We start from the raw sequence: 70,017 nt of genomic DNA on the forward strand, positions 1-70,017 counted from the left end.
TGTACAAGAGGTTGTCCCTCTTAGTTAAAGGCCATGATAGAGCTGTGCTGGACAGCTATGAGTACTTTGCAGTCCTTGCAGCTAAAGAACTGGGCATCTCCATTGAAAAAGTGTAAGTAACTGCTCTGTAGAGTGAGGTGATGTCAGATCCTTGTGTCAGCTCTGTAATTCAGGCTCTATGCTTAGAAGTACTTTTTTTCTTCAGCAGGACCAGGTGTGATCTGATGGCATTTCTCAGGGTATCCATTTGAGCACAGCAGTGATGAGAAAGCAGCAGTTCTGCACTCAGCACTGCCACAGAAGCATACTTTCATTAGATGAGGGAGGTTGACAGCACTCTAAGTACAGCCTCCAGTGCTCTGGCTTCCCCAAACTAATGCTGTTGATACCTGAGCTAACAACAAACTGTACCACTGCTTAATGCCTGTAGATCTTCTAAATGTCAAAGTGACAGCAGGACTTCCAGCATTATCTGTCAGATGATTTGCATGACCATCTTTTATATGAAATGAACTTCTCTTTCTCTGCTGCTCAGGCATAATCCTCCCAAGAAGATAGAGCGATTTACCCTCCTGAAATCTGTGCACATTTACAAGAAGCACAGGGTTCAGTATGAAATGAGAACACACTACCTGTGTCTGGAGGTAAGGCTTTGAAATTATGTTCCAGCTGTAATAGATGTCAGATCACAGGTTCACTTGTTCAGTTGTTCACTGGTGGGTGTGGGGAGGCCTGTGGATGTAGTCTACCTGGACCTCAGCAAGGCTTTTGACATTGTCCCCCACAGCAATCTCCTGGCCCCTGGCTTGGATGGGAGCACACTGCGATGGGTTAGGAACTGGCTGGAGGCTGAGCCCAGAGAGTGGTGGTGAATGGTGCCACAGCCAGCTGGCAGCCAGGCACCAGTGGTGTGCCCCAGGGATCAGTGCTGGGCCCTGTGCTCTTTAACATCTTTATTGACGATCTGGATGAGGGCATTGAGTCCATCATCAGTAAATTTGTGCATGACACCAAGCTGGGGGCAGGAGTTGATCTGCTGGAGGGTGGAGAGGCTCTGCAGAGGGACCTCGACAGGCTGGACAGATGGGCAGAGTCCAAGGGCAGGAGATTGAGCACATCCAAGTGCCAGGTGCTGCACATTGGCCACAACAACCCCATGCAGTGCTACAGGCTGGGGTCAGAGTAGCTGGAGGGCAGCCAGGTAGAGAGAGACCTGGGAGTGCTGGTTGACAGTAGGCTGAACATGAGCCTGCAGTGTGCCCAGGCAGCCAAGAGGGCCAATGGCATCCTGGCCTGCATCAGGAAGAGTGTGGCCAGCAGGAGCAGGGAGGTCATTCTGCCCCTGTACACTGCACTGGTTAGGCCACACCTCGAGTCCTGTGTCCAGTTCTGGGCCCCTCAGTTTAGGAAGGAGGTTGACTTGCTGGAAGGTGTCCAGAGAAGGGCAACGAAGTTGGTGAGGGGTTTGGAACACAGCCCTGTGAGGAGAGGCTGAGGGAGCTGGGGTTGCTTAGCCTGGAGAAGAGGAGACTCAGAGGTGACCTTACTGCTGTCTACAACTCCCTGAAGGGAGGTTGTAGACAGGCAGAGGTTGGTCTCTTCTCCCAGGCAGCCAGCACCAGAACAAGAGGACACAGTCTCAGGCTGTGCCAGGGGAGGTTTAGGCTGGATGTCAGGAAGAAGTTCTACACAGAGAGAGTGATTGCCCATTGGAATGTGCTGCCTGGGGAGGTGGTGGAGTCACCATCAGTGGAGGTGTTCAGGAGGAGACTTGATGGGGTGCTTGGTGCCATGGGTTAGCTGTTTGGGTGGGTTGGATTGGTTGATGGGTTGGACACGATCTTGAAGGTCTCTTCCAACCTGGTGTGGTCTGGTCTATTCTATTCTTGGCTTGGGAAGGAGAGTGCAGGAAGTAGCAGAAGACAGCTGACCTTTGTATATCAAAGGTAACACACTATTCTGAATGCACAGCCTATGTATTTGTTTGATGTTTCTGAGCACACAGACTTTTGCCCTAGTGGCAAATTCAAACTGGTTGGGGGAAATACAGGAAAGGAAGTGTATCCAAGCCACTAGCTGTGTGGCTGATGGTAGAGACCTCTCTATGGTTTAGGATGCAGTTGTCATTGACTTTCTTAGAAGAAGGGTTTGCTGCCAGCATTGTGTGGCTCCTGGGTGTCTTACTGTGTATTTGCACAGTGCTTACCACAAATGGGACTCTGCTTTAAACCCCCAGGCATTAGGCAGGAGCAATGTCTGCCCACAGACCATAAGCACTACTTTTGCCATCCAGGAGGAACTACAAAATCTGTTATTCAGTGGAATTCCAGAGTTGCAGAATCTGTAACCAGCCTGAGCTCTGACAGTGTGCAGAGGCTGGTGATTCTTGCATTACCTGGAGCTAATTTGGTTGGACAGCTGTGCTGTTAGGATGCATCACTTCCAGCACAGTCAGTGCCTGTGATCACAGGTGGTATGCAGAGGTTTGTGGAGTGAAACAGCTACACCATGGTGTGTCAGAGTTGTGTGCAGCTCAGCTGCCTCTGTTCGGTGTTCCAGTAGCTGCCTTTGCTGTTGGGTGTTTGCTCCCACAGGAAGAATCAGAGAAGCACACTGATTGTTTATTGTTTTAATTCTGTTGGAAGCATTAACTGCAGTAGTTCATTAAAAACCATAACTTCTGTTGCAGTTAAAGCACCTAACAAGCAGTACTGCTGCAGTCTACCTGGAGTATGTGCAACGAAACTTACCTGAAGGAGTTGCCATGGAAGTCAAAAAGGTAAAGTTCCACCTCGCGTCATTAACATTATGAGGCTAAGTCCCAGTAACTACTGAGTCTTTAGAAAGTCAGCAGAGGTGATCCTGCTCTGGCAGGGGGGTTGGACTCTATGATCTCTGAAGGTCCCTTCCTGCCTCGTAGCATTCTGTGATCCTGTGTGTAGCTTTGGCAGCAGCGCTCCAGAGAGGCTGTATTGCTCGAAAGGGCCACTAGGGGGCAGCTCACAATCAGATAAGTAGCTGAAATCAGAATGAGTAAAGTCTCACAGTATCACCAAGGTTGGAAGAGACCTCAAAGATCAGCGAGTCCAACCTGTCACCCAACACCTCATGACTAAACCATGGCACCAAGTGCCACATCCAATCCCCTCTTGACCACCTCCAGGGATGGTGACTCCACCACCTCCCTGGGCAGCACATTCCAATGGCAAACGACTCTCTCCGTGAAGAACTTCCTCCTCACCTCCAGCCTAAACTTCCCCTGGCACAGCTTGAGACTGTGTCCCTTTGTTCTGGTGCTGGTTGCCTGGGAGAAGAGACCAACCCCTTCCTGGCTACAACCTGCCTTCAGGTAGTTGTAGAGAGCAAGAAGGTCTCCCCTGAGCCTCCTCTTCTCCAGGCTAAACAACCCCAGCTCCCTCAGCCTCTCCTCACAGGGCTGTGCTCAAGGCCTCTCCCCAGCCTCGTTGCCCTTCTCTGGACACCTTCAAGTCTCTCAATGTCCTTCTTAAGTACTCAGGTGCCTGAAAGTGAAGCAAGTGCAGAACACAGCACATGCAGGGAAGTGAGTTTAGGGCTTCGGAAAAGGAGCAGGGAGCACTCAGGATCAGATGTTTTTTTCAACTTGAGAGAAAGGAGCAGAGCTGGATGTTAATTGTTGGTTTAATAAGCTGTTGCTTTGCATTCCTTTTAGACCAAGATAGAGAAAATACCTGAACACATCAAGGAGCCAGTTTGGGATACACTACCTCAGGAAGAAGAAACTGAAGTCAAGTCATGAACTCCTCAGGTACTTGGCACCATGAGTTGCTCCTGTCAACCTAACACTGAGAGCCTACTGTTAAATAAAAGTTCTCTTATAAAGTAATTTATCAATTCTTGTCTCAGTGAGTTATTCTTGCTCATCATTCCAGTGCATGTGGGCTGAACAGCTGTAGGGAGCTCTGGACTGCATGCTGTGGTCAGGAGCTATGGTATATATCACAGTATCAGTCAGGGTTGGAAGGGACCACAAGGATCATCTAGTTCCAACCCCCCTGCCATGGGCAGGGACACCCCACACTACATCAGCCTGGCCACAGCCTCAGCCAGCCTGGGCGTAAACACCTCCAGGGACAGGGCCCCAACCACCTCCCTGGACAACCCATTCCAGGGCTTCACCACTCTCATGGGGAAGAACTTCCTCCCCCCCTCCAGCCTGAATCTCCCCACCTCCAGCTTCATTCCATTCCCCCTAGTCCTATCACTCCCTGAGATCCTGAGCAGTCCCTCCCCAGTCTTCCTGTAGCCCCCTTCAGATCCTGGAAGGCCACAATTAGGTCACCTCGGAGCCTACTCTTCTCCAGACTGAACAGCCCCAACTCCTTCAGGAGAGGTGCTCCAGCCCTCTGCTCATCCTCCTGGCCCTTCTCTGGACACCTTCCAGCACCTTCAGATCCCTCTTGTAATAGGGGCTCCAGAACTGGAGGCAGTACTCCAGGTGGGGTCTCCCCAGAGCTGAGCAGAGGGGGAGAATCACCTCCCTTGCCCTGCTGGCCACACTTCTCCTGATGCAGCCCAGGGTCTGATTGGCTTTCTGGGCTGCAAGTGCACACTGAGAGCTCCTGTTGAGCTTCTCCTCCCCCAGCACCCCCAAGTCTCTCTCCTCAGGGCTGCTTTCCAGCCAGTCCCTGCCCAGCCTGGATTTGTGCCTGGGATTGCCTCCACCCAGCTGCAGGACCCTGCCCTTGCTCTTGTTGAACCTCATGAGGTTGGCTTGTGCCCACCTCTCCAGCCTGTCCAGGTCCCTCTGGATGGATCCCTTCCCTCCAGCTGTCTGCTGCACCACACAGCTTGGTGTCATCAGCAAATCTGCTGAGGGTGCACTCAATGCCACTGTCCATGGCACCCACAAAGATGTTGAACAAGCCTGGTCCCAGGACTGATCCCTGAGGGACTCTGCTTGTCCCTGGCCTCCACTGGGACATGGAGCCATTGACAGCCACTCTTTGGGTGCAGCCATCAAGCCAGTTCCTTATCCATCTAGTGGTCACCCATCCAACCCATGTGTCACCAGCCTGGAGACCAGGATGTGGTGCGGGACAGTGTTGAAGGCTTTGCTCAGCTCCAGGCAAACGACATCAGTTGCTCTCCCCTCAGCTATTGATGTTGTCACCTGCTCATAGAAGGCCCCCAGGTTGGTCAGGCAGGATTTGCCCTTGGTGAAGCCCTGCTGACTGTTCCCAATCACCTCTTCACTATTCTTCTGAGTCAGCAGTGCCTCCAGGAGGATCTGCTCCATGACCTTTCTGGGCACGGATATAGACACACACACAAACACACATTCTCAGTCTTTTGATGCTACATGGCCTCTGAATTCTGAAACATTTGTACAAAATCCACATTCCTGCAATGTTTGATGCTACAGATGCCAGATGGTTCCACAGTTTCTGATAGAGCTCCTTGGCAGTAACTGAATCCCAGGTGTGCATGCAGCTTGCATAGTAACCTGTGTTAAGTCAAAACTCACAGTCTTAGCAGACACTGAGGCGTGCTGAGACCTTTCTAGGCTCCTCTAGTCCAAATGGCCTCTTTGCCACTCAGAGTAACCGCTTGCTATCAGAACAGCAGGATCACAGTACAAGTCTGAGACTTGCACAGGCTTTCATCTGTGATGAAATGTTTGTAGAACCATTTGCTTTGATAGTAGAAAGTGTTACTGTGGCTATTTCACTACAGGGAAAAGCATGGCCTTGTTCTGAATTGACTGGGTTACTTACTGTATAAACTCAGTCTAGCTAGACTCTGCTTAAGCTTAAAAGGGAACAACAGTACAGGTAGCAAAAGAGTGCTTTTTACACCTAGTAGTGTCTCCTTTGACTCACTGTTAGGTGACTGGGAGTCAAAGGAGATAATGCTAGGTGCAAAGCCATCATCAACTTCAGCTTCAGATTGCATTAAGCACCTCTGCCTTTACTGGCTAAGCTGTCAGTTTGTGGCTTGGACCCCTACACTCTGAGCTGGGTTAGGAACTGGCTGGAGGCTGAGCCCAGAGAGTGGTGGTGAATGGTGCCACAGCCAGCTGGCAGCCAGGCACCAGTGGTGTCCCCCAGGGATCAGTGCTGGGCCCTGTGCTCTTTAACATCTTCATTGATGATCTGGAGGAGGGCATTGAGTCCATCATCAGTAAATTTGCAGATGACAGCAAGCTGGGAGCAGATGTTAGTCAGTTAGAGGGCAGAAGGGCTCTGCAGAGGGACCTCGACTGACTGGACAGATGGGCAGAGTCCAACAAGATGGCATTCAACAAGTCCAAGTGTCAGGTGCTGCAGTTCGGCCACAGCAACCCCATGCAGTGCTACAGGCTGGGGTCAGAGTGGCTGAGAGCTGAAAAACAGATAGGGACCTGGGGGTGCTGATTGACAGCTGCCTAAACATGAGCCAGCAGTGTGCCCAGGTGGCCAAGAAGGCCAATGGCATCCTGGCCTGCATTAGGAGTAGTGTGGCCAGCAGGAGCAGGGAAGTTGTTCTGTCCTGTGCTCAGCACTGGTTAGGCCACACCTTGAGTCCTGTGTCCAGTTCTGGGCCCCTCAGTTTAAGAAGGACATTGAGACACTTGAAGGTGTCCAGAGAAGGGCAAGAAGGCTGGGGAGAGGCCTTGAGCACAGCCCTGTGAGGAGAGGCTGAGGGAGCTGGGGTTGTTTAGCCTGGAGAAGAGGAGGCTCAGTGGAGACCTCATTGCCCTCTACAACTACCTGAAGGGAGGTTGTAGCCAGGTGGGGGTTGGTCTCTTCTCTCAAGTAACCAGCACCAGAACAAGAGGACACAGTCTCAAGCTGTGCCAGGGGAAGTTTAGGCTGGAGGTGAGGAGAAAGTTCTTCCCAGAGAGAGTTGTTAGCCATTGGAATGTGCTGCCCAGGGAGGTGGTGGAGTCCCCATCCCTGGAGGTGTTCAAGAGGGGATTGGATGTGGCACTTGGTGCCATGGTCTAGTCATGGGGTCTGTGGTGACAGGTTGGACTTGGTGATCTTTGAGGTCTCTTCTAACCTTAGTGATACTGTGATACTGTGATACTGTGCTTATGGAGTTTCCTTTTATTGTCTCTGGTGTTCTACTCTCAGCCCACAGTTTTTGGCTAAAGGGCTACTCAGGATGGCCTTTCAGTCGGCTCAGAGTTTTAGTTACCAGACCTAAACAGGAACAGACTTGGAGGCAGCTGCAGAAGGACCTAACCCACGTAAGCAATGTCCTGGCAGAAGGGATGCTTGATCTTGTGCAAGGTAAATTATCAGAGAATTTCTTGCTTCCAGCCTCCTTGTATGTTGGGGAAAGCCAGTGTACATGTACAGTGGTCTCTGCACCTTAACTGTGTTGAGAGAGTCATCACAGACCATCTGCACCCCAAAAAAGCAGGACAACCTATGCAGAGTCACACTGTTACAGGCCAGTATTTACTGACACTGCTGTCTATAACCTCACTAGGCTACACTTCTCATGGATAGTTTTCCTTGTGTGAAACTTCCTCCCTTTTAAGATCATGGTCCTTGCTTCCTCTATCCTCCCCTTCACATTTAGGGGTTCCCTAAGGCATAACACCAACTTTGGCTTTAATTATGCATCTGCCTAACACTGTAACTGTGCAGCATGCTCTGATCCAGTATCTGAAGGGGGCTACAGGAAGGCTGGGGAAGGACTTCTCAGGATCTCAGGGAGTGATAGGACTAGGAGGAATGGAATGAAGCTGGAGGTGGGGAGATTGAGGCTGGAGGTGAGGAGGAAGTTCTTCCCCGTGAGAGTGGTGAAGCCCTGGAATGGGTTGTCCAGGGAGGTGGTTGGGGCGCCGTCCCTGGAGGTGTTTAAGCCCAGGCTGGCTGAGGCTGTGGCCAGGCTGATGTAGTGTGGGGTGTCCCTGCCCATGGCAGGGGGGTTGGAACTAGATGATCCTTGTGGTCCCTTCCAACCCTGACTGATACTGTGATACTATGATACTATGATCTCTTGCCATGGAGTAATGTGGCTTCTGACTGCTGCTGCATGCTCCTGATGCCCACTTGTCAAACTTCAGGTGAACTCTTTTCTTGGGTAAACTGTTTTGATTCTTCACTTCTTTTCCAAGTTTTCCTTTTTAATGCCTTCCTTAGCAAGTGCTGACAGCAATACCACAATCATTGCTTTAGGTCTCCTCAAAAGTCATCTTTCTACTTACTGATCAGCTCACCTCATGTTCAATCAGGACGTTTTTAGTGGGAATGCAGAGCAGTTAATCAAAATGCCCTGCTTCATACCATTTATAAATACTAGTATTTTAGCATCCTTTATTCTATGTGAGTAAATCATCCAAAACTTAAATGATACCTCTCTCAATGCCCACCTTTGCAGTCATATTAGAAGAATCACCAGAACTGCCAACTTCATGCCCTGAACTAAAGGCAACACATGCCACATAGGATGTTCTGTGCATCACAGCAAAGCATTCCTACCTTCCTGGAACTCTGCTTTGAACTGGAGTCAGGCTCCACTGTCAGTATCACTGTATGTGTAGAGTTGCACTTCCCAGTTAAGCAGAGAGGGTGAAGTTTTCAGACATAAAACTGAGCTAAATCCTTAGGATTTTTTATAAAGGAAAGATAGAATAGAATAGAATAGAATAGAATAGAATAGAATAGAATAGAATAGAATAGAATAGAATAGAATAGAATAGAATAGAATAGAATAGAATAGAATAGAATAGAGTAGGAATGGAATGGAATGGAATGGAATGGAATGGAATGGAATGGAATGGAATGGAATGGAATGGAATGGACCAGACCAGGTTGGAAGAGACCTTCAAGATCATCGCCTCCAACCCATCATCCAGCACCATCTAATCAATTAACCACGGCACCAAGAATCCCATCAAGTCTCCTCCTGAACACCTCCAGTGATGGTGACTCCACCACCTCCCTGGGCAGCCCATTCCAATGGGCAATCACTCTGTCTATGTAAAACTTCCTCCTAACCTCCAGCCTAAACATTTTGACAGCATCCAGTAGCAAAGCTTGACTTGCAACATCCAATAGCCTGCTATCCCACCCTGCAATCAGGACACACAATTGCTGCTGCTCTCAATCCTGGCTGATACTTCATTAGTCCCATCTAGTAAACAAGTTCAACCCAAGTCACTCATTCAGAGGAGATGTTAAGATGTTTGGTTAAGCTAATGCTCTGTCTTTCTTGATGGAGTTTTACTATATATGAACGTAGGCAACACTAAACCTTCAAGCTAATTACCTTTCTTTCCCTCCCCCCAGTTCAGGTTTCCCTGTGATCTGTGTGTGGCATTCAAGGATAGAAACCTCCAGTCTGAAATCCAAGTTCCTTCTACCCCTTTGCCCATAGCTGTGTTCAGTTCTAGCCTGCTGGCTTACTCTCCCTCAGCACTTTAGAACATCTTTAATAGAAAATAACTGAAAATACTCCAAAATGCAGGCAGCCCAATAAAGATTTCCCCTATTCAAAGGATAAGGCAGACAACCCATCAGCAATACCTGGGATGGCACTTCAATTGTGATTTCTACCATTTGTCTTAATCCTGCCACTACCAGAAGTCAATTGTTAGCTTTGATGTTACTGCACAGCAAGCTTCTTGCTTCAGAAGCCCTTCCTGCCAGTGTCTGCATTGCATGTGCCAGGAAATCAATTACTATCCATCTGTTATTCCAGGGAGCACTGGAAATACCACGAGCCCAAGAGAGAGCATTTCCCCAGCAAGCTGTGACATAAGGGCTTTGCTCTTTGTGTAACATTAGGCTGTGGTTAACCCTTCTCCAGGTCTGCTCTGGTCTTAGATCAAACTGCATTAAAGTATTTGTCCCTTCAAATCAGAGAGTGGATTAGAGCCTCACATGGCTTTTCCAAGCAAGCACCATTAGCAAGTGTCACCCCTCTCCTAATTTCCATGCTCTTGCAGCCACAGAAGCAGCATGAGCTTAGAGGTCTCTTCCAACCTTGGTGATACTGAGATACTGTGATACAACTGTGGGGTTTTTTTAAGTATCTTTCATATAAATTAGGGAGATTTCACACTCCTATTTAAACATTTCATCCTCACATTTCCCTCAGACTAGTTTGCTCTGTCTTCTCAAGTTCAGGACTTTTTTTTCCCCCCTCAAAAGGAAGAAGTATTCACCCATCTCCATTTGTGTGCTAAAAAGTGGAAGTTAACATTGCTGACATTCATAAGCCAACCATGATAAATCAGTAAGGCCCTCAGAGGCTCTGAGTGTCTGCCAGCACATCAGTGCACTAGGGAATGGGTGTACCAGACTATGCACAGAAATACTGGCCTGGCTTCTTCAAGACAGAGGAATGAGAGAGGTGTTTCAATTACAGTAACTATGTAAAAATACTTTTAACACAAGCAATTCATTTGGTCAGGTATCATCAATGGATGTGGAGAGGCTGTGGATGTGGTCTACCTGGACTTCAGCAAGGCCTTTGACACCATCCCCCACAGCAAACTGCTGGCCAAGCTGTCAGCCCCTGGCTTGGACAGCAGCTCTCTGAGCTGGGTTAGGAACTGGCTGGAGGCTGAGCCCAGAGAGTGGTGGTGAATGGTGCCACAGCCAGCTGGCAGCCAGGCACTAGTGTGTGCCCCAGGGATCAGTGCTGGGCCCCATCCTCTTTAACATCTTTATTGATGATCTGGATGAGGGGATTGAGTCAGTCATCAGCAAATGTGCAGATGATACCAAGCTGGGGGCAGATCTTGGTCAGTTAGAGGACAGAAGGGCTCTGCAGAGGGACCTCGACCGACTGGACAGATGGGCAGAGTCCAACAGGATGGCATTCAACAAGTCCATGTGCTGGGTGCTGCACTTTGGCCACAGCAACCCCATGCAGAGCTACAGGCTGGGGTCAGAGTGGCTGAGAGCTGCCAAACAGAGAGGGACCTGGGGGTGCTGATTGACAGCTGCCTGAATATGAGCCAGCAGTGTGCCCAGGTGGCCAAGAAGGCCAATGGCATCCTGGCCTGCATCAAGAATAGCATGGCCAGCAGGAGCAGGGAAGTCATTGTGCCCTGTACTCTGCATTGGTTAGGCCACACCTTGAGTCCTGTGTCCAGTTCTGGGCCCCTCAGTTTAAGAAGGACATTGAGAGACTTGAAGGTGTCCAGAGAAGGGCAACAAGGCTGGGGAGAGGCCTTGAGCACAGCCCTGTGAGGAGAGGCTGAGGGAGCTGGGGTTGTTTAGCCTGGAGAAGAGGAGGCTCAGGGGAGACCTCATTGCCCTCTACAACTACCTGAAGGGAGGTTGTAGCCAGGTGGGGGTTATTCTCTTCTCCCAGGCAACCAGCACCAGAACAAGAGGACACAGTCTCAAGCTGTGCCAGGGGAGGTTTAGGCTGGAGGTGAGGAGAAAGTTCTTCACCGAGCGAGTCATTCCTCATTGGAATGTGCTGCCCAGGGAGGTGGTGGAGTCCCCATCCCTGGAGGTGTTCAAGAGGGGATTGGATGTGGCACTTGGTGCCATGGTTTAGTCATGAGGTCTGTGGTGACAGGTTGCACTCGATGATCTTTGAGATCTCTTCCAACCTTGCTGATACTGTGATACTCTAATGCTAAAGAAAAGTAAAGAAGTTCCCAAAATCTTTTGCCTTAAGTATAGCCATGGGTCTGCTTTTAACAGGTAATAGGTCAGCATACCACCACCTCCAGTTAGCTTCTGGGGGTGATTGTGTTACCTTTCAAAAGACAATGGCATCATTCTTCCACCAGAAGTAGTCATGCCACATCCTGAAAGTCCTGCAGAGGAATTGGTCTGCTGAAATAGGCTGCTCCAGAGGTAGTCATGTTCTTGTGTAGAGAAACTTCAGTTTTGTTAAGCAGCCTGTAAGTGTAAAGTTTGGGGTTTTGTGATAACAAATCCAATTTGTACTTTAAGTCAGCAGCCACCAAGCACTGTTTGGTCATGGCTCTGCTGTTCTAATTTTCATTGCTGTTATGTTGATGTTATTCTGTCCATAGCACATCGAAGCAACACCAAGGTACTTGCTGTTGTGTGGGTGCCAGCTGGTAGTGGGAAAGGAGTGATCATAGAATCAATAAGGTTGGAACAGACCTCAGAGATCATCAAGTCCAACCTGTCACCCAACACCTCATGACTAACTAAACTATGGCTTCAAGTATCACAGTCTCACAGTATCATTAAGGTTGGAAAGAGACCTCAAGGATCATCGAGTCCAACCTGTCACCACAGACCTCATGACTAGACCATGGCACCAAGTGCCACATCCAATCCCCTCTTGAACACCTCCAGGGATGGGGACTCCACCACCTCCCTGGGCAGTACATCCCAATGTTGAATGACTCTCTCAGTGAAGAACTTTCTCCAGCCTAAACTTCCCCTGGTGCAGCTTGAGACTGTGTCCTCTTGTTCTGGTGCTGGTTGCTAGAGAGAAGAGACCAACCCCCTCCTGGCTACAACCTCCCTTCAGGTAGCTGTACAGGGCTCAGGTCTCCCCTGAGCCTCCTCTTCTCCAGGCTAAGCAACCCCAGCTCCCTCAGCCTCTCCTCACAGGGCTGTGCTCCAGACCCCTCCCCAGCCTTGTTGCCCTTCTCTGGACACCTTCAAGTCTCTCAATGTCCTTCTTAAATTGAGTGGCCCAGAACTGGACACAGGACTCAAGGTGTGGCCTAACCAGTGCTGAGTACAGGGGCAGAATCATTTCCCTGCTCCTGCTGGCCACACTGTTTCTGGCTTGTGCAGAAAGAGACAACAGTGAAGATTAAGCAAGGTTAGACTGAGATGAAGGAGGAACTTCTCTTTTTCCCCACACATTGCTTCAAGCCACTGTCCTGAGTTATGCATCTTTCTTTTTATTATATGTCACGAAACAGCATGTTTTATCAGGTTGCCCAGGGAGGTGGTGGAGTCCCCATCCCTGGAGGTGTTCAAGAAGGGATTGGACGTGGCACTTGGTGCCATGGTCTAGTCATGGGGTCTGTGGTGACAGGTTGGACTCTATGATCCTCGAGGTCTCTTCCAACCGTAGTTATAGTGTGATAAAGTAAATAAATCAGCAGTCAATCTTATGTGCTACAGTCCCTGGTGTAACTTGCAGTGCCTAAGTAACTTCTGTCAAAATGATTTAAAGTTTAGCTCTCCCATTGGTGCATTTGGATAGGAGAAGAGTGTGATCAGTACATTCATTCCAATTAAAAACACACAATGAAGTGTAAAAATGGCTTCTCACAAGTGCAAAGGCAAAAGCAGAAGCAGAAGAGTAGGGATGAGCAGAGGTGACCTATTTGTGGCCTTCCAGTATCTGAAGGGGGCTACAGGAAGGCTGGGGAGGGACTGCTCAGGATCTCAGGTAGTGATAGGACTAGGGGGAATGGAATGAAGCTGGAGGTGGGGAGATTCAGGCTAGATGTGAGGAGGTTCGGGCTAGATGTGAGGAGGAAGTTCTTCCCCATGAGAGTGGTGAAGCCCTGGAATGGGTTGCCCAGGGAGGTGGTCGAGGCCCTGTCCCTGGAGGTGTTTAAGCCCAGGTTGGATGAGGCTGTGGCCAGGCTGATGTAGTGTGGGGTGTCCCTGCCCATGGCAGGGGGGTTGGAACTAGATGATCCTTGTGGTCCCTTCCAACCCTGATTGATACTATGATACTATGACAAGGAGAAGAGTGAGTGGCTGCACTGCTAAGTGAGATTAACGGGGGAAAGGCAGTGAGCCAGCAATGAGAGTTCTGGTGTGTTGAGATTTGCAGAGTTCCCTGGAATGAAGGAAGCAGCTTTTATAAGGCAGGTGTCTCTGGAACATGTCACACAGATGAAGGCGCTGGAGATACACAGGTAGCAGCCCCAGCCTCCTGCTGCAGGGGTTTAATCCTGGCTGCTGACAGAATGAGGTCAGCTGAACAGATCACAAACAATTCAAGCTTCTTGCCTTGGTTTGCTTTGCAGCATTATTGCTGGAATCAAAGAGACTGGTGCATAGGAAATGTACAAAAAGAACACTGCTGGTGAGGTGTTACTGTGCGACCAAGCAGAAGTTTCAGTGAGAAGTGATGTGAGGCACTTCTTCAGCAATGCAAGGCCAGCCTAGTAGCTTGGTTTAGGATGTTTAAGTCACAGGAGTGACTGGATAATGCATGTCATTTAGCACCAAGCTGTGGAGGCTCAGGGGTGACCTCATTGCCCTCTACAACTACCTGAAGGGTGGTTGTAGCCAGGAAGGGGTTGGTCTCTTCTCCCAGGCTACCAGCACCAGAACAAGAGGACACAGTCTCAAGCTGTGCCAGGGGAAGTTTAGGCTGGAGGTGAGGAGAAAGTTCTTCACTGAGAGAGTCATTTGTCATTGGAATGTGCTGCCCAGGGAGGTGGTGGAGTCACCATCCCTGGAGGTGTTCAAGAGGGGATTGGATGTGGCACTTGGTGCCATGGTCTAGTCATGAGGTCTGTGTTGATAGGTTGGACTCGATGATCCTCAAGGTCTCTTCCAACCTTGGTGATACTGTGAGACTGTGATACTGTGAAAAGCTGTGGAGAAAGCCTCAGAGGAACCAGGCTCAGTGCTCCTCGTTGTGTTTCCCCGTCCCCACTTCTTGTTCAGGGTGCAAAGTCCAGGGCTGGCCCAGCAGAGTAATGGGTGCTCCCCCTCACCATCAGTAGGAGAGCCAAGGGACCCCCTGCCAGCTGAGCCACTGCTCCTGCCTTCGGGGGTGACTTCAGCAGCGCCAGGCAGGCTCCGCTCCATCCACCCACCAGCCCTCACCGCCTGGGTTGGAGCTCTCCCTGCTGGCAATAAGGCACCTGGGTCATGGCTACAAGCTTGGGCCTGCTGACCTAAGGCAGGTTTGCTGGTGCCCCCCAGAAGGGAGTTCTTCCTGTTCAGTTGTTTAACAGGGAAGAAACACTTGAACAGGTTGCAGAGTTTGACCTGCAGCTATTACTTGTGTTGGCCTCTGATGCTAAAAAAAGGCCTCCATTGCATCACTTCTCGACTGCCTCGGGGAAAATGTGTTGCAAGTGGCTTGTAAGTTGGGGTTTATTGTGAAAACATTGTTGTAGTGAGATCTCATTGAAGAAAAGGATCATCACACCACACAGGTGGTTAGGTGCTGGCTGGTCCTGTGGGGTATCAGGGTCAGTGTGCTGCTTTGCTGCCTGTGCCTCGCCACGGAGGAGCTGAGGTGCACGTCACCACAGGGGGCTCCCCAGGAGCAGGTCTGCGGTGGCACGTTTGTGAATGACACCACAATGTTTTAAGTAGCTCACAAACATTTCAATCCTAAACACCATATGGTACCCAAGCAGGATCTCTCTCACACAGGGTGCGGGGAGGAAGGTATCAAGCAGAAAGGGGGCAGCAGCCCTGGGACTATAATAGTTTTCAAGGGTTAAGCTGCAGTCGAGGTGAAGGAACATGGTACACATTAAGCTACAGGCCCAAATCTTGCAGGCAGGTAAAAAACCATCCCCATTGTTGTCAAAGGAAGGGTAAATAGAGTAGAATAGAATAGAATAGAATAGAATAGAATAGAATAGAATAGAATAGAATAGAATAGAATAGAATAGAATAGACCAGATTGGAAGAGACCTTCAAGATCATCATGTCCAACCTATCAACCCATCCAACACCACTTAAACAACTAACCCATGGCACCAAGCACCCCATCAAGTCTCCTCCTGAACACCTCCAGGGATGGTGACTCCACCACCTCCCCGGGCAGCCCATTCCAATGGGCAATCACTCTCTCTGTGTAAAACTTCTTCCTAACCTCCAGCCTAAACCTCCCCTGGTGCAGCCTGAGACTGTGTCCTCTTGTTCTGGTGCTGGCTGCCTGGGAGAAGAGACCAACCTCTGCCTGGCTACAACCTCCCTTCAGGTAGTTGTAGAGAGCAATAAGGTCACCCCTGAGTCTCCTCTTCTCCAGGCTAAGCAACCCCAGCTCTCTCAGCCTCTCCTCACAGGGCTGTGTTCCAAACCCTTCACCAACTTCGTTGCCCTTCTCTGGACACCTTCCAGCAAGTCAACCTCCTTCCTAAACTTCCTAAATTATCACAGACTCGAGTGCTGGCATTCAGATTGTCACAGCAGAACAAGATCAGTGCATTTTTAATTCATAAGGCAACATTAAAAAGCAGAATGAAACTCAAACAAGTAGTGTGAACTGTTACCACAGCCAGATTTTTTAGAAGGGTATACAAAAAACCCCACTTAAATCTCAGCTACATCCTTACTACTGCTCTCACCAACTTCCTGTAAGTTCCACTGTTTAACATGCATTTGAATGTGCAACCTTCTGGCTGCTCCCTACCCAGCTGTTCCCTACCCTGCATCGGAAGCGGTGTGGACAGCAGGAGCAGGGAGGTCATTGTGCCCCTGAACTCAGCACTGGTTAGGCCACACCTTGAGTCCTGTGTCCAGTTCTGGGCCACCCAATTTAAGAAGGACATTGAGACTCCTGAACGCGTCCAGAGAAGGGCAACAAGGCTGGGGAGAGGCCTTGAGCACAGCCCTGTGAGGAGAGGCTGAGGGAGCTGGGGTTGTTTAGCCTGGAGAAGAGGAGGCTCAGGGGAGACCTTATTACTCTCTACAACTACCTGAAGGGTGGTTGTATCCAGGAAGGGGTTGGACTCCTCTCCCAGGCAACCAGCACCAGAACAAGAGGACACAGTCTCAAGCTGTGCCAGGGGAAGTTTAGGCTGGAGGTGAGGAGAAAGTTCTTCACTGAGAGAGTCATTTGCCATTGGAATGTGCTGCCTGGGGAGGTGGTGGAGTCCCCATCCCTGGAGGTGTTCAAGAGGGGATTGGATGTGGCACTTGGTGCCATGGTCTAGTCATGAGGTCTGTGGTGACAGGTTGGACTCGATGATCCTCGAGGTCTCTTCTAACATTGTTGATTCTGTGATTTCTATACCTTACCACTTGTGCTTGAGTTCAATCCCCAAAAAACTCTTGAGCCCCCATAGCTCAGCTCTGTACAGACTCCTGCTGCCTCCCAATGCCAAACTGCTGAAGTCAGCAAGAAAGAGTTATTGCAGCATACAAATACACCTCCTTTCTCACATTCCTGACAGAGGTGAGACTGACTGGCAATATTATTCTAATTGCAGAGCATGGCTGCCAGCTCCATAAAGAAAACCCCAAAACCCTGATAGCTGGAAACAGTTTACTGTGGTCAGTGTCGCTGCACAATGGGTTGGCTTTGACAGCACCTGCCAAGGAAATTGCTGCTGCTGTGCCTACAGCTGACTGCCACACTCGCTTGTATTGGCTGGGGTCTGCTAAGTGAAACAGGTCAGTAGAATGAGTTGGATTAGGACAACTTCCTCCACGCCAGAAGGCTTTATCTGTGAAGCTGGTCAGCTATACTGGTTTGACTGAACAGGCAACTGGGGGCACTAACAACACACAGGAGCAAGTCCTGGAGGCTTCTGTGTACCTGAAGTGCAGTTAACATTCCCACTTGCTTCAGTCAAATCCATGTCAAGAGAGACTCCTTAGAAGCTACAATCCCCAGATGCTAGGCTGTTTTGGGCTGCCCAGGGAGGTGGTGGAGTCCCCATCCCTGGAGGTGTTCAAGAGGGGATTGGATGTGGCACTTGGTGTTGGGTGCCAGGTTGGACTCGATGATCCTCGAGGTCTCTTCCAACCTTGGTGACACTGTGACACTGTGATTTTCACCTCAAAATATTCCATGCCTCCACCCTATTTTCTTGCTTCCACTTAATCTTCTCTGAGAGACAAACTGAAATATATTGTGCATATTTTACAGAAAGCATCAGTGGCATGCAGTCCCATGTTACAACCCTATTTGAAGTAAGATGAGGAGTTGCTAGGCCATAAACACAGATATATAAGGAATACAGAGAACTTGAAAGCAAAGAATCGAGTTGGAATGTAGTTTCTTATTTGATGCAAGGGGTTTTGGGGGAATTGTGAATCTTTGTACTTGCTAAAACATTAAGCTTCAGCCTTTATCCAGTGTTCAGTAAGAATTTTGGAAGTTCAGAATTCAGTGTGATTTCATTTGGAGCTTTTGATTTTACCTTTACTGCTGTCTGAACATGAAGTCTGAAAGTTCAGACAGTCTGAAATCAGGTGGTCGGGGCCCCGTCCCTGGAGGTGTTTAAGGCCAGGCTGGATGAGGCTGTGGCCAGGCTGATGTAGTGTGGGGTGTCCCTGCCCATGGCAGGGGGGCTGGAACTAGATGATCCTTGTGGTCCCTTTCAACCCTGAATGATACTATGACAATTTCAGGCCTCCTCCTCCTCTAACCTTACTGTAGAGCTTTGGGAAGCTGCTGTAGCTTGTGCAGCAGCTACACACACACACACACACCATCTGCAGTGCTCCCCTTTCTACACCGAGGGTGGCTCTTAGGTAAGCTCTATTGCCTTGAGGCTATTACTGCTTCCCTGTCTGAATGGAGATCAGAAGTAATGTTGATCTATAATGCTGTGGGAACTGGAAACATTTTATTCATATGAGTAAAGCTCAGACCTTCCTCTCAGTGACTGTTCCCAGAGCAAATGCTCTGTGCTTACCTGATTGCATCCCAAATGTTTACAGAAGCATTATTCTGGTGATATACCACAGCACCAAGCTGCAGTGCTAAGAGGAATCATAGAGTCACAGCATCAGTAAGGTTGGAAAACACCTCAGAGATCATCAAGTCCAACCTGGCACCCAACACCTCCTGACCAGACAATGGCACCAAGTGCCACATCCAATCCCCTCTTGAACACCTCCAGGGATGGGGACTCCACCACCTCCCTGGGCAGCACATTCCAATGACGAATGACTCTCCCTGGGAAGAACTTTCTCCTCCCCTCCAGCCTAAACCTCCCCTGGCACAGCTTGAGACTGTGTCCTCTTGTTCTGGTGCTGGTTGCCTGGGAGAAGAGCCCAACCCCCTCCTGGCCACAACCTCCCTTCAGGTAGCTGTAATTGGAGAGCCTGACGTAATTAAAGCCTGGCAGCTGGTGCGGGGCTGTGATCACCTCTGCCCTTGCGGACCTCACACCAAGGACCTCTGAGCCGCGGCTGCGCGGAGGCCCGGCATGGCGAGCCGAGCCGGGGCCCTGCGGAGGGAGGGTGGCAGAGTTGCGCTTGTGCCTGGGCTGCTGGCGCCACGTGGAGCCACGAGCCGTGGCAAGGCCGGCGGGGCGCTGCGCGGACCCGCGTCCCGGCAGCGCTCTAAGCTCCGGAGCGCGCTTTCGGCACGGCGTCGATTCTGAGAACCGCTCGGCACAGATAGCCCCGGCCGCTATTTCACCGTGCCGCAGCAGGGCTCGCAGGCGCCACCACCCGCGCCCCTCACGGCACGCTCCCGCCTCCTCTGCCACGCCGCGGCGCTGCCCGGGCAGCTCGCCTCTCCTTGCGCCCGCCCCACGCCAGGCTCAAACCAGCTGCCCAAGGGGCGGCTCTGCCCCTGACACCTCCCAGCAGGCGCTGGGGCAGCAGCGCACGGCACGGCGCGCCCGACCCCGCCCTGCGGCAGCGCGACAGCAGCGCGCCGCGGGGGTGCCGTAAAGCGCGGCGCGGCGGCCCCGCCCTACGGCAGCGCGACAGCGGCGCGCCGCGGGGGTGCCGTAAAGCGCGGCGCGGCGGCCCCGCGTGTGCCGGCGCCGGCATGGGGAAGCGGCGGGCCGGGCGGGAGCTGGTTCGCAGCCTGAGCAAGAAGCAGAAGAAGCACCTGAAGGAATTCGGGGAGGAGCACCCTTTCTATGACAAGTGAGTGCCGGGACGGGCGGGACCGACTGCCCTGAGGCGCCCGGCCCCGACAGCCGGCCCGGGCAGCGGCTCTGCCCTGCGGCTCTGCCCGGAGCACGTCCGTGGGCTCTGAGGGAAGCAGGGCAGTCACGGCGGCGTTTTGCACTGCGGCTCCTGAGCCTGGGACTTCGGGAGAAGAAGAAAAGGCAGAGAATCTGGGCTCAGGTTGTCGTGCCACAAACGTTACGTGTATCCCTGAAAGTGCCGTGAGAAAGAGAGTGTGAGCTGGGCTCCTGTCGCGACCCCAGGGCAGTCCCTTGGCTGGGCAGGGCTCCAGCTTCCCCGGGGGGTGCTCAGCTCTCCTGTCTGAGCTCCCAGAGGCTGCGAAGGCGTAGCGCTGTGTGACAAGATGACTCCAAGCTGTCTGGCAGTGCTCACCTGCGCTAGGGTAGGGAGGCTCTGCAGAGGGACTTGGGTCCACGGGCCAGTGAAGGGATGAGCTTCAGCGAGGTCCAGGGCTGGGTCCTGCAGTTGGGCTACAGCTGCCCCATACAACACTGCAGGCTTGGGGAAGCATGGCTGGGAAGCTGTCTAGGGGAAAGGGAGCTGGGGGTTCTAATGGACAAGCAATTGAATATGAGGCAGCAGTGTGCCCAGGTGGCCAAGAAGGCTGATGGCATCCTGGCTTGTACTAGAAACACTGGATCCAGCAGGAGCAGGGAGGTGATTGTCCCCCTCTGCTCAGCTCTGGTGTGGCCAGAGCATTGTGTTCAGTTCTGGGCATGTCAATATAAGACAGATATAGAGGTGCTGGAGTGAGTGCAGAGGAGGGCAGCAAAGCTGGTGAAGGGCCTGGAGAATAAATCTTATGAAGGGTGACTGAAGGAGCTGGGGATGGTTAGTTGGAAGAAGAGGAGGCTAAGGTAAGACCTCATCCCTCTCTGCAACTAGGTTGGACTCGATGATCCTCGAGGTCCTTTCCAACCTAAGGGATACTGTGATACTGTAACTACCTGAAAGGACATTGTGGAGAGGTTGCAGGTGGTGATTAGCAATAGAACAAGAGGGAATGGCCTCAAACTGCCTGCAGCAGGGTAGGTTTAGGCTGGACACTAGGAAAATATTTTCATGGAAAGAGTGCCCAGGGAGGTGGTGGAGTCACCACCCCTGAGTGTGATTGAAGGTGGTCCAGATGTGGTGCTTGGGGGTGTGGTTTAGGGGTGAGCTTTGCAGAGCAGGCTTGATGTTTGCACTTGATGATCCCAGGGGTCTTTTCCCATCTGGATGATTCTGTGAAGGACCATGGCTTCCTCAGGGAAATGTTTAAAAGGGTGCTGGACTTCTGGGCCTCTGTGTGTGACCTCTGTGTTAACTTGTGGGGAAACAAACTGCTCAGTCCACATGCTGTGTGGTTTGGCCTTAGAAGCCTGTGAGGGACACAGGGGCAGGTCTCCTGTTCAGTTTGACATTATATGCCTTTAAGCTGCAGCCAAATAGTGTTTATGTCTATTATCTGTGTGTACCCTGGGACCCTCCTGGTGTGTGTCACCCGAGAGAGAAGGTAGAGTCCTGGCCTGCAGGGGAGCAGTGTCCTCTGCCTCAGCCTGTGCAGGGAAGCTCTGTCCCACTCAAGGCTCTGCATCTTTTTGAAAGAGCTGAGGTTAGTTTGAGCCCAGCTTGTGCAGTCAGTGTGTTATTTGCTGAATTAGAGTCTCAACAGTGGGTAATTAGTGCTACTTCTCACAAATTCATAGGATGGTTTGGGTTGGAAGAGACCTTAAAGATCATCTAGTTTCAACCCGCTTGCCATGGGCAGGGACACCTTCCACTAAAGCAGGTTGCTCAAGGCCTCATCCAGCTGGGCCTTGAACACCTCCAGGGAGGGGACATCCACAGAGTCTCACAGTATCACCAAGGTTGGAAGAGACCTCAAGGATCATCAAGTCCAACCTGTCACCACAGACCCCATGACTAGACCATGGCACCAAGTGCCACATCCAATCCCCTCTTGAACACCTCCAGGGATGGGGACTCCACCACCTCCCTGGGCAGCACATTCCAATGGCTAACAACTCTCTCAGTGAAGAGCTTCCTCCTCACCTCAGCCTAAACTTCCCCTGGCACAGCTTGAGACTGTGTCCTCTTGTTCTGGTGCTGGTTGCTTCAGAGAGGAGACCAACCCCTTCCTGGCTACAACCACTGTTCAGGTAGTTGCAGAGAGCAATGAGGTCTCCCCTGAGCCTCCTCCTCTCCAGGCTAAACAACCCCAGCTCCCTCAGCCTCTCCTCACAGGTCTGTGCTCCAAACCCCTCCCCAGCTTTGTTGCCCTTCTCTGGACACCTTCCAGCAAGTCAACCTCCTTCCTAAACTGAGGGGCCCAGAACTGGACACAGTACTCAAGGTGTGGCCTAACCAGTGCAGAGCACAGGGGCACAATGACCTCCCTGCTCCTGCTGGCCACACTCTTCCTGATGCAGGCCAGGATGCCATTGGCCTTCTTGGCCACCTGGGCACACTGCTGGCTCATGTTTAGGCAGTTGTCAGTCAGCACCCCCAGGTCCCTCTCTGTTTGGCAGCTCTCAGCCACTCTGACCCCAGCCTGTAGCTCTGCATGGGGTTGTTGTGGCTAAAGTGCAGCCCCTGGAACTTGGACTTGTTGAATGCCATCCTGTTGGACTCTGCCCATCTGTCCAGTCAGTCAGGGTCCCTCTGCAGAGCCCTTCTGCCCTCTAACTGACCAACATCTGTTCCAAGCTTGGTGTCATCTGCAAATTTGCTGATGACTGACTCAATGCCCTCATCCAGATCATTAATGAAGATGTTAAAGAGCACAGGGCCCAGCACTGATCCCTGGGGCACACCACTGGTGCCTGGCTGCCAGCTGGCTGTGGCACCATTCACCACCACTCTCTGGGCTCAGCCTCCAGCCAGTTCCTAACCCAGCTCAGAGAGCTGCTGTCCAAGCCAGGGGCTGACAGCTTGGCCAGGAGTTTGCTGTGGGGGACGGTGTCAAAGGCCTTGCTGCAGTCCAGGCAGACCACATCCACAGCCTGCCCCACATCCACCAGGCAGTCACCTGATCATAGAAGGAGATCAGGTTGGTCAGGCAGGACCTGCCCTTCCTAAATCCATGCTGGCTGGGCCTGAGCCCTTGGCCATCCTTCAGGTGCAGTTATTGCCCCCAGGATAATCTGCTCCATCACTTTCCCTGGCACTGAGGTCAGGCTGCCAGGCCTGGAGCTTCCAGATTCCTCCATCCGACCCTTCTTGTGGATGGGGACCACATTGGCCAGTTTCAGTCACCTGGGACCTCTCCAGTGAGCCAGGACTGGAGGAAAATGATGGAGAGCGGCTTGGCAGCTCATCTGCCAGCTCTCTCAGCACCCTAGGATGGATCCCATCCGGTCCCATGGACTTGTGGGGATCCAAGTGACTCAGCAGGTCCCCAACTAATTCATCATGGATTACTGGGGCACTACACTGCTCCCTGACCTCATCACCCAGCTCAGGAGGCCACTCTTCCTGAACTCCTCCTGCCTTGCTGTTAAAAATTGAGGGAAAGAAGGTGTTCAGGACCTCAGCCTTTTCCTCCTCTTCAGTCACAGTGTTCCTCTCCAGGTCCAATGAGGAGTGCAGGTTCTTCCTGCCCTTCTTATTGTTAATATATTTGTAAAAACACTTCCAGGGAGGGGGCATCCAGGACCTCCCTGGCAGCCTGTTCCAGTGTCTCCCCACCCTCACTGTAAAGGATTTCTTCTTCTTGTACTGACTCCAGCACTCCTGCTTCCACCAGCTGCATTTACCCTCTTCTGTCACAGCCTCACACTGACAGCTCACATGATTTATTTAGAATAAACTTTATTTAGAATAAACCAAACCAGGTTGGAAGAGACCTTCAAGATCATCATGTCCAACCCATCAACCAATCCAACCCACCCAAACAGCTAACCCATGGCACCAAGCACCCCATCAAGTCTCCTCCTGAACACTTCCAATGATGGTGACTCCACCACCTCCCAGGCAGCCCATTCCAATGGGCAATCACTCTCTCTGTATAGAACTTCTTCCTAACCTCCAGCCTAAACCTCCCCTGGTGCAGCCTGAGACTGTGTCCTCTTGTTGTGGTGCTGGCTGCCTGGGAGAAGAGACCAACCTCTGCCTGTCTACAGCCTCCCTTCAGGGAGTTGTAGAGAGCAAGAAGGTCTCCCCTGAGTCTCCTCTTCTCCAGGCTAAGCAACCCCAGCTCCCTCAGCCTCTCCTCACAGGGCTGTGTTCCAAACCCCTCACCAACTTTGTTGCCCTTCTCTGGACACCTTCCAGCAAGTCAACCTCCTTCCTAAACTGAGGGGCCCAGAACTGGACACAGGACTCGAGGTGTGGCCTAACCAGTGCAGTGTACAGGGGCAGAATGACCTCCCTGCTCCTGCTGGCCACACTGTTCCTGATGCAGGCCAGGATGCCATTGGCCCTCTTGGCTGCCTGGGCACACTGCAGGCTCATGTTCAGCCTACCATCAACCAGCACCTCCAGGTCCCTCTCTGCCTGGCTGCTCTCCAGCCACTCTGACCCCAGCCTGTAGCACTGCATGGGGTTGTTGTGGCCAGTGTGCAGAACCTGGCACTTGGATGTGTTCAATCTCCTGCCCTTGGCCTCTGCCCATCTGTCCAGCCTGTCGAGGTCACTCTGCAGAGCCTCTCAACCCTCCAGCAGATCAACTCCTGCCCCCAGCTTGGTGTCATCAGCAAATTTACTGATGATGGACTCAATGCCCTCATCCAGATCATCAATGAAGATGTTAAAGAGCACAGGGCCCAGCACTGGTCCCTGGGGCACACCACTGGTGCCTGGCTGCCAGCTGGCTGTGGCACCATTCACCACCACTCTCTGGGCTCAGCCTCCAGCCAGTTCCTAACCCATTGCAGTGTGTTCCCATCCAAGCCATGGGCTGACAGCTTGGCCAGCAGTTTGCTGTGGGGGACGGTGTCAAAGGCCTTGCTGAAGTCCAGGCAGACTACATCCACAGGCCTCCCCACATCCACCAGGCAGTCACCTGGGCATAGAAGGAGATCAGGTTGGTCAGGCAGGACCTGCCCTTCCTAAATCCATGCTGGCTGGGCCTGATACTGATGTCACTGAGCTTCTAAAAGTCCCTTCACAGTCATTGCTTTCCAGGGTACTAATTCCCCATAGTCCTTATCTTTAGATCAGGATCTTCCTGATCTTCAGACTCAGCAGTAGCCCATGTGGCCTTCTGTGTCTGAGATTGTCTTTCACAGTGTGTGTCTTTTACCCAACTCACAGATCAGCATTCAGTGCTAGAGGTAGGCTCTTTAGGCTCTTGCTCTGCTTAACTTTGCTGTACAACTACCCTCCTAGTTAGATTCCTTCTCACACCTCATCTTCTGAGGAAGTTTTCTGATGAGAGCCAGATTCTACTTTAAAGCATTGGTCAGTTACAGTGCTTGAACACTTAGGCTGCATGTGCAAAGTGTAGTACCTGAGAGGCTAGCTTGACAGGGAAAGTGCCTGAGTCTGTTTTCTTAGGGAGAACTGTGTGATGCTTCAGTTTGGAGCTTTCCTTTAACTACTTTAAGATTTGTATAACTCATCAGTTGCTCCTCCCCCTCCTCCCTTTCATCCCATATATAACAAAACTGACAGAGTAAGGTATTTTGTGTTTTCTTTCAGGGTTTCTGCAAGACCAGAAGCAACTCCAGTCTGTGAGCTGGTAAGGGTTGTATTTCTTCCTTGCTTTCATCTCTCTTCAGTGAAGTGAAACATTGAGCATCTCATGTTACCAAATTATCATAGCATCATAGTATCAGGGTTGGAAGGGACCACAAGGATCATCTAGTTCCAAGCCCCCTGCCATGGGCAGGGACACCCCACACTAGATCAGGCTGCCCAGAGCCTCATCCAGCCTGGGCTTAAACACCTCCAGGGACAGGGCCTCAACCACCTCCCTGCACAACCCATTCCAGGGCTTCACCACTCTCATGGGGAAGAACTTCCTCCTCACCTCCAGCCTGAATCTCCCCACCTCCAGCTTCATTCCATTCCCCCTAGTCCTATCACTACCTGACATCCTGAGCAGTCCCTCCCCAGCCTTCCTGTAGCCCCCTTCAGATACTGGAAGGCCACAATGAGGTCACCTGGGAGCCTTCTCTTCTGCAGACTGAACAGCCCCAACTCCTTCAGTCTGTCCTCATAGGAGAGGTGCTCCAGCCCTCTGATCATCCTCGTGGCCCTTCTCTGGACACCTTCCAGCACTTCCAGATCCCTCTTGGAATAGGGGCTCCAGAACTGGAGGCAGTACTCCAGGTGGGGTCTCAGCAGAGCTGAGCAGAGGGGGAGAATCACCTCCCTTGCCCTGCTGGCCACACTTCTCCTGCTGCAGCCCAGGCTCTGGTTGGATTTCTGGGCTGCAAGTGCACACTGAGAGCTCCTGGTGAGCTTCTCCTCCCCCAGCACCCCCAAGTCTCTCTCCTCAGGGCTGCTTTCCAGCCAGTCCCTGCCCAGCCTGGATTTGTGCCTGGGATTGCCTCCACCCAGCTGCAGGACCCTGCCCTTGGTCTTGTTGAACCTCCTGAGGTTGGCTTGTGCCCACCTCTCCAGCCTGTCCAGGTCCCTCTGGATGGATCCCTTCCCTCCAGCCTGTCTGCTGCACCACACAGCTTGGTGTCATCAGCAAACCTGCTGAGGGTGCACTCAATGCCACTGTCCATGTATCCAAGGTGATTAATTTGTTCTCTTTAGAAAACCTGTGCTTAGAAGAAAAGAAATGTGGCTCTGAATTGCTCTCTACAGTGTCTAACTCAAAACTCTAGTGCCATGAGAGGGCAGAAGCAGCAGGAAACAGCATAGCTGCTCTTGGCTTTTGTCAGTATTACTTAGTCACAGTGGAAAGTAAATCATGCTTTGTTTAAGCCATGCTGGTAAGTGTAGTGTTGCATGAATGAGGAGGTGCTGTGCTCCCTGTTGAAGGAAGCATGTTAATGGACATTGCTCTGCTTCAGAGTGCCAGGACTTTCCGTTTCTTTCAGCCAGGATTTGTTAACCTCCTTTATTAACAAGAGGCTTCAAAGTTTCAATGTGGAAAATTCAGTTACTCTGGTCCACTTCTTTCCTTGAGCAGCTTTGTGCATTAATATTCTTATTTGCTGATTATTTTCTTCCTTTTGGGGCTGACAGGAATGAATGGTACTGTGCTTGCACTCCTGGTTCCACTCTAACCCTGGAGGTGTTCAAGAGGGGATTGGATGTGGCACTTGGTGCCATGGTTTAGTCATGAGGTCTGTGGTGACAGGTTGGACTCCATGATCCTCGAGGTCTCTTCCAACCTTAGTGATGCTGTGATAACTTGGTTATAACCTGGCACACAATTGATTAGTGTGAGCCCAGGACAAAACCTCCTGCTAAGTATGGCTTATTTGAAGCTGAGAGCTTTACAGCTGAGGCCAACCTGACCAGCTCCCCACTGAACTATGGTCAACTGATAGCTGTTTTGCTTAGCTTCTTACAGCCACAAGAATTTTCAGTGTGCTCTGTCCCTTGGCTGTGTGCCTGCCTCCAATTTGTGCTCCACATGTGGCTTGCTTAGGAAGATCCAGTGCCAGTTCAGTAAATACTTTGTGGGGATCAAATGTTTTCTCTCAGCTGAGACAGAACCAAACTCTGTGATGCTCTGGGGCAGATCAGTGTAGAGCAAAGCACTTCAGCCTCAGTCTAGCAAGGTGCTTTCACAATCTGATTGGAGGTGTCCAGCATAGCTGTTTGTATGAAATGGTGATGCTTCTTTTAGATTCCATTGCATCTGCATGAAGGTAGGATGGCAGAGGGAAGACATAATGTTGGAATTCCAGGTGGGGATGTTTGCTTTCTGCCTGCAGGGTCAGTGTTGTGGTTGTGCCAGCATGGATTTAGGAAGGGCAGGTCCTGCCTCTCCAACCTGATCTCCTTCTATGATCAGGTGACTGTCTTGTGGATGTGGGGAGGCCTGTGGATGTGGTCTGCCTGGACTGAAGCAAGGCCTTTAACACTGTGCCCCACAGCAAACTGCTGGCTAAGCTGTCAGCTCGTGGCTTGGACCAATACACTTTGTGCTGGGTTAGGAACTGGCTGGAGGCTGAGCCCAGAGAGTGGTGGTGAATGGTGCCACAGCCAGCTGGCAGCCAGGCACCAGTGGTGTCCTCCAGGGATCAGTGCTGGGCCCCATCCTCTTCAACATCTTCATTGATGATCTGGATGAGGGGATTGAGTCAGTCATCAGCAAATTTGCAGATGACACCAAGTTAGGAGCAGATGTTGGTCAGTTAGAGGGTAGAAAGGCTCTGCAGAGGGACCTCAACCGACTGGACAGATGGGCAGAGTCCAACAGGATGGCATTCAACAAGTCCAAGTGCCAGGTGCTGCACTTTGGCCACACCGACCCCATGCAGAGCTACAGGCTGGGGTCAGAGTGGCTGAGAGCTGCCAAACAGAGAGGGACCTGGGGGTGCTGATTGACAGCTGCCTAAACATGAGCCAGCAGTGTGCCCAGGTGGCCAAGAGGGCCAATGGCATCCTGGCCTGCAGCAGGAAGAGTGTGGCCAGCAGGAGCAGGGAGGTCATTGTGCCCTGTACTCTGCACTGGTTAGGCCACACCTTGAGTCCTGTGTCCAGTTCTGGGCCCCTCAGTTTAGGAAGGACATTGAGAGACTTGAAGGTGTCCAGAGAAGGGCAACAAGGCTGGGGAGAGGCCTTGAGCACAGCCCTGTGAGGAGAGGCTGAGGGAGCTGGGGTTGTTTAGCCTGGAGAAGAGGAGGCTCAGGGGAGACCTCATTGCCCTCTACAACTACCTGAAAGGTGGTTGTGGCCAGGAAGGGGTTGGCCTCTTCTCCCAGGCAACCAGCAGCAGAACAAGAGGACACAGTCTCAAGCTGCACCAGGGGAGGTTTAGACTCGAGGTGAGGAGGAAGTTCTTCACTGAGAGAGTCATTCATCATTGGGATGTGCTGCCCAGGGAGGTGGTGGAGTCATCATCCCTGGAGGTGTTCAAGAGGGGATTGGATGTGGCACTTGGTGCCATGGTCTAGTCATGGGGTCTGTGTTGATAGGTTGGACTCAATGATCCTCGAGGTCCTTTCCAACCTAAGTTACACTGTGATACTGTGTTTTCCCTTCCAGTCTGAGGATTCCGATCAGTCGAGTGCAGAAAGCGACTCAGAGGCTGAAGTGGAGCAGACCTCTGGGTACCACAAGCTCCTGGCTACCCTGAAGACCTCTCCTGAGTCTGAGAGTGAAGAGGATGAAAGTGACTCAGAAGAAGCTGGGGAGAGCGAGACAGAAGTGGGCAGTGAAGGGTCCCAGGAGACTGGAGAAGCAGATGGAGGTGAAGCAGATGAGAATGATGTACAGGAGCAGAAAGAAGGTAGTTTGTCCTTTCCCTTGCTTTGGTCAGTGCTTCCCTTAGCAGGCTGGGGTAAGGTACCTTGTGGCTGGAATCCTGGCGTAGGCTGGCTCGCTGGCTGGGTGCTTCTCTGGCTCAGAGTCTGTTGCCCCATTGCCTCTGTGTGGGTGGGAGCAGCAGCTGCCGAAGGATTTGGCAGGGTGGCTGTGCTCATTTTCTGGCAGACAAGTAGCTGCTGCTGCTGCTGGCTCAGATGTTGTTTGTGTGGCAGCACAGAGGAAATCCACATGGAGCAGATACCAGCGGTTCTCACCCGCCGATGGGAGACGCAAGCTGTTCCTTCGCACAGCATCTGCCTTGGCTGCTCCCACCGGCAGGAGGGGAAGGTTTGCCTCAGCAGAGGAGAGAATGTCTGCAGTGGAAGGAAACCTCCTGCATGATGAGGCATCCTCATTCATCTGCAAAGAAATTCTGGGAGGAAGGAGTCAAGGTTTTCTTGTTTTCAGTCATTTGGAGCCTTTGGAACCCAGCACTTAGATTCCCCAAGCAGGTTATTGCTTTGGTTTCCTCTGGGGAAACAGGGATTGTTATGTAACATCCAGCAGGCTAGCCAAAGTCACCTTTGCTGCACCATGCAAAGCCCACTTATTTGTTTTGGTTGGAGTATTGAGAGAAGCAAAACATTGTAATTGAAAGGCAACAACCTAGCTAGGCAGAGGCAGACAAACAATAACCTTTCCAGGAGGATGTAACCCATTTCTTTCCCTCAACAATTCACAGCTACAGGCACAGCAGAGCAGATGCTTGGCCAGGAGCAGGCTGATGGCGCAGATGCCTCTTGTGAAGGAAGTCATGGAGCAATTGAGGAGTTTACTGATGTGAAACATGAATCTGAATTTAGCTTGGAAACCAATTTCATGGAAGAGGAGAGTGGAGATTGCAATGCTGACAAGGGAGACAGCAATTCTTCACAAGCCTTTTCAGAAGGTAAAACACAGCAGGTTTGTGTTTGATCAGCTGCCTCTTAGAGGAGTGTCTGCAAAGGGGCATATTGTCTAACACCCTCATGACAGCTTCTGAGTTCTTTCACTGCATTATTCACTGTATTGCCCACATGTGAGCTGGTTCTGGAAGGGACACTTGTTTTAATGCAGACATGTAGCTGAACCAGTAGTTCTCTGTAGCCCCTCTATGGACTAGGATTTGTGTGTAGTTACTGACTACAGGCTGGAGGGAAGGGATCCATCCAGAGGGACCTGGACAGGCTGGAGAGGTGGGCACAAGCCAACCTCAGGAGGTTCAACAAGACCAAGGGCAGGGTCCTGCAGCTGGGTCGAGGCAATCGCAGGCACAAATCCAGGCTGGGCAGGGACTGGCTGGAAAGCAGCCCTGAGGAGAGAGACTTGGGGGTGCTGGTGGAGGAGAAGCTCAGCAGGAGCTCTCAGTGTGCACTTGCAGCCCACAAAGCCAATCAGATCCTGGGCTGCAGCAGGAGAAGTGTGGCCAGCAGGGCAAGGGAGGTGATTCTCCCCCTCTGCTCAGCTCTGCTGAGACCCCACCTGGAGTACTGCCTCCAGTTCTGGAGCCCCTATTGCAAGAGGAATCTGGAAGTGCTGGAAGGTGTCCAGAGAAGGGCCACGAGGATGATCAGAGGGCTGGAGCACCTCTCCTGTGAGGACAGACTGAAGGAGTTGGGGCTGTTCAGTCTGGAGAAGAGAAGGCTCCCAGGTGACCTAACTGTGGCCTTCCAGGATCTGAAGGGGGCCTACAGGAAGGCTGGGGAGGGACTGCTCAGGATCTCAGGGAGTGATAGGACTAGGGGGAATGGAATGAAGCTGGAGGTGGGGAGATTGAGGCTGGAGGTGAGGAGGAAGTTCTTCCCCATGAGAGTGGTGAAGCCCTGGAATGGGTTGTCCAGGGAGGTGGTTGGGGCCCCATCCCTGGAGGTGTTTAAGCCCAGGCTGGCTGAGGCTCTGGGCAGCCTGATGTAGTGTGGGGTGTCCCTGCCCATGGCAGGGGGGTTGGAACTAGATGATCCTTGTGGTCCCTTCCAACCCTGACTGATACTATGATACTGTTAGGGCTGATAACAGTTTGAAATGTCAGGGGCTGGAGATGTGAGTGAAGGGGTTTACCTTGTTCTGTTGCTTCGATTGTAGTTTAACAAGCTAGTGTAACATGAAGGGACGTGCAGGTCTGCACTTGGCTGTGGAAGATATTCTTGGCACAGACAGCACAGGAGATAATAGTGCAGCTGACCTGTGAGGGCATCCTTCATGACTCAGTGGAGTGAGAGGTGAGATTCTAGGGAGCTTGGGGCAGCCACAGTAATTCAGACATGCTCAGGGCTGTTTGAAGGTTATGCAGAGGAATGCAGCTGCACTGGGGTCAGTATGACATGAGGCATCAGTGGATCACCTGTGTGGGATCTTTTAAGGGTGTAGCCCTTGTGATCTCAGTGCTGCAGTGTGCTGGTGGGGGCAGCCTGAGCTGTGTGTAGTCCGCGTAGCTGCAGGCGCGCGATCGCTCCGGGTGTGCCGCACCTCGGCGCCGGCAGAGCTCCTGCTCGTGCTCCATGCTCTCTGGTTTTATATCAGATGGCACAGTTTGAGAGAGAAATATGTTTGTAGCCTCCCTAGTGATGCTGGCTTGTCATCTCGGAGCAGCAGCTGACATTAGATCTGGGAGGCAGCCGAGTTGATTCATGAAATGTGTGGAAGCATCAGAGGGCCGTGTGATAGAAGCAACAGCTCCTTGTGAGCAGGGGAGGCTGCTGGCATTGCACTTCAGCGACAACCACAGCTCTCCAGATACATGCTAACTACCCCAACAGCTTTGTTCAGCCTGCATGGGATTCAGCCTGCAAGGGGTGCACCCTGGGTTCCTCTGTCTGTTAGGGAAAATGAATAATCTAAGAGAGCAGAAGGGTGATGAATTTCTACTCTGGGGCTGTGGGCACTAGAGAGAAGCCCTGAAAATGCCTCACACTCTCCCTTCTACTTTATCTGGCAAATGCTGGAATGAGTGACTCTCTCAGCTGAAGAGAGAGCCTGTGTTAGAATGGAATGGTCTCTCATCTGCTTGTGTTGCTGGGAAGATTTTCCCACCAGTGCCATGATTGGGAAATGCCTTGACTTTTGCCTGGATAGCTTCTGTGTGGGCTAGATCTCTGCTGGCAAGCACTAGTGTTCTCTAAGTAGCTTGCTTTATGCAGTGAGTGCTGCTGTGCTGCCAGCAGCTTGCAGGGCTGGGTTTGCAAAACAGCCTTTGCACGTGACTCTGTGCGTGCCAGTGGCTGTTCTGCAATCCCTTGCCTCTCTTTTCCTTTCCAGAAAGCAGTGCTGATCAGGGAAATCAGACTTCTGCTCACTTCAGGCAACTTTTGCCTCTCTTCCCCAAAACCCAGCTGAATCTTTCTCTAGCTTTGTCACAGACTGTATTCACACCACTGGTCAAATACAGAGAGCCCTGTGCAGAGCTGGTTCAAAATGAAGTAGGGCAGCAAGTTGAGTTGGGTCTTTATGTTGAGAGCCTCTCTCACCTGCAAAGGATGTATGTGCCAGAGCTTAACGCAGAAATGGCTGCCATGTTTTCTGCTGCCATTGCTTTCCTGGCCAACATTTGTTCTGTGATTGAAAGTTCCACTACTTCTGTAAGTCCTTCCTTTTCTTGGTTGTTCTGGGTTTGTTCAAAGCAACCTGCCAAATCTGTTCTCTCTGTTCTTGTACAGAGGATTTGATATGCTTTCTCTCCTTTCCAAGTGCTTTGAAATAACTAGTTGTAACTGTGGTGTTGGCCAGCATGGGCCAAGAAGGCCAGTGGTATCCTGGCCAGCATCAGGTGCAGTGTGGCCAGCAGGAGCAGGGAGGTCATTGTGCCCTGTGCTCAGCACTGGTTAGGCCACACCTTGAATCCTGTGTCCAGTTCTGGGCTCCTCAGTTTAAGAAGGACATTGAGAGACTTGAACATGTCCAGAGAAGAGCAACAAAGCTGGGGAGGGGTCTGGAGCACAGCCAAGGTTGCTGGAGAAGAGGAGGCTCAGAGTAGACCTTATTGCTCTCTACAACTACCTGAAGGGAGGTTGTAGACAGGCAGAGGTTGGTCTCTTCTCCCAGGCAACCAGCATCAGAACAAGAGGACACAGTCTCAGGCTGTGCCAGGGGAGGTTTAGGCTGGAGGTCAGGAGGAAGTGCTGCCCAGGGAGGTGGTGGAGTCACCATCCCTGGAGGTGTTCAAGAGGGGATTGGATGTGGCACTTGGTGCCATGGTTCAGTTAGTCATGAGGTGTTGGGTGCCAGGTTGGACTTAGTGATCTCTGAGGTCTTTTCCAACCTTATTGATTCTATGAAAGTGTGGCCAGCAGGTCAAGGGAGGTGATTCTCCCCCTCTGCTCAGCTCTGCTGAGACCCCACCTGGGGTACTGCCTCCAGTTCTGGAGCCCCTATTCCAAGAGGGATGTGGAGGTGCTGGAAGGTGTCCAGAGCAGGGCCACGAGGATGAGCAGAGGGCTGGAGCACCTCTCCTGTGAGGACAGACTGAAGGAGTTGGGGCTGTTCAGTCTGCAGAAGAGAAGGCTCCCAGGTGACCTCATTGTGGCCTTCCAGTATCTGAAGGGGGCTACAGGAAGGCTGGGGAGGGACTGCTCAGGATCTCAGGTAGTGATAGGACTAGAGGGAATGGAATGAAGCTGGAGGTGGGGAGATTCAGGCTGGAGGTGAGGAGGAAGTTCTTCCCCATGAGAGTGGTGAAGCCCTGGAATGGGTTGTCCAGGGAGGTGGTTGGGGCCCTGTCCCTGGAGGTGTTTAAGGCCAGGCTGGCTGAGGCTGTGGCCAGGCTGATGTAGTGTGGGGTGTCCCTGCCCATGGCAGGGGGGTTGGAACTAGATGATCCTTGTGGTCCCTTCCACCCCTGACTGATACTATGACACTATCTCATTTGCAAATCCACTCTGAAGCTTGGTTCCAGTGTTAGTGCCAGCAGTTCTCAAGATGCTTTGTTGTTGTTGTTGTTGTAAACAGATCCCTTCAAACAGCACATGGACAGAGATCTCCAGGAAAAAGAAGTAGAAAAAATCTCTACGCTTCCCAAAACTTCAAGTCAAAGCAAGGTAACTGTTCTGTGGCCATCCAGGGTTCCCAAAGATGCCTGGGTTAAAATACTTCTTGTTTTGTAGAAGGAGATTTATAATTGTTGTTATTAGCTCTTGCCACTGTGGTGGTGCTGAAGTGTTTTCTTCTTCGCTTGCTGCTGAGCAAGAGTAGAGATCTCAAGTCTGTTGTTGTGTAGGCACAGGGTGACACAGCTGAAAAACATAGCCCTGGAGCTTGATCTAGGGAGGGAAGTCATTGTGCCCTGTACTCTGCACTGGTTAGGCTGCACCTTGAGTCCTGTGTCCAGTTCTGGGCCCCTCAGTTCAGGAAGGACATTGAGACACTCACTTCCATGCATGTGCTGTGTTCTGGACTTGCTTCACTTTCAGGCACCTGAGTACTTAAGGACATTGAGACACTTGGAGGTGTCCAGAGAAGGGCAACAAGGCTGGGGAGAGGCTTTGAGCACAGCCCTGTGAGGAGAGACTGAGGGAGCTGGGGTTGTTTAGCCTGGAGAAGAGGAGGCTCAGGGGTGACCTCATTGCCCTCTACAACTATCTGAAGGGTGGTTGTGGCCAGGTGGGGGTTGGACTCCTCTCCCAGGCAACCAGCACCAGAACAAGAGGACACAGTCTCAAACTGTGCCAGGGGAGGTTTAGGCTCGAGGTGAGGAGAAAGTTCTTCACTGAGAGAGTCATTTGTCATTGGAGTGTGCTGCTCAGGGAGGTGGTGGAGTCACCATCCCTGGAGGTGTTCAAGAGGGGATTGGATGTGGCACTTGGTGCCATGGTCTAGTCATGAGGTCTGTGGTGACAGGTTGGACTTGATGATCCTTGATGTCTCTTCCAACCTTGGTGACACTGTGATCCCACAGGTATAGTACTCTGGACAGCAGGTAGAAACAGGACTGTTTTCTGAGTGGTAGAATAGAATAAACCAGGTTGGTAGAGACCCATCAACCAATCCAACACCACCTAAACAGCTAACCCATGGCACCAAGCACCCCATCAAGTCTCCTCCTGAACACCTCCAGTGATGGTGACTCCACCGCCTCCCTGGGCAGCACATTTCAATGGGCAATCACTCTCTCTGTATAGAACTTTTCCCTAACAGCCAACCTAAATCTCCCCTGGCACAGCCTGAGACTGTGTCCTCTTGTTCTGGTGCTGGCTGCCTGGGAGAAGAGACCAACCTCTGCCTGTCTACAACCTCCCTTCAGGTAGTTGTAGAGGGCAATGAGGTCACCCCTGAGCCTCCTCTTCTCCAGGCTAAGCAACCCCAGCTCCCTCAGTCTCTCCTCACAGGGCTAGTAGATCCTGGCCTCTTCCCTCCTGGCCTCTTCCCTCCTGGTCTTGCATTTAGCAACCCATTCAGAGCTCCTGGGTTTAGTCCCTAATGAGGTTTTGCTTTCATGGTTAAGCAAAGCACACGTCTGGGTGCTGCTGCCCTGCAAGTGTGGTTTGACTCCAGGGTTCTCACCTTGTCCCTGGTTCATGGTACTGGTGTGCTGGAGTGGAAGAAATGACATCCTTCCTCTTCCTGGGTTTTCTCATCTCTAAAGTGAGGACAGTTGCAGACACATCACTGCAGAGTGCACCCAGATGTGCTGAGCTCAAGCTTGTTGGTATTCACCCTGACAGAGCCTGCATATTGGAGGTGTCAACTTGTATTAGGGAAAGGTAACTTCCCAAATGTCATCAAACTGTCAGCTGTGGTGATGTGCTTTTGAGTTTATTAAGGTTGGTGTTAATGAATTCTCTTTTGTTGTTGTTTTGTGTGTGTGTTGTTTCTCTTTTTCAGTGGCCACAGCTGGGCCAGCTAACTTTTTCTTCCACTCTGGAGGAACATAAAACTTTGAAAGCAGAGAGAGAAGTTGATATGAAACAGCTTTGTCTTCACAAGCCTCTAGAATCCACTTGGCCCAAAGTGAACAAGCAATTTCTGCCCTCAGTGAACAAACAAAGTGATCCCAATTTTACTCCCCTACAAAGAGAGCTCTTCTGTATCATGAATGCATACTGGGACTTGTTCTATCCAGAGAGGAATGCTTTGACAAACGGCGAGGAAATCCGCTTCGCCTACTGCCTGCATGCCTTGAACCACGTGCTGAAGGCGAATGCCCAGGTGCTGAGCAACAATGCCAAACGGAGGGACCAAAAGCCAGGCACTGATGATGACTACAGGGATCAGGGACTCACTAGGCCTAAGGTATGAGAGCTCTGGCAATGTGATTCTCCCATCCCTCGCCTTGGCTGTTTGGTTGGGCTGCATAAGAATCCTGAGTACTTCATCCAGAGGTATTGCTGTTGCTGCTCATGGGTGATGTGTGTCTGGCCATGTGCCTTTCCACATCTCTTTGTTGTGCCTGGAAGTTGTCTGCCATGGCCAGGGTAAACACCCTAAGAGAAGCAGAGGTAACAGTCATTACCAGCCTGTTTCTGTGCTGAGCCATGAGCTTGACTTCCTTTGTGTGTTCTCCTGTCACTGCAGACTGACATTTTGCCTTTTCCTGCTTCCAGTTCTAAATCTACTGGTACAGAACTGTGCCTCCACATCCATTTCAGTATTCATGCAGACAGTGTAGGCTGTCACCCCTGTGAGGACTTGCCTGTGTAGGAGGATCTTTCTGGGCACAGGAGACCTCAGGGAGTCCCAGTCACATTGTCAAGGCCACCTGTCATAGTTGCTGAAGAGGGCCTTAAACCAAGTCTGTCTGGATTCACAGCGTCCTCTAGCTGATAACCAGGTGGATTCAACTCGGGCTAGCCTGCCACTGGTGGTGCCAGCTACCTGTTCAACAGTTTCAAAGTTGGGTTTCAGTGGTTTTTGCACCCCTGGCAAATGCTTTTGGTTCCTGTGTTGACTCCCCAGTTGGACATTTATATTTGAGTGCTGTGCAGAGGTATTGCCTCCGTTCCAGGAGCCAGCAGTTGGCCCTGGCTGTGTTGTGGGGTGTCCCTCCCCATGGCAGGGGGGGCTGGAACTAGATGATCCTTGTGGTCCCTTCCAGCCCTGACTGATACTATGATACTATGATACATGCTTGCTTGGGGTTTAGGGAGGACAGGAGAAGGTGCTTAGTTTCCAGTGTCCCTGTAGTGGTGCTCTGGGTGTAAGAGTGGAGCTGCTGGCCAGTGCTTGGTCAGGAGCACATTGTGCCCCAGTGCTTCCTTCCTCCTTCAGAGTGTCACAGTATATTAGAGGTTGGAAGGGACCTCAAGAGATCCTGGGGTCCAACCCCCCTGCAAAGCAGGATCACTTAGGGTAGTCTGCACAGGAATGCATCCAGGTGGGTTTTGCAAGTCTCCAGAGAAGGAGGCCACAGCCTCCCTGCTCCAGGGCTCCTTGTCGCGTGTCAGACCGGCTTTGTTCCCACTGCTGAGATTGCCCGCAGGGGCACAGTGAGCAGTGCTCACATGTGAGGGGTCACTGTGTGCTGCTGGTCTGTGCAGGTGCTGATGGTAGTGCCCTTCAGGGAGTGTGCTCTGCGGGTGGTGCATGTTTTCATCAGCCTCCTTGAGGCGAGCGGCCAAAGGAAAATCGATGTCAGCAACAAGAAGCGCTTCAAGGGGGAGTTTGGCTCTGACCCGCAGGAGAGGCCCCCCAACCTGAAAAGACCTGAAGATTATGAAGCTGTCTTTGCTGGCAACATTGATGACCACTTCAGAATTGGTAATCACCTGCTGAATAGTTGTCTTGTAGCTTGTTAAGAACTAAGAATAGCGTTGGGTGATAGGTTGGACTCCATGACCTCAAAGGTCTTTTCCAACCTGGTTAATTCTATTCTCTTCTAAGTAGTTCTGCTAAATGTCTAGAAGCTCTCAGGGCTGGGAGTTCTGCTGAGGCTTCAGGCTCTGTGGTGTTCATGCTGGTAATGCACTGGCAGCTTGGAATCTTCTGAGCATCTTTCTTGCCATGCCAGAACTTAGCAGATGAAATACAGAAGTAACAACTTTCACATCATGTTCAGAATCACTTCAGATGCAATCACACAGAATCAAAGGATGCTAGGGGTTGGAAGGGACCTCCACAGAATCTATCTGGTTGGAAGAGACCTCAAATATCATCCAGTACAAGACTCAAGCCAGGCACTGTTGAAGAGTCAACACTAAACCATGTCCCTAAGCACTAGGTCCACATGGTGGCTGCTTCAACGCTCCCAGGGATGGTGACTCTGCCATTGCCCTGGGCAGACCCTTCCAATGCTTGAGAACCTTTTCAGTGAATAAATATTTCCTGACATCCAGCCTAAACCTCCCCTGGTGCAGCTTGAAATCCTTTTGTCTGTTCCTATTCATTCAGGTAGTTGTGGAGAGTGATAAGGTCTCCCCTCAGCCTCCCCTTCTCTAGACTGATCCAGAAAGCACTGAGTCCAACCCTGCCCTGCAAAGCAGGACCACTTAGGGCAGGTCACACAGGAGTGTGTCCATGCAGGTTTTGAAGATCTCTGGAGAATGAGTGCTTCACTGTAGCAGGGCTGCCCACACCTCATTTTAAAGAGGCTAGCCTTGATTATGCAGCAAAGTTTCTCATGTCATGAAAAACACTAACAACTCTGTTGGGTTTAATCAGCCTGTCCACAGAGTTCCTTGTGATCAGTAATTGTTAGAACACAATGAAGTCTCACTCCTGAGCAGAGCAGTTTGCTGCTGCACTGCTACCCATAGCTTTCATGAAAGTAAAGGCCTGGCCAACCAGCAGGGCTCTGGGACCAGCTGCACCTTTGAGACTGTTTCATAATATTGTAGTCTCATGCTGTGTTAGTAGCTCAGTATGCAGAGAATGAGCTGGTGGCTTGGTTCCTGGAGCTGCCATGATGAGCAGGCAGTTTTTCTAACTTCATTTGACAGATCAAAGGCATTTGAAAGCACTGCCCCTTGAAAGAGAAATTAGCATCCCAAGAGATTTAATGATGCAGTGGAAGACACAGGCAAGTCCCACTCAGTCTTTTTTCCTTCCCCAGCAAATAGCTCTGGCATCTTAATTTTGGGAGCATGATATTTTTCCTTGCAGTGCTCTCCCCTACCACAGTCTCCTTGATCCACTTACTGGCTTGAAGGAACTTTCCATGCTGTTGTTCCTTGCAGAAGCAGAACAATTACTCTTTCTTAATGTGCCTCATGTCCTGTCACTTTTGCACAGAGATCTAATTCAAAGCACATTTGTTATGCCTTACTGAACACACCCTTGCATATTTTTAGATGGATGGCATTCAACAAGTCCAAGTGCCACGTGCTGCACTTTGGCCACAGCAACCCCAGGCAGAGCTACAGGCTGGGGTCAGAGTGGCTGGAGAGTTGCCAAACAGAGAGGGACCTGGGGGTGCTGATTGACAGCTGCCTAAACATGAGCCAGCAGTGTGCCCAGGTGGCCAAGAGGGCCAATGGCATCCTGGCCTGCTTTAGGAATAGTGTGGCCAGCAGGAGCAGGGAGGTCATTGTGCTCCTGTGCTCAGCACTGGTTAGACCACACCTTGAGTCCTGTGTCCAGTTCTGGGCCCCTCAGTTTAAGAAGGACATTGAGACACTTGAATGGGTCCAGAGAAGGGCAATGAGGCTGGGGAGAGGCCTTGAGCACAGCCCTGTGAGGAGAGGCTGAGGGAGCTGGGGTTGTTTAGCCTGGAGAAGAGGAGGCTCAGGGGTGACCTCATTGCTCTCTACAACTACCTGAAGGGAGGTTGTAGCCAGGTGGGGATTGGTCTCTTCTCCCAGGCAACCAGCACCAGAACAAGAGGACACAGTCTCAAGCTGTGCCAGGGGAGGTTTAGGCTGGAGGTGAGGAGAGTTTTTCATGGAGAGAGTCATTCATCATTGGGATGTGCTGCCCAGGGAGGTGGTGGAGTCCCCATCCCTGGAGGTGTTCAAGAGGAGATTGGATGTGGCACTTGGTGCCATGGTCTAGTCATGGGGTCTGTGGTGACAGGTTGGACTTGATGATCTTTGAGGTCTCTTCCAACCTTGGTGATTCTGTGAAAAAAAGACTTAATTGTGTATATGCTGTGACAGGTGAGATCTTGGTCCTGGAGATTCAACCAGTCATGCCTGCCTTTTTCTTTCCATTGTTATCATTGGGTTGAAGCAGACATAAGGAGGGTTCCCTATTGATGATACCTGTGTGAAACTCTTGCATGTGCCTTCAGCTGTGCCCATGGTAGCTGGATTCACACAGAGGGGGAGAGCAATTGAAGAGACATCTTTGTTGGGCTCAGGGTAATGACTTTGAATATGGTTTGGACTATCTGGGTTTTTATGATCAGGAAAGTGCACCCTAGCAATGTTGCCATGTAGGTACAACACTGATTACAAATGCTCTGACTCCTTCCTTTTTCTTCCTTTAACATGAAAGGTGACACATCAGCTAGCTCAGCCTGTACACCGCAACATGTGGGATGAGAAGCAGTGCCAGGGGAAGTGCAAGACTGGTTATGCTTTTAGTCATCATCACATAAAGAACAGAAGCAGCTCTTCTGGCCCTGTGAATAAGAGCAGTTTATAATCCAAAGGTCCACAGTGAATCATTCAAGACAGATTAAGTTAACCTTCACTGTAGTAGAATCCCAGAATCAGTAAGGTTGGAAAAGACCTCAAAGACCATCAAGTCCAACCTGTCACCCAACACCTCATGGCTAACTAAACCATGGCTTCAAGTGCCACATCCAATCCCCTCTTGAACACCTCCAGGGACAAAGACTCCACCACCTCCCTGGGCAGCACATTCCAATGACTAACAACTCTCTCTGTGAAGAACTTTCTCTTCACCTCTAGCCTAAAATTCCCCTGGTGCAGCTTGAGACTGTGTCCTCTTGTTCTGGTGCTGGGTGTCTGGGAGAAGAGACCAACCCCCTCCTGGCTACAACCTCCCTTCAGGTAGTTGTAGAGAGCAAGAAGGTCTCCCCTGAGCCTCCTCTTGTCCAGGCTAAACAACCCCAGCTCCCTCAGCCTCTCCTCACAGGGCTGTGCTCAAGGCCTCTCCCCAGCCTTGTTGCCCTTCTCTGGACACATTCAAGAGTCTCAATATCCTTCTTAAACTGAGGGGCCCAGAACTGGACACAGGACTCAAGGTGCAGCCTAACCAGTGCAGTGTACAGGGGCACAATGACCTCCCTGCTCCTGCTGGCCACACTGTTCCTGATGCAGGCCAGGATGCCATTGGCCTTCTTGGCCCCCTGGGCACACTGCTGGCTCATGTTCAGCCTATTATCAACCAGCACCCCCAGGTCCCTCTCAGTCTGGCTGCTCTCCAGCCACTCTGACCCCAGCCTGTAGCTCTTCATGGGGTTGGTGTGACCGAAGTGCAGCACCCAGCACTTGGATGTGTTGAATGCCATCCTGTTGGACTCGATGATCTTTGAGGCCTCTTCCAACCTTAGTGATACTGTGACTCTGTCCAGCCTGTCCAGGCCCCTCTGCAGAGCCCTAATGTACCTAGTGGTGGAGACCAAAGTCTAGGATTTAAGAAGGGAATAGTGAATAGTTCTTTCTTGTTCTGTTTTATTTACTTGAAGTGCTTCAGTTCCTTTTCCCCTCTTTTTAGCAGAAAGTCATGAGAAATGTGTTTAAGTTACAAAATGTTGTCCAGGCTGTGCAAAGTCTGGGGAAAAGTACTGCTGAGAGAGTTTGCTTTGCTTGATGAAAATTTGCCCAAGGCTTGTCAGCTGGGAGGTGGGTAAGCACTTGGTAGGGAAAGAAGAGTTTCAGACAGATGGGTTTTGTCCAGCTGCAGTCACTATTGTGTGTGAAGATAATACTGGAGATGTAGGAAGTTGCTACTGTCAGGGAGCCTGCTGGAAGAATGTGGTTGATAATTGAGCTGAAGTAAGGAACTTCTGTTGTCTTGGGTTTCCTGCACAGGGGTTGCCATTCTTCAGAAGAGTATGAGGCTGTATGCACCGTTCTACTCCTCAGACATCATCATTGCCTCTCCTCTGGGCTTGAGGACCATTCTTGGTGCAGAGGGGGAGAAGAAGAGAGATTTTGATTTTCTGTCATCAATAGAAATTCTTATAATTGATCAAGCTGACATCTACCTGATGCAGAATTGGGAGCATGTTCTGGTAGGTGTCCCATAGGTATTCATTTCTGTGTTGGCTTAGTCTGATATAACTGACTGGTTTTTTTTACTGACTTACTTCCAGCCATCTATGCAGCTTCCTTTTTCACCCTCCACCCTGCCATTTTCCATATACTAAGAATATTCTCTGTGCAGAGTTTGGTAGTAGTCTGCACCTGTTCTCTCAGTTGTTGATGCTTCAGTGGCATATTTCCTGGGAGACTTTTTTTTGACACTTTTACCTATCTTGCAGAATGAGATAATGATGGTTTCTTTAACCACATCTGGCAGAGAATATGCCAGCTGTCTGACTGTCCAGTGTCTCAGTCATGTTGCAGCCACGTGAGGAGCTTGTACAAACTAATCCAGGTTCCTCCTTTTCAGGAGGAGCAATAGGAGCTCCTCTCCACTGACTGTAGTAGTACCAAGCATTTGTCGTTGTCGTGGGTTTGGGAGGAAGGCCCAGCCTTCTCCCCCCCACAAAGTGAAGGAGAAAAATGACCACAGCTAATGAGCAAAAAGGATATGCTATATTTACAAGCAGGTTTAGGGTATGCAGGGTATATATACACAGCTTACAGTATTTACAATATAGACACAGAAGTATCACAGTATCACAGTATCGCTTAGGTTGGAAAGGACCTCGAGGATCATCAAGTCCAACCTATCAACACAGACCTCATGACTAGACCATGGCACCAAGTGCCACATCCAATCCCCTCTTGAACACCTCCAGGGACGGTGACTCCACCACCTCCCTGGGCAGCACATTCCAATGACCAATGACTCACTCGGTGAAGAACTTTCTCCTCACCTCGAGTCTAAACCTCCCCTGGCGCAGCTTGAGACTGTGTCCTCTTGTTCTGGTGCTGCTTGCCTGGGAGAAGAGGCCAACCCCTTCCTGGCTACAACCACCTTTGAGGTAGTTGTAGAGGGCAATGAGGTCACCCCTGAGCCTCCTCTTTTCCAGGCTAAACAACCCCAGCTCCCTCAGCCTCTCCTCACAGGGCTGTGCTCAAGGCCTCTCCCCAGCCTTGTTGCCCTTCTCTGGACACATTCAAGTGTCTCGAAGTCCTTCTTAAACTGAGGGGCCCAGAACTGGACACAGGACTCAAGGTGCGGCCTAACCGAAGCAGAGTACAGGGGCACAATGACCTCCCTGCTCCTGCTGGCCACACTATTCCTAATGCAGGCCAGGATGCCATTGGCCCTCCTGGCCACCTGGGCACACTGTTGGCTCATATTCAGGTGGCTGTTGATCAGCACCCCCAGGTCCCTCTCTGTTTGGCAACTCTCCAGCCACTCTGACCCCAGCCTGTAGCTCTGCATGGGATTGCCGTAGCCAAAGTGCAGCACCTGGCACTTGGATTTGTTGAAAGCCTTCCCATTGGACTCTGCCCATCTGTCCAGTCGGTCGAGGTCCCTCTGCAGAGCCTTTCTGCCCTCTAACTGACCAACATCTGCCCCTGACTTGGTGTCATCTGCAAACTTGCTGATGACTGACTCAATCCCCTCATCCAGATCATCAATGAAGATGTTAAAGAGCACAGGGCCCATCACTGATCCTTGGGGCACACCACTGGTGCCTGGCTGCCAGCTGGCTGTGGCACCATTCACCACCACTCTCTGGGCCCGGCCCTCCAGCCAGTTCCTAACCCAGCTCAGAGAGCTGCTGTCCAAGCCAGGGGCTGACAGCTTGGCCAGCAGTTTGCTGTGGGGGACGGTGTCAAAGCAAAGTAATACAGCAAAGTAATACAGGAACGAAATTCCCCTCCCCCTGCTGGAGGAGGGTTCCCCCCCTGTACCCCCTTCTCTCCCTTTTTTCTCCAGAGAGGATTAGAAAGAGAGGAAAGGAGCAGTTGTTAATTAAAAGCAGTTACAAATTAGAGCAAACTGTTAGTAGGTTTGCAGGCCTCAGGCTTATCAGTCCAAGGTCAGTCTGGCAGAGAGCCTGGAAGCGGAGAAGCTGCAAAAAGGGAGGCGGGAAAGTGAACTGAGGAAAGTCTCAGTCCTACTCAAAACTTAAAGTTGCACTCTACCAATCCACCAATGAAATCTGTTTAGACCTGTCCTCTGTTTATAAAACATTCAGCCAGGGTGTCCCTTTCTTAAAGGCACAGCCTCAAACAGTCACAGCCATGTTCAAAGTTAAACAGTATGAAGATTTTTCCCTGCACAGAATGAAAATGGAGCTCTTGGGTTGTGGCTTGGATGCAGTAATAGCCATGGTTGTTTGGCCTTTGGTTGACAGAGCTTTTCAAGCTTGAAAGGCTGAAGTTTTGTCCTATGTAGAAATGCCTCTGTGGTACCTGGGTAGGCATTTTGGCAGAGTGATGTTACTGTGCATTTGGAGTGAGCCCAGAAGCTGTTTGAGTTCCTGGGCAGTCCTAGGAAGGGTACATGAGCCTACACAATGTCTGAGGAATGAGTCCTGGAGCTTCTTCCCTGTTTGTTTTTTAAGTTGGGTGTAGCTGTCTGCTGTGCAGTGGCAGTGGTGCCCAGTCCCAGGCATCATTCAGTGAGGCCTAAATGGGGTGAGTTTCTTCCTTTGCACCCAAACTCCCCCTGAATGTGATGAGAGCTGCGTCTCAGCTTCTTTGGACTCAGAAACCTCGGGCTCACTGACCTCAGTACAAACAAACAGATCCATTATACTTGCCCCATGAGAGAAGACTGGAAGCAAGGCTTGCAGCTACTGATGACTAAAGGAGCAGCAGTTTTCAGCTCTCTGGCAGGAAATCAAGTAGATTATCCTTGCTGTGGTCAATAAATTCCAGACAGTGTCTTGGGAGACAGCTACCATTTCTACTCTGTGCTGTCTTGCTTGTCCCTGTCTGCTTTCTCGCTCCAGTTAAGGCTGCTGCAGTCTGGCTGCAAGGGTGCCAGCCCATAGCAATGTATTTCCCCCTCTCTGTGCAGCACCTGATGAAGCACATGAACCTGCTGCCGCTGGATTCCCACGGGGTCGACTTCTCCAGAGTGCGCATGCTGAACCTCAATAACTGCTCCAAGTACTACCGCCAGACGCTGCTCTTCAGCGCCCTGCAGCATCCCCAGATCAACTCCATCTTCAACAAGCACTGCTTCAATTATGTGGGGCAGGTGAGTTCCCAGGGGAGCTGAAAGCTGCCTTTTAAATGCTGGCAGAGTGGACAAGGAGGAACAGAAAACTCAACACAGGGGAAAAAATCCATAACTCATTGCGGAAAGTCTGTGTGCCTGTCACTGCCATTGCCCGAGCATTTCAGCCTGACTCTCCACAGGGCTGCATGTCAGTTTCTAAAGCTGGGCCAAAGGCATGCAGAACCACTCTTCCTGCAGCCATACTTGCTCCTTTTCTTTCATGGTTGGCTGTTTCCTGTCACAAATTAGGTTGTTGTTTCTTAATCTGGCACACAAAAGTATCACAGAATCATAGAATGCTGGGGGTTGGAAGGGACCTCTAGAGATCACCTAGTCCAAGTCCCCTGCTGTATTGGGTTGGGGCAAACCCCCTCCCCACCACAGGGCAGAAACAACGACTCAGACAAAGGGATTGCAAAAGTGATGGAAAGTTTAAGTAGAAAATCAATTTAAAACCAAACAGCAATGAAAGCTTTACAGAGAACCACAAGCACCGTGACAAAGAGAGAGATCCTAGACATGCCCAAGAACATCCCATCCCCACCTGGGGGTACACCCAAACCCACCCCAGGGCTCTTTCCTCCCCCCCCAGCCCAGCCTCAGGCCTGGGCAGGCCCAAGGGAGGTGGCTCAGCCATTTTACCTAGGCTGCAGCTGGGGATGAAAGAGAGAAGTGAAGACCCCACATGGACATTTTATAGGGGAGCAGGGCATTATGGGATTGGAATACCTGCCTGTGACCACCCCCTGGGCTGGGCCCACCCCGTGGGACCTCCCAGGTGTGGTCTATGCAGTGGCATCCGGGCCAGCACCCAGCCTAAACCACCACACCTGCCAAAGCAGGACCTCCTTGGGCAGGCTGCACAGGAATGCATCCAGGCTGATTTTGAAAGCCTACAGAGAAGGAGACTCCACAACCTCTCTGGGCAGCCTGTTCCAGTGCTCCATCACCCTCACAAGAAGGAAGTTTCTCCTTATGCTGAGAGGGAGCCTGTTCCAGCTTGTATAGGTTGTTCCTTGTGCTATCCTGGGCACCACTGAAAAGGGACTGCTCCCTTCATCTTGACACCCACCCCTCAGACATTTATAGACACTGATAAGATCCCCTCTCAGCCTCCTCAAGATTAAACAGCCCCTGTTGGCTCAGTTTTTCATCGTAGGAGAGATGTTGAAGTCCCTTAACAAGTGATCTTGTTTTACTTACTTTGTTGTTAAAGGGAGGATTCACTTGCTTCCTTTTTATTTCTATTTTCTCCTACTACACAAGGAGCAAAACCTGTTACTACTTTGAAAGAAACAGAGAAAGTGAAGTCCTCCATTGTCTCAACTATATGGAAACCATGTAGTGGTCAGGTGTGTTTAATAGATCTGGTGTGGGTATGTCTGAAAGTAGTCTCCTAGTGGGGCTGTCTTGAAAACAGCTTTCTTCACTGCTTGCAGATCTGAGTTGCAAGCAGAAAGCTGAGTGGATTGTGGCCAGCTTTGAAATGCAGCTTCTGTAAGCATCCTTTCTTCCCCCAGGTGGCTGTCCGGAATGTGCCTCTCAGTGGCTCCATTAGCCAGATTGTGGTCCAGCTGCCGCACGTCTTCCGCAGGCTGGAGGCTGAGAACGTAGCTTCAGCTATAGACACGAGGTACACTCTCTTCCAGACTGTTTTGCCATCTCCTAACGACTGCAATTGCAATTTTAGATGAGTGCACAGTTTCCTGCAGAGCACAGTCTGACTTTGCAACAGAAGTGCACCTTCAGTAGTCTTCAGGTGCTGGCCAGGCTCTGCACAGGTGCAAGGGAATAGTGAACTGCTCTTTGCCAAAGGCACTGGAGAACAGAGTCCAGGAGAGGAATATCAGTCTCTACCACAACTGTGTAGTACTGATGAAGCTGTTGCCTTTTCTCTTCCATATGTAGGAATCCTATGAAATTAAAAAAGGTGTTACAGTTTTAGAATAGAACAGAATTAACCAGGTTGGAAAAGACCTTCGAGATCATCAAGTCCAACCTATCCCCAACACCATCTAATCAACTAAACCATGGCACCAAGCACCCCATCCAGTCCCCTCTTAAAACACTTCCAGTGATGGTGACTCCACCACCTCCCTGGGCAGCACATTCCAATGGCAAATCTCTCTTTCTGGCAAGAGCTTCTTCATAATATCCAGCCTAAACCTCCCCTGGCACAGCTTGAGACTGTGTCCTCTTGTTCTGGTGCTGGTTGCCTGGGAGAAGAGACCAACCCACATCTGTCTACAGCCTCCCTTCAGGTAGTTGTAGACAGCAAGAAGGTCTCCCCTGAGCCTCCTCTTCTCCAGGCATAGCAACCCCAGCTCCCTCAGCCTCTCCTCACAGGGCTGTGCTCCAGACCCCTCCCCAGCTTTGTTGCCCTTCTCTGGACACCTTCCAGCACCTCAACATCTTTCCTAAACTGAGGGGCCCAGAACTGGACACAGGCCTCAAGATGTGGCCTAACCAATGCTGAGTACAGGGCAGAATGACTTCCCTGCTCCTGCTGGCCACACTGTTCCTGATGCAGGCCAGGATGCCATTGGCCCTCTTGCCCCCATGAGCACACTGCAGGCTCATGTTCAGCCTACTATCAACCAGCACCCCCAGGTCCCTCTCTGCCTGGCTGCTCTCCAGCCACTCTGACCCCAGCCTGTAGCACTGCATGGGGTTGTTGTGGCCAATGTGCAGAACCTGGCACTTGGATGTGTTCAATCTCCTGCCCTTGGACTCTTCCTATCTGTCCTGCCTGGCAAGGTGCCTCTGCTGAGTGCCTTAGCTTGGCATCCTAACTATGAACAAATAGGAGCTGGGCATCTTTGAGTTAAAAGTAACTAAAATTGGCCATTGGATACAAAAGAAAAGCACTGATGGGTGTGAATAATCCCATTGGTTTGCTAATGAGGATAAAAGTTAGCAGCAGAAATATTCCTCTCTCTTCGCTGCTGCGCCCTGTGATCTCTGCCTCTGCATTGCTCCCTTGCCTCTGCTGGCGTATGTGGCGTCTGTGACGTGCTGAGAAGGGAAGGAGGCGGAGAGGGAGGTTGTAAGCAGCTCCTGGCTTGTCCCAAGGGCTCTGGGATCAATTCAAGGGGGTCCTTGTGTTGTTTCTAAATGGTAAGTATGTGTGTGTATAGGTTCTGTGCATATTCAGTGCATTTTGTATTTCAGCATGCTTTGTAAGTCCAGCTTCCTTCTGCTTCCAAACCTCCTCAGCTACCCTGCTGATTTCTTTTGGGGGTGTGGTGGTGAGAGAAAACCACAGCTAACTCAGTCAGAGAAGCAGAAATGGAAAAGAGCTATACTTTACAAGCAGGATGAGATGCAGTGACTGTAGACACAATATACAGTGTGTACAACAGATACAAAAACATACAGCAAAGAATGTAACACAGAGAACCTGCCCTCCTCCAGCAAGGAGTGTCCCCCCAGAGCACCCTCCTCCCCCTTCCTCCCTTTATTCCCAAAAAGGGTTAGAGAGAGAAAAGGTAATCATTAAGGGGAAAATTGCTGGTTGCCCAGGCAACCAGCACCAGAACAAGAGGACACAGTCTCAAGCTGTGCCAGGGGAGGTTTAGACTCGAGGTGAGGAGAAAGTTCTTCACCGAGCGAGTCATTCGGCATTGGAATGTGCTGCCCAGGGAGGTGGTGGAGTCACCATCCCTGGAGGTGTTTAAGAGGGGATTGGATGTGGCACTTGGTGCCATGGTTTAGTCATGAGGTCTGTGGTGACAGGTTGGACTCGATGATCCTCGAGGTCTCTTCCAACCTTTGTGATACTGTGATGCTGTGATTCTGTTGGTTCAAAGCATGTGCTAAGGAAAGAAAAGAATTAGTTTCTTATCTTGTTAATTGAAGGTCAGCAGCCAAGCTCAGAGAAAGAAACAGCAGCTGTTCAGACTCCCAAACAGAGAGTGACTGACTGAGATTCAAACTGAACTAAAACTAAAATTTAAAGTTGCTTTCTACCAATCTACCATTGAAAGTCGTTTAGAATTGTCTTTGGTTTTCTTATTACACCAAAACATTCAGCCAGAGTGTTCCAGGAACTGTCCCTTTCTTAAAGGCACAGCCTAAAACAGTCACAGGGGATAATTCATAGAATCAATAAGGTTGGAAGAGACCTCAGTGATCATCAAGTCCAACCTATCACCCAACACCTCATGACTAACTAAACCATGGCACCAAGTGCCACATCCAGTCCCCTCCTGAACACCTCCAGGGATGGTGACTCCACCACCTCCCTGGGCAGCACATTCCAACAGCTAACAACTCTCTCTCTGAAGAACTTTCTCCTCACCTTGAGCCTAAATTTCCCCTGGCACAGCCTGAGGCTGTGTCCTCTTGTTCTGGTGCTGGTTGCCTGAGAGAAGAGGCCAACCCCTTCCTGGCTACAACCTCCGTTCAGGTAGTTGTGGACAGCAATAAGGTCTCCCCTGAGCCTCCTCTTCTCCAGGCTAAACAACCCCAGCTCCCTCAGCCTCTCCTCGTAGGGCTGTGCTCAAGGCCTCTCCCCAGCCTCATTGCCCTTCTCTGGCACATTGTCCCTGGCTTGCCTCAGGGCAACAAGTTGAGAGCCCTTACTAGTACTCTATCCCTCTGCCCCTGCTCCTGGCCCCACTGTCTCACACTGTCTCTGAGTCCAGTTCAAAGCTCTATCAGTGAGCCCTGCCAGCTCCTGCCCCGGACTCCTCATGCCCCTCTGGGACAGGTGCAGCCCATTTGGTGCTCGCAGCTCTGGAGCTCTGTGTACTGAGCTGTGACTGTAAAACCCAAAGCTCTGTCAACAGCACCAGTCCTGGGACCTCATGACTAATTAAACCACAGCTTCAAGTGCCACGTCTAGTCCCCTTTTGAACCCCTCCAGGGACAGTGACTCCACCACCTCCCTAGGCAGCACATTCCAATGGCCAATTACTCCCTCTGGAGAAAATTCTCCAATTTGTTTGGGGTAATCTCAAACCACCACAAAAGGAAAAATGCAGTGCATGCCTTCTGTTGTCAGCAGCAACGTTAACTGTGGTTAAGAGGTCTTTGTTTCCTTTACCGAGGTTTCAGTTTTTCATCGACAAAGTGCTGCCCGAGTACCGCGATGCCATCATGTCACACACCCTCATTTTTGTGCCCTCCTACTTTGACTACGTGCGCCTTCGGAACTACTTCAAGAAAGAGGACCTGAGCTTTGCTCCCATTTGTGAGTACAGCAAGAAGGCAGCAGTCTGCAGAGCAAGGCGCTGCTTCCTCAAGGGCGAGAAGCAGTTTCTGCTCTTCACTGAGCGCTTCCACTTCTACAAGAGGTGAGTTGTGGGAGCAGGCTTTCCTTGGAGCTGCATCTGTGCCCTTCTCAAGGTTGTGCTGGGTTGAAGTTTCCCCCAGCATTAGCTTTAGAATAGAATAGAATAGGATAGAATAGAATAGAATTGAATTAACCCAGTTGGAAAAGACCTTCAAGATCATCGAGGCCAACCTATCACCCAGCACCATCTAATCAACTAAACCATGGCACCAAGCACCCCATCCAGTCTCTTCCTAAACACCTCCAGTGATGGTGACTCCACCGCCTCCCTGGGCAGCACATTCCAATGGCCAATCTCTCTTGCTGGGAAGAACTTCTTCCTAACATCCAGCCTAGCCAGACTAAGTCAGAAGCAAATGAAGCTGTATTTACAATCAAAACCTACACTCTACAATGGAATGCAATGAGAGTGTACAAAATATACAGGAGTTACAATATTATACAGATATTTACAATTAGCAAGCAACACAGAAACCCCCTGGTCCCACAGAGACCAGGGAAGCTGCTCCACTGCACCCCCCTGCCCCCCCCCCCCAACCTCCCCAAACCCCCCTGTACCAGGAGAGAGAGAAGGTGGGAGAAAGCAGTGTTAGTTCTTATCTCAAGGGTCAGCCAGAAGGGTTATCTTCTCCCAGGGAAAGCAAGACAGCCAAGATTGGAGGAGAAGAGAAAAAGGAATGAGAATGGAAGTGAAACGTGAAGAATTGTTATGATACAGCTGCTCTTATCCCAGACTTTCATCCAATGAATTTGTTTAGAACAATCTTTTGTCTTCCTTTTTACACCCAACAGTGATTTATTGATACTTTTCTACTTTTCTGCTTGAAATCTGCAGATTAAAGGCATAGCCTAAAACTACCACAAAGGCAGAGTCTGACCTCAATCATAGCTGGGCTATATTGGTTTTGAAACTGTTGGATTTCTCTTTGGCTGAAGGAAGAGTCCTTCAGTTTACTTCAAAGTTTTTGCATGTTGTCAGCAGTCCCTTGCAGAGACTCTAACTCTGATACACCAAGGCTTTCACAGAATTGCAGAATGTCTTTGGTTGAAAGAGACCTTCAAGATAGAATAGAATAGAATAGAATAGAATAGAATAGACCAGGTTGGAAGAGACCTTCAAGATCATTGTGTCCAACCTATCAACCAATCCAACCCACCTAATCAACTAACCCATGGCACCAAGCACCTCATCAAGTCTCCTCCTGAACACCTCCAGTGATGGTGACTCCACCACCTCCCCAGGCAGCCCATTCCAATGGGCAATCACTCTCTCTGTGTAGAATTTCTTCCTAACCTCCAGCCTAAACTTCCCCTGGCACAGCCTGAGACTGTGTCCTCTTGTTCTGGTGCTGCTTGCCTGGGAGAAGAGACCAACCTCTGCCTGGCTACAACCTCCCTTCAGGTAGTTGTAGAGAGCAAGAAGGTCACCCCTGAATCTCCTCCTCTCCAGGCTAAGCAACCCTGGCTGCCTGGGGAGGTGGTGGAGTCACCATCATTGGAAGTGTTTAGGAAGAGACTTGATAGGGTGCTTGGTGCCATGGTTTAGTTCGTTGGGTAGTGTTGGATGATAGGTTGGACTCGATGATCTTGAAGGGCTGGGCTGGGCTGGGCTATGCCATGCTATGCCATGCCCCCCTATGCTATGCCATGCTATGCCATGCCCCCCTATGCTATGCTATGCCATGCCCTGCCCCACCTTTAAGTTCTGCATCTGTGGTAACTGTGGTCTGCAGTCCATGAGACAGGGTTTTTGGAGCTGAGCTAAAACTGACAGGCATTGAAGCTGATGGAAGTTGGAAGAGCTGAAAGAGGATTGCTGTGCTCACATGCAGATGGTGTGAAAATCAGCAACCAAGTTACTACTTGTATTTTTTTCCTACTCCAGGTATACGATCAAAGGCATTAGGAACCTCATTTTCTATGAGTTACCAACATACTCCCACTTCTACAGTGAAATTTGTAATATGATGAAGGCCACAGACAATGGAGTGGATGCCACTTGGACCTGTACTGTGCTCTACTCCAAGTACGATGCCCAGAAATTGGCTGCGGTGGTCGGCGTAGAGCGCGCAGCCCAGATGCTGCAGTCCAAGAAGAGCGTTCACCTCTTTGTCACAGGAGAAAATGAGTAGTGGCACTGCAGACTAGCCAGCTGGATGGACCTGCATTCTGCTCCTCAGGCACTTTTTGGTCTTCCTTTTGTGAAGAGGTGCTAAACCTTTTACTCCCTTTTAATAAATATTCTGTTGGAATGGCTCAAATCTTATTAACTTCTACACCCCAGTGCTCTCTCCAACAAGAAACAAAGGGTGCCATGCAAGAAAGCAGGGCTGGGCTGGTCTCTTCTGTGTAGAAAGAAAGTCACACCAGAGTGTTCTTCTCATATAGTGAAAAACTCCCTGGTCAGTGAATATTTGACGCTGTGATAAACCATTTGCTTGGATTGCTTCACTTCACTTTCAGCTATGGCAAACTCACCTGCTTTTGTCACGGCAACTTTTTCCTTTAGGGGAAGAAAAGTGTCCAAGCACTTCCTGCAGTCACTATTCAGTAAGCCTACAGAAGGGAAGTGCAGGCAAAGCCTCTTCAACACAAATGTGAGAGCTGAAATTGCTCCAACCTGACACTTGTGAGAATCCATGAATGTGCTGGGGGTAGGAGCTGTGGCTTTGCATGTTCCCTGGACTTCAGAGAATAGAATCAACAAGGTTGGAAAAGACTTCCAAGATCATCAAGTCAAGCCTGTCACCCAACACCTCATGACTTCTAGACCATGGCACCAAGTGCCACGTCCAATCCCCTCTTGAACACCTCCAGGGACAGTGACTCCACCACCTCCCTGGGCAGCACATTCCAATGACTCCAGCCTAAACCTCCCCTGGCACCGCTTGAGACTGTGTCCTCTTGTCCTCTTGGTGCTGGCTGCCTGGGAGATGAGACCAACCCCCTCCTGGGTACAACCAACCTTCAGGTAGTTGTAGACTTGACCTGAATATCTCTGCCCCCTGTTTCCAGCAGCTCTTCTGGCTGGTCAGTTTCACCAGGGAGTCTTTCCAAAGGAGAACAGAGTTAGCTTGGCTGAGAGATGAGCCCAAGCTTGCCTAGTCCCATGATCACCGAAGCAGTAGTGTGGAGCACAAACCCCAGTGGTGCAGATGCCTCTGGTTTCATGTCTCACACCAGTGGGGGTTTGTTTGTTAGGGCTTTTTTTCCCCCTCCCCCCATTAATTGTTGCTTTGCTGCATCTTCTTTCTTTTCTTCTCCTTCCAGGAAGCTAAGCATAATTTTAAAGGAGCTAAAAGTAGAGAGATTACTTAAGAAGGACATCGAGACACTTGAAGGTGTCCAGAGAAGGGCAACAAGGCTGGGGGGAGGCCTTGAGCACAGCCCTGTGAGGAGAGGCTGAGGGAGCTGGGGTTGCTTAGCCTGGAGAAGAGGAGGCTCAGGGGAGACCTCATTGCTCTCTACAACTACCTGAAAGGTGGTTGTAGCCAGGAAGGGGTTGGTCTCTTCTTCCAAGCAACCAGCACCAGAACAAGAGGACACAGTCTCAAGCTGAGCCAGGGGAGGTTTAGGCTGGAGGTGAGGAGAAAGTTCTTCCCTGAGAGAGTCATTTGCCATTGGAATGTGCTGCCCAGGGAGGTGGTGGAGTCCCCATCCCTGGAGGTGTTCAAGAGAGGATTGGATGTGGCACTTGGTGCCATGGTCTAGTCATGAGGTCTGTGGTGACAGCTTGGACTCGATGATCTTTGAGGTCTCTTCCAACCTCGGTGATACTGTGAGACTTTCTGAAAGCCTGTGCTAGGCTGCATGAGGACTGCTCTGGGGAGGGGCAGGCGAGCCCTGCGTTACTCCAAATGCCAGACTCCATCCTGTGATTGGCTTTGATGGAGTTCTCCTCTGGGGGGCTTAAGTAGCTCTACCTGAGTGAAGTAACCCCCTTTATTTGGAAGAGGGATGTCATTTCAGCCAATTGATCATATTCTTGACTCCTGTATTCCTCAGAGGCTGTGATCTTTGAAGTCCTGGAATCATTCCATAGTCATGCAAATCCATGCAGCTTCTGGCTTTGCATGTTAAGTAGTGATTCATTTTTCACTTGATGTACCCCTGCCATAGAACACAAGAATTAAGACCCAGCCACAGCAAAGTTCTCCTTGTGAATAATCTGTCTGCTGTAGGGCAGGGCCAGCAGTGGTGGCAAGCACTTGTGTGGCCTAGGCTGGATGTGGGAGAATAGTGGCTGTGCATATGAAAGCAAGCACACCAAAGAGGATTAAGGAATGTTCTTCCTGCACTGGCTGTACTCAGCAAGGATGAACAGCTGACCTCTGAGCAAGCTTAAGTGGGATAGCTACTTAGGGAGCTAACATGATGCAGTGCAGCTGCTGCTTAAAGAAGCAAGAGTTTTGTGCCAGGGACTGAACCATGCAAGGACTTGCTGCCTTCAGAGAGTGCTGTGGTGCAAGCAGGGCCAGGCTGGTCTGAGACCCTCATCATTTTTATGTCACCTACCTGGGTTTGTCCCCACAGACAGGCATCCTGTGACATCTGAACTGTATACACCAGTGTTGTGTTTTTAAGGGTGAGTACTACCTATAACTCCCTGACTGCCAAAGCAGTGGGTACAAGCCTTTGCACTGCTTTCAGTGACTGATCTGAGGTGCAGGCATGGAACTGATGTGGGATTGCCCTTAGGGAATTCATGCATGAGATTTTGTTCTACCCTGGCAAAATCTTACTTGCTTTAGTAGGGAGCTTCATAAACCACCACTCGGAGGGCACACTAGAGGGTTGGATGGGTTTGGTGGTACAAAGATCCTGCCTCTTCACTCACAGAATCACAGAATGTTAGGGGTTGGAAGGGACCTTGAGGCATCAGCTAGTGCAACCCCCCTGCCAGAGCAGGATCACCTATACCAGGAACTCATCCAGGTGGGTCTTGAATATCTCCAGAGAGGCAGACCCCACAACCCCCTGGGCAGCCTGTTCCAGTGTTCTGTCACCCTCACACTGAAATAATTCCTCCTGTTTCCATGGAACCTCCTGGTGTGAAGGATTGTCTGGCTCCTAGGTGCTTCCTCCTGCTCCCATTGTGTGATGTTCCCATGAGGTGCCTTTGATAGTGGAACTGGTGAACAGGGGAGGGGATTTGGTCTTGTTTAAAACTTTCCTTTGCTGCCTTTTAACCCTGTTTTCAGCAACTCCCTGCTGCAGTTCACGTTGTGCCAAGTGGTTTGTCCAACCATTGTCTAAAGACAGTGAATTACCAGGAGATGGCAAATGCTGAGGGCAGAGTTTGGTCCATCCTGGTTGCACACTCTTGGATACCAGTGCTTTGCTTAGTGGGGCAACTGCTGGCTCCAACTGAGTCACTGAAGAGCCCATGTTATCATGCAGTTTCCTGACTGTAGTGCAGCCCTCAGGAGGGTAGCACAACCTAATGCATCTTGTGGACACATAGTCATTTCCTGGAAAGGAGTTTGTGCAGCTGGGGTCTGGCTCTTATTTAATTGCTCAATGCTCTGGAAAGTGTTCAGGTCCTGACACAACTGTCATCAGAAAAGATGCTGGCAAATGTTACCTATTTTCACCTGGCAGGGCAGGTGTTCTACTACTCCCCAAGAATGCAGCAAGGCTAAATAACTGCTGCTCTGGGGGAAACAAATGTGAGATAAAACACTGTTCACAGAGTCATAGAATGGTTTGGGTTGGAAGGGACATAGTTCCAACCCCCCAGCACCAACAGGGACACCTTCCCCTAGAGCAGGTTGTTCGAGGCCTCATCCAGCCTGGCCCTAAACACCTCCAAGGAGGGGGCACACATGATGTCCCAGGGCAACCTGTTCCAGTGTCTCACCACCCTCCCTGTAAAGAATTTCTTCCTAATATCCAGTTTAAATCTACCCTCCTCAGGCTTCAATCCATTCACTCTCATCCTGTCATTACAAGCCTTAGTAAAAAGTCCCTTCTCAGCTTTCTTGTAGTAGTGGAAGGCTGCTATAAGGTCTTCCTGGGCCCCTCTTTTCTCCAGGCTGAACAGCCCCAACTCAGCCTGTCCTCCCAGGAGAGATGCTCCAGCCCTCTGATCATCTTTGTGGCTCTATCCTGGACCCAGTCCAGCAGTTCGATGTCCCTTATGCTGGGGCACCACAACTGGATGCAGGATACCAACTGTTCATGTAGGTACTGTATCTGTAGGGGGGTAGGGAAAGAGTAGGATAGAATAGAAGAGGATAGACTAGACTAGACTAGAATCAAATCCATACCAGACCAGATTGGAGGAGACCTTCAAGATCATTGCATCCAACCTACCACCCAACACCATCTGATCAACTAAGCCATGGCACCAAACACCCCATCCAGTCCCCTCTTAAAACGCTTCCAGTGATGGTGACTCCACCACCTCCCTGGGCAGCACATTCCAAGGGCCAATCTCTCTTGCTGGGAAGAACATTATCCTAACATCCAGCCTAAACCTCCCCTGGCACAGCCTGAGACTGTGTCCTCTTGTTCTGGTGCTGGCTGCCTGGGAGAAGAGACCAAGCCCCTACCTGGCTACAACCTCCCTTCAGGTAGTTGTAGAGAGCAATGAGGTCTCCCCTGAGTCTCCTCTTCTCCAGGCTAAGCAACCCCAGCTCCCTCAGCCTCTCCTCACAGGGCTGTGTTCCAAACCCCTCACCAACTTCGTTGCCCTTCTCTGGACTCGCTCCAGCAAGTCAACCTCCTTCCTAAACTGAGGGGCCCAGAACTGGACACAGGACTCCAGGTGTAGCCTAACCAGTGCAGTGTACAGGGGCAGCTTTTGGGACTTCAAACCCAAGGGTAAAGATAAGCTGGGATTAAGATGCTAAACAAGAATTTCTGCTCAGCATTCTCTCTTCCTCAGGAAATCCTGGTCATGGATGACCAAGAGAAAGACATCCAGGGAGGTTATTTTCCCAGCTAATGAGCTTCTGCTGCTTCTTTCACTAGTAAAAGCTAATTAGGGTTTGTTATGTTTCGTTGCTCCTTTCAAAGAGGTGAGAAAGGTCATGTTTGTGTATTTATTTATTTATTTTGAGGGGGGTGTGGGTAGGGTAGGAGCCAGCCTGCTGCTGACTGCATTACTGTGGCAGAGGGAAGGAAAGGTGACTTTGGGACAGTCTGTCTCCAGAGCCGAGGAGCTGCCTGCTGTAAGGAGGCAGGTGGTTAGTTTTGCAGCAGTCATTGGGAGACATGGGGCAAATCAGGTGAGGGAGAAACTGGAGCATTCCTGTCACTGACAGCAGAATTCACAGCTACTTTAGCGCCGTGCTGTCACAGGCTGCCGGCAGGTCTCAGCGCTGCATCAGTCCTGCTCTCGTGGCCTGAGCCCCAGAGCTTACCCTTCGGGGTAGGGTTTTCTTTGGGAGTGGTAAGCCAAGCCTGTCTGACCACAATCACAGAACCACCGAGCTTGGAAGAGACCTCAAAGATCATCAAGTCCAACCTGAAACAGTTTGTTTTGTGGAGGGAGTTTCAGGAAGCCTGTCCACAAAAGTGGGTGTGGATGTACCAAGGAACTGTGTTGTGACCGTTTGAGGTCCAACCCTATGACATGTGTGAAGAGGAAGGAGGGGTGAGAGCAAGGGGAGGACAGCAGCCCCTCCCATCACAGAGCCTGCCAGACTGCCCTACTGCTGTCCTGCCCAGGAAGCAGCCTGCACAGGGAGGGCTGCTCTTTCCACCATGGGGGTCTGTTCAGAGAGCTCCCAAAGGTCTTGCACTGGGAGGGAAGCAGTTGCCTTGGGGAAGGTCACTGGGGTAAGGCTTCATTTTTCCCCCTCCCCAGAGATGCCAGCTGACCCTTAATGCCCTAGAGAAAGTGAAGATACTGGTGGTGCATAGGTGGGCACCAACACTGGCTCTGTTGTGCCATGCTGACAGCCCCAGAGCTAGGGGAGCATGAAGACAGAAGGAGCTTGACTGCAAAACAAGTGCATGGGGTATACAATACACATGTGTCACTACAGCCAGATCTCATCCTGGTCAGCAAGGTGCTTTTGCCCACACTAGATCCAAGACATAGTTCAGTTCCTGTGGCTTTAAATGCCATTCTCTCTTCTGAGCCTGACAGTAAAGGGTAATTAATTATCACAAGGCTAATTAACAGTTAGTTTCAGATAGGGGTTAGGCCACACCTCGAGTCCTGTGTCCAGTTCGGGGCCCCTCAGTTCAGGAAGGAGGTTGACTTGCTGGAAGGTGTCCAGAGAAGGGCAATGAAGTTGGGGAGGGGTTTGGAGCACAGCCCTGTGAGGAGAGGCTGAGGGAGCTGGGGTTGCTTAGCCTGGAGAAGAGGAGGCTCAGGGGAGACCTCATTGCCCTCTACAACTACCTGAAAGGTGGTTGTAGCCAGGAGGGGGTTGGTCTCTTCTCCCAGGCAGCCAGGACCAGAACAAGAGGACACAGTCTCAAGCTGTGCCAAGGGAAGTTTAGGCTGGAGGTGAGGAGAAAGTTCTTCCCAGAAAGAGTAATTGGCCATTGGAATGGGATAGGATAGGATAGGATAGAATAGACCAGACCAGGTTGGAAGAGACCTTCAAGATCATCATGTCCAACCTATCAACCAATCCAACCCACCTAAACAACTAACCCATGGCACCAAGCACCCCATCAAGTCTCCTCCTGAACACCTCCAACGATTTGGGATAACTTGTTTCAGACTGTTTGGTTCCATCATTTTTTCCAGTTCTTGGGTACAGGGCCTCGTGGAAGGCAGGCAGAGAGTGTCTCTTGTCATAGTCTCCCCAGGAGCTCTGGCTGGGAGGTTCTGGGGCAGCTGCTTTCTCTTAGGTGTCCTGCCAAGGTCCCCAGAGATGTGCAAGCTACCTTTGCCAGTGGAAAAGGCAAAGCAAGGGGTTGATGATAGAAATGCCCTCAGTGCAGTTAAGGTGTTGCTGGTCTCAGTGTGGCCATGGAGAAGGAGGCTGGTAGTCAGAGCTGGTCAGCAGGTGTGTTACTGTGTGCATTCTCATGTTGAGAAAGGACACTTCAGAAAGTGGCATGGCATTGAGGAAACCATTTTAAAGCCAAGGCAAATGTCAAAGGCCAAATTGGGTCTTTGAGGCCTCTGCAGGTAGCAGAAAATCCCAACTCAAGCATTTTCTTGTGCTGTGATCGTTTCCCTCCAGCCTTCCCAGGGTGCAGACGAGCTCCCAACTGACCTGTCAAAGGCGATCAGTGCTAAGTGTCAGTGATTCACAGCTAGGACGTGCGAAGTGCTCTGCTCCCTGCTCATACTGTGAGGCAATTAATGCAGTTTGTGCTGCTTTGAAATTTTGAAATGAACTATTGAGCCATCTGTTCCTCCAGCTGACATCAGGCATGTTACAGGCAGCAGTCAGATTTTGCAAGGAAAGGAACATCTCACTGTCACTAAGGAAAGTTCAAGACAGAAGGGGTGTGGTGGCTTTGCCTTTCCTTCTCTTTCTACTACCCTCAAAATAAACTCTTCATTTAAGATTTTCCTGAGGCTCAGTCTATGTGCCCTGGAGGCTTTTCAGCCTCTAGTCAGGGTCTTGGGAGCAGGGAAGCACCCTTGTCTCTCACCTCATACATGCTTTTGGTGAGAGAGTGGGAGAGAGGTGCTCAACAGGGTCTGGTTTACATCATTGTCTTTCTCTTCCCTTACTCTTCTCATCCCTGTAGGCTGCTTCCTTGAACTGAGGGCTTCAAGAAATAGTCTGCCTTCAAACCAGCTCTCAGGAGAGTTTTCAAAAGGCCCTTTGGAAGTCACATTCCATTCATTCAACTACTAAAAATGTCTGCTACAAGAAAAAGTCCTCTTAGTGGTAGTAGGAAGACCAGGAAAACATTTGTCCTGTTTCTCAATGTGAAGGAGTGCTACCTACAGATGGCAGAGAGGAACTGGGTGTTTGATGCCTGTTCCCCATTTATGCTCACTGAAGAGGGTGACAAGGAACAGCCAGCTTGTGCAGCTACCCCCAGAGGCAAAGGTAAGCCTAAGATTGACCATGCAGAACAAGAGGACACAGTCTCAAGCTGTGCCAGGGGAGGCTTAGGCTGGAGGTGAGGAGAAAGTTCTTCACTGAGAGAGTTGTTAGCCACTGGAATGTGCTGCCCAGGGAGGTGGTGGAGTCACCATCCCTGGAGGTGTCCAAGAGGGGATTGGATGTGGCACTTGGTGCCATGGTTTAGTAGTCATGAGGTGTTGGGTGACAGGTTGGACTTGATGATCTTTGAGGTCTTTTCCAACATTGTGGAGGTGTTCAGGAGGAGACTTGATGGGGTTCTTGGTGCCATGGGTTAGTTGATCAGGTGGTGTTGGATTAGTTGATAGGTTGGACACGATGATCTTGAAGGTCTCTTCCAACCTGGTTATTCTATTTTATTCTATTCTATTCCATTCCATTCCATTCCATTCCATTCCATTCTATTCTATTCTATTCCATTCCATTCCATTCCATTCCATTCCATTCCATTCCATTCTATTCCTGGTGGGCTGCTCTCTTGAACACCCAGCAATGGGAAGCAGGGTTACTGAAAACTGGTTGTGGGCAGACAAGATAGCAGCAGGCTGGAGAAAGCTCAGACAGTGCCTGTCTGTAAGAGCTGTGCCTGGGGGCACATTGAGCAAATTCAGGGAATGGGAAAGCAGTCTGCATCAGCCCCAAACTTTGAGGGCAAATTCCCCAAACCAGTTTAAAAGCACCTAAAAAAAGAAGTGATTGGTTTAAAATCAAATAAAAGTGAGAAAAAAATAGAAAGCCCATCATAGTAACCTCATTTCCTTGGCCAGAGAAGAGGACACAGGTGCCTTCTATCTTGATTCACAAGGCTATGGCAGTGTGGCACAACATTCCCTTTAGGAGAGCTAGGAAAGCACTGGAAGACCTGAGGGAGGGGTTTGATGCCAAACTGGATGTTACCCCTGGAGGGCAGCAGTGGCAGCAGGCTTCACATGACCAGCTTTCCATTACAGTCTGTCCTGGAGCAAGTCTTTTAATGGGGTTGTTAATAGCCACTGCTTCACAAAGGCCTGTGCTTATTATATTTGATAATGACAAGAAGATCCAAGGTCTCTAAAGAGCAGGGTTTGAACTGAGGATGTAATCCACAAATAGGAAGAATGGCCTGGGAAAACAACAGAAAATCAGCTATGACAGGATCAAGATTATGGTCCTGAGGTGGAGTAATCAAATCCACAGCACAGAGTAACAAAATACACTGCTTAGCAAAAAGGTCTGTAGAGTAGAGTAGAGTAGAGTAGAATAGAATAGGAGTAGAATAGGAATAGGAGTAGGAGTAGGAATAAGAATAGGAATAGAAATAGGAATAGGAATAGAATAGAATAGAATAGAATAGAATAGAATAGAATAGAATAGAATAGAATAGAATAGAATAGAATAGAATTAACCAGGTTGGAAAAGACCTTTGAGATCATCAAGTCCAACCTATCACCCAACACCATCTAATCAACTAACCATGGCACCAAGTGTCTCATCCAGTCTCTTCCTAAACACCTCCAGTGATGGTGACTCCACCACCTCCCTGGGCAGCACATTCCAGTGGCCAATCTTTCTGGGAAGAACTTTCTCCTCACCTCCAGCCTAAACCTCCCCTGGTGCAGCTTGAGACTGTGTCCTCTTGTTCTGGTGCTGATTGCCTGGGAGAAGAGACCAACCCCTTCCTGGCTACAACCTCCCTTCAGGGAGTTGTAGAGGACAATGAGGTCTCCCCTGAGACAGGTGGTGTGGTGTTGAATGGGAGTTCCCAGTATGGTGGCACTGAGGCATAAAATATGAATATAATTCTCAATTGTTTCCCTTTATAATAGTATCATCTTTAAGGCCTCTGAAGCAATCCATCCCTTCTACTCAAAAGAACATCGCACCTTATCTGGCACGGGGTATCCATCTCATTTGGGACAGTGTTTAGAGCAAGTCTGGAGCCAATTAGTTCAGGCTGGACTTGAAAAACAAAAGAGGTGACTGAAAGGTGAAATGGTTAGGTGCTCAAATACATCCCTGGAGATATTCAGGCTGAGGCTTGATGGGGCTCTGGGTGACCTGATGTAGATGAGGACATCCATGCTCACTGCAGGGGGGTTGGACTTCACAGTATCACAGTATCAGTCAGGGTTGGAAGGGACAACAAGGATCATCTAGTTCCAACACCCCTGCCATGGGCAGGGACACCCCACACTAGATCAGCCTGGCCAGAGCCTCATCCAGCCTGGGCTTAAACACCTCCAGGAACAGCACCCCAACCACCTCCCTGGACAACCCATTCCAGGGCCTCACCACTCTCATGGGGAAGAACTTCCTCCTCACCTCCAGCCTGAATCTCCCCGCCTCCAGCTTCATTCCATTCCCCCTAGTCCTATCACTACCTGAGATCCTGAGCAGTCCCTCCCCAGCCTTCCTGTAGCCCCCTTCAGATACTGGAAGGCCACAATGAGGTCACCTGGGAGCCTCCTCTTCTCCAGACTGAACAGCCCCAACTCCTTCAGTCTGTCCTCACAGGAGAGGTGCTCCAGCCCTCTGATCATCCTTGTGGCCCTTCTCTGGACACCTTCCAGCACCTCCACATCCCTCTTGTGCTAGGGGCTCCAGACCTGGAGGCAGTACTCCAGGTGGGGTCTCCCCAGAGCTGAGCAGAGGGGGAGAATCACCTCCCTTGCCCTGCTGGCCACACTTCTCCTGATACAGCCCAGGATCTGATTGGCTTTGCTGGCTGCAAGTGCACACTGAGAGCTGTGCACTCAACTCTCAGCTGTGCTGAGAGCTGTTCATTGTCACAGTATCACCAAGGTTGGAAGAGACCTCAAAGATCATCAAGTCCAACCTGTCACCACAGACCTCATGACTAGACCATGGCACCAAGTGCCACATCCAATCCCCTCTTGAACACCTCCAGGGATGGGGACTCCACCACCTCCCTGGGCAGCACATTCCAATGGCTAACAACTCTCTCAGTGAAGAACTTTCTCCTCACCTCCAGCCTAAACCTCCCCTGGTGCAGCTTGAGACTGTGTCCTCTTGTTCTGGTACTGGTTTCCTGGGAGAAGAGACCAACCCCTTCCTGGCTACAACCACCTGTCAGGTAGTTGTAGACTTGATGACCTTTAGAGGTCACTTCCACAATCCAGGTGATTCTAGGATAAATTGCTATTGTAGAGCAGGAACATTTGCCCTTCAGGGTGAATAGGATAAACAATGAGGAAAATCAAAGTTCAAAATTAGGAGAAACGCTTTAATGGTGATGGTAGAATAGAATGGGAGCTAGCTGCTCAGGGAGGTGCATTTGTTGTGGGCACTGGGATCTTCTTGGCATAAAGGGAAACAAAACTGCTGCTGTGTGCCTTGCTGTAGGAAGAAAAGCTGCACATGTGTGCCAGGGGGTGAGAGAAATGGGAGGAGGCATGTATGTGTTTTGAAATGGGAGGGTGGTCATATACCTGAGGGCACAGACAGGCTCTGCTGCCTCTGCCTTAGCCCAGGATTCAGCTCCCCATCCTGCTGAGCTCCATGACTGGTACTGTGCACGTGAAGGATGGCCAAGGGCTCAGGCCCAGCCAGCATGGATTTAGGAAGGGCAGGTCCTGCCTCTCCAACCTGATCTCCTTCTATGCCCAGGTGACTGCCTGGTGGATGTGGGGCAGGCTGTGGATGTTGTCTGCCTGGACCTCAGCAAGGGCTTTGACACTGTCCCCCAGAGCAAACTCCTGGCCAAGCTGTCAGCCCCTGGCTTGGACAGCAGCACTCTGAGCTGGGTTAGGAACTGGCTGGAGGCTGAGCCCAGAGAGTGGTGGTGAATGGTGCCACAGCCAGCTGGCAGCCAGGCACCAGTGGTGTCCCCCAGGGATCAGTGCTGGGCCCTGTGCACTTTAACATCTTTATTGATGATCTGGATGAGGGCATTGAGTCAGTCATCAGTAAATTTGCAGATGACACCAAGTCAGGAGCAGATGTTGGTCATTTAGAGGGCAGAAAGGCTCTGCAGAGGGACCTTGACTGACTGGACAGATGGGCAGAGTCCAATGGGATGGCATTCAACAAGTCCAAGTGCCAGGTGCTGCATTTTGGCCACAGCAACCCCATGCAGAGCTACAGGCTGGGGTCAGAGTGGCTGAGAGCTGCCAAACAGAGAGGGACCTGGGGGTGCTGGTTGATAATAGGCTGAACATGAGCCAGCAGTGAGCCCAGGTGGCCAAAAAGGCCAATGGCATCCTGGCCTGCATTAGGAATAGTGTGGCCAGCAGGAGCAGGGAAGTCATTGTGCCCCTGTACTCTGCACTGGTTAGGCCACACCTTGAGTCCTGTGTCCAGTTCTGGGCCCCTCAGTTTAAGAAGGACATTGAGAGACTTGAACGTGTCCAGAGAAGGGCAACAAGGCTGGGGAGAGGCCTTGAGCACAGCCCTGTGAGGAGAGGCTGAGGGAGCTGGGGTTGCTTAGCCTGGAGAAGAGGAGGCTCAGGGGAGACCTCATTGCCCTCTACAACTACCTGAGAGGTGGTTGTAGCCAGGAGGGGGTTGGATTCTTCTCCCAGGCAACCAGCACCAGAACAAGAGGACACAGTCTCAAGCTGTGCCAGGGGAGGTTTAGACTCAAGGTGAGGAGAAAGTTCTTCACTGAGAGAGTCATTTGTCATTGGAATGTGCTGCCCAGGGAGGTGGTTGAGTCACCATCCCTGGAGGTGTTCAAGAGGGGATTGGATGTGGCACTTGGTGCCATGGTCTAGTCATGAGGTCTGTGGTGACAGGTTGGACTTGATGATCCTCGAGGTCTCTTCCAACCTTGGTGATACTGTGATACTGTGAAGGGCCAGAAACGCCCCAGGGGAGTGATAGACCTCAGTGCCTGAGGTCCTGGGGTGCCCCAGTATGGCACAGCCTGGCAGAGCTGGGTTTGCTGTGTGGTTTTTCAAGAGGCCCCTGAGAATCTTGGGCTTGGGCATCGAGTTGAGTCAGGTGGATGAAGTCCTAAGGAAGACTGCCCTTGAAAGTGCTCACTGACCCACTGTCCTGCCACGACTGCCAAAGGAATGTCCCCTGGGTGAACACCACCTCATGTCGTTGGAGTTCTCCCTTTCTAGGAAAGAAGGCTGATTTTTAGCAGATCAGCTTTTTGCTGACTGAATGAATCAGGGCTCTTCCTTTACTGTGCTAAATGGACAATAGTTTTAACCAATTTTACAGCCTATTACCCCATCTGGCAGAGAAAGGTGAACAGCAATCTTAAGCAAACAGGTACTGTATAACAAAATTGTTCCCTTTTTTTCACACAGAATTCATGTTCATCAAGCCCTTCTCTTTCATTTTTTCTTATACCAAGCATTGCAGCCAAGTCCAGTTGCATGATTCATCTCTGTTTTGTGATCATTTCATTTGTTCATAATTAACATGTCCTACATCCTGCAAACCCAAGCAATAGCATCTGAGAGTTTTCATGTTCTCTCCCTCCCTCAGCAGTCACTAAGCAGGCTGAGATGTGCTTGGCTTTGTTTAACCAAGAGACAATCTTGTTTATGGGACTGGCACACTGGGCCCACTTCCAGTCCCACTGGAAATCACTGCTCCTGCTCCAAGGAATCCATGATAAGGACAACAGAGACATAGAATAGAATAGAATAGAATAGAATAGAATAGAATAGAATAGAATAGAATAGAATAGAATAGAATAGAAGGGACCAGGTTGGAAGAGACCTTCAAGATCATCGTGTCCAACCTATCATCCATCACCACCTAATCAACTAAACCATACAACCAAGCACCCCATCAAGTCTTCTCCTGAACACCACAGCCCATTCCAATGGGCAATCACTCTCTCTGTGTAAAACTTCTTCCTAACCTCCAGCCTAAACCTCCCCTGGTGCAGCCTGAGACTGTGTCCTCTTGTTCTGGTGCTGGCTGCCTGGGAGAAGAGACCAACCTCTGCCTGTCTACAACCCCCCTTAAGGTAGTTGTAGAGAGCAATAAGGTCACCCCTGAGTCTCCTCTTCTCCAGGCTAAGCAGCCCCAGCTCCCTCAGCCTCTCCTCACAGGGCTGTGTTCCAAACCCCTCACCAACTTTGTTGCCCTTCTCTGGACTCGTTCCAGCAACTCAACCTCCTTCCTAAACTGAGGGGCCCAGAACTGGACACAGGACTCAAGGTGTGGCCTAACCAGTGCAGTGTACAGGGGCAGAATGACCTCCTTGCTCCTGCTGGCCACACTGTTCCTGATGCAGGCCAGGATGCCATTGGCCCTCTTGGCTGCCTGGGCACACTGCAGGCTCATGTTCAGCCTACTATCAACCAGTACCCCCAGGTCCCTCTCTGCTTGGCTGCTCTCCAGCCACTCTGACCCCAGTCTGTAGCACTGCATGGGGTTGCTGTGGCCCAGTATTTCCTTTCTGGTAGGTGAATTCACCCCTGCACTATTGACAGCTCTTCACTGGTACATGAGATGTTTCTCTGAAGCTGTTGGTTGTTCTGGCAGCCAAGGTGTGGACTTACATGCTCCATGCTAGGGCTCAACAGCATCAGCCTTCTAGGTGACAAGCTGTGGGACAACACGCCTGAGCTGGTGGGATGGGGAACTAGTGTGGACCTTCAGCCTGTGGCCCTGAAGCATGTTGGGGACACAGCAGCACAGCCAAAGTCTCATGGAAATGAGCCAGAGACTCCTGAGGTAGTAGCAGGCAGATGCCACGGACACATTTTCCCCTATTTCCTTTTTTCTCTTGGTTCTTCTATCTGAGCTGATGTCACATGGCATGGAATACCCCTTTGGCCACTTTGGGTCAGCTGGCCCAGCTGTGTCCCCTCCCAAGATCTTGCCCACCCCTGAGCATACTCTTGGGGTGGGGAACTGTTGGAAAAGCACAGTTCAGCAGTGGCCAAAACACTGGTGTGTTATCAGCACTTAGTTACTGCACTGCAAAACACAGCACCAGAAAGATGCTCTGAGGAAAGTTAACTCCAGTGCAGCCAAACCCAATACAATGACACCGCTGATGAGGCTTCCTACAGGCAGCTGATGGCAGCCTCCCAATCACAGGCCCTGGTTCTCATGGGGGAGTTTAACTACCCAGACATTTGCTGGAAGGCCTCCTCAGCCATGGTCCTTCAGGGCATTGATGATGATTGTGGCCAGCAGGAGCAGGGAGGTCATTCTGCCCCTGTACACTGCACTGGTTAGGCCACACCTCGAGTCCTGTGTCCAGTTCTGGGCCCCTCAGTTTAGGAAGGAGGTTGAGTTGCTGGAAGGTGTCCAGAGAAGGGCAACAAAGTTGGGGAGGGGCTTGGAACACAGCCCTGTGAGGAGAGGCTGAGGGAGCTGGGACTGCTTAGCCTGGAGAAGAGGAGACTCAGGGGCGACCTTATTGCTCTCTACAACTACCTGAAGGGAGGTTGTAGCCAGGTGGAGGTTGGTCTCTTCTCCCAGGCAACCAGCACCAGAACAAGAGGACACAGTCTCAGGCTGCACCAGGGGAGGTTTAGGTTGGATGTTAGGAAGAAGTTCTACACAGGGAGAGTGATTGCCCATTGGAATGGGCTGCCTGGGGAGGTGGTGGAGTCACCATCACTGGAGGTGTTCAGGAGGAGACTTGATGGGGTGCTTGGTGCCATGGGTTAGTTGTTTAGGTGGTGTTGGATTGGTTGATGGGTTGGATGTGATGATCTTGAAGGTCTCTTCCAACTTGGTCTATTCTATTCTATTCTTGATTCAAATAGTGGACAAGCCATCTACAAGAGGAGCACTGCTGGATCCTATGTTCACTAACAAGAAGAGTGTGGTTGAGGCAGTGAAGTGTGAGGGCAGCCTTGACTGCGGTGACCATGAGATGGTGAAGTTCAGGATCGTGTGTGGTAGGAACAGAATACCAACCAGGATCACAACCCTGAACTTCAGCAGGGCAAACTTTGTCCTCCTCAAGCAATTGTAAGGGGAAATCCCATGGGACAAGGAACTAGAAGGCACAGGGGCCCAAGACAGTTGGCTAACATTCAAGGACCACTTCTTCCAAGCTCAGGATCAGACCATACCAAAGAGCAGGAGATCAATCAGGGGAGTCAGGAGACCTGCATGGTTAAATAGGGAGCTGCTGGGCACACTGAAGTGGCAGAGTTTCAGTAAAGCATTTGATACCATCTCTCACAACATCCTCCCAGCTGAACTGGGGAAATGTGGTCTGGATAATAGCATAGTGACATGGTGGAAGGAAAGAAGTCAGAGAGTTGTGGTCAATGGGGCAGAGTCTAGTCGAAAGCCTGTGTCTAGTGAGGTCCCTCAACAGGTAGTACTGGGACCAATGCTGTTCAATACATCCATCAGTGACCTGGATGAGGGAACAGAGAGCACTGTCAGCAAGTTTGCTGATGACACAGAACTGGCTGACACACCTGAAGGCTGTGTTGCCATTCAGCAAGACCTAGAAAGGCTGGAGAGTTGGGTAGGGAGAAGTTTGATGAAATACAAGAAGGGTAAGAGCAGAGTCTTGCATCTGTGAAAGAGCAGCCCCATGTATGAGTATAGGCTGGGGACTGACTTGTTGGAGAGCAGCACAGAGGAGAGGTACCTGGGGGGCCTGGTGGGTAGAAGGATGACAAGGAACCAGCAATGTGCCCTTGTGGCCAAGAAGGCTGATGGTATCCTGGGGGTGTATTAGGAGCAGTGTGGTTAGTAGGTCAAGAAAAGTTCTCTTCCTCCCCTACTCTGCCCTGGTGAGGCTGCATCTAGAGTATTGTCTCCAGATCTGGGGCCTGCAGTTCAAGAAGGACCTCAAGGAACTGCTTGAAAGAGTCCAGCACAGAACCACAAAGTTGATGAAGGGAGTGGAACATCTCCCTTGTGAGGAAAGGCTGAGGGAGCTGGGGCTCTTTAGTTTGGAGAAGAGGAGAGTGAGAGGTGACCTCATTAATGTTCATAAATATGTGAAGGGCAAGTGTCAGGAGGACAGAGCCAGGCTCTGCTCAGAGATGCCCAGTGATAGGATGAGGGGCAATGGGTGCAAGCTGGAGCACAGAAGGTTCCACATGTATGTAAGGGAAAACCTTTTCACTGTGAGGGTGACAAAACACTGGAACAGGCTGCCCAGAGAGGTTGTGGAATCTCCTTCTCTGGAGCCATTCAAACCCTGCCTCCTTGTGTTCATGTCTGACCTACTGTGGGTGATCCTGTCCTGCCAGGGGGCTTGGGCTAGATGAGCTTTCAAGGTCCCTTCCAACCCCTAACGTTCAGTGATTCAAGACAGAAGAGGGTAATGGAGTGAATCAACAGCTAGTAACTATCCTGTTGACTATCTAGTAACCACAGACAGTGGCTTTTACCCAAAGCTGTTCCTAAATAGCACCCAAAGACATTTTGGTTGCCTCCACACTTGGTATTTCTTACTCATGCAATCCTCGTAGCTGTTTATCAGCAGAGC

At 50.7% G+C, this 70,017-nt stretch overlaps 2 protein-coding genes across 3 annotated transcripts in view; both read left to right on the top strand.

Annotated features, from left to right (window-relative positions):
* Positions 1–3,873, top strand: part of MRPS10 (mitochondrial ribosomal protein S10) — a 9,396-nt gene extending 5,523 nt beyond the window's left edge. The window contains exons 4-7 of one of the 2 annotated variants that reach the window (XM_068165138.1): positions 1–112; positions 536–644; positions 2,690–2,779; positions 3,692–3,873. The exon at positions 1–112 is cut by the window's left edge and continues 28 nt beyond it. In XM_068165138.1, coding sequence (XP_068021239.1) covers positions 1–112; positions 536–644; positions 2,690–2,779; positions 3,692–3,778 — 398 coding nt within the window. In that variant the 3' untranslated portion in view covers positions 3,779–3,873. The remainder of the gene's footprint in view (positions 113–535; positions 645–2,689; positions 2,780–3,691) is intronic. The other variant, XM_068165139.1, reaches the window with a different exon arrangement.
* Positions 3,874–19,560: 15,687 nt separating this feature from the next.
* Positions 19,561–52,874, top strand: UTP25 (UTP25 small subunit processome component). Its single transcript, XM_068165100.1, has 12 exons — positions 19,561–19,697; positions 25,365–25,404; positions 28,842–29,085; positions 29,845–30,051; positions 34,083–34,171; positions 35,955–36,362; positions 37,607–37,826; positions 42,005–42,207; positions 45,123–45,305; positions 46,847–46,959; positions 50,378–50,623; positions 52,508–52,874. The coding sequence occupies exons 1-12, from the start codon at positions 19,597–19,599 to the stop codon at positions 52,752–52,754; spliced, it is 2,301 nt and encodes a 766-aa protein (XP_068021201.1). The 5' UTR covers positions 19,561–19,596; the 3' UTR covers positions 52,755–52,874.
* The last annotated feature ends 17,143 nt before the right edge of the window (positions 52,875–70,017 follow it).

The sequence above is a fragment of the Melanerpes formicivorus genome, unplaced genomic scaffold, assembly GCF_026170545.1.
Source record: "Melanerpes formicivorus ecotype bairdi unplaced genomic scaffold, bMelFor1.0.p_v2 SCAF_84, whole genome shotgun sequence".
NCBI lineage: Eukaryota > Metazoa > Chordata > Aves > Piciformes > Picidae > Melanerpes > Melanerpes formicivorus.

Coding starts and splice junctions, on each gene's coding strand:
- UTP25 (XM_068165100.1), top strand. CDS start 19,597: ATGGGGAAGCGGCGGGCCGGGCGGGAGCTGGTTCGCAGCCTGAGCAAG. Junction 30,052..34,082: donor TTCACAAGCCTTTTCAGAAG/GTAAAACACAGC, acceptor TGTTGTAAACAG/ATCCCTTCAAACAGCACATG. Junction 42,208..45,122: donor AGAATTGGGAGCATGTTCTG/GTAGGTGTCCCA, acceptor CTCTCTGTGCAG/CACCTGATGAAGCACATGAA.